Genomic DNA, 72089 nt, shown 5'->3' on the forward strand with positions numbered 1-72089 from the left:
GTCAAGCATTTCTTTACAAATTTCCACAAAAACAATAAAAAAAAAAAATCTATTTATTGCCTGTATTCCAGGAACCTGACTGAATAAGCAATGGCTGCTGCTCACTGTAGGCCACAGAAAAATCTCTGCCAGAGGAAGATTTTATTCATGGTTGAACTACTATAATTCAAGAGATCCAGACCTGGCACTTGAAGGCTTTAGTTCCACAAACACTTTGGTCTGGCACTGAGGCCAAAAGAAGCAGTCCCATTCTCCCATTGCATCCATTTTTTTTCTGTTTCAACATTGCCCTCTCCCTTGTCCTGGCATCAGAAGATGTGTGTCAATGCAGTGGATCAGAGAGGGGAACAGAGCCACATCTGAGCTAGCCTAGCCCCTTTTCCAGGCATAGCTTTCCCCTGGATGGGTTTCCCTGCCCTGCACACTGTGCAGCTGCATGAAACCTCACAGTGCCACCGGTGCCGGCACAGTGTAGGGTCTAGGGGAAAAATATACACAGGGACAAGGAGAAAGCAGGGCTGCTTATTTCAGTGGCAGTGCTGTCTGCTAGCTTAACTTGGCTGTGAATGACTGCAGCGTTAGAGCCTACCTTCTTGCTGTAGCTTCGGGATTTACCGACCTGTTTCGGAAGTGCATCCTCCTTAGCACCATGCTGTAAATGGGTAAGAGGATGCTGCTTGAACAGGATATTTATTAAAGTGACTGCATCAAGGTTGTGCAAAGAAAACATATAGAATGTGCAGAGAGTGTGCAGCATATGTTACACAGATTTATAAATGGTTTTAATGACATTAACATTGACTATCCAAATTTGGAACTCAAAAGGCTGCATTTCATAAAGACTAGAATAACAATACATGATCCAGAATGGCAAACAGACCTAGGTCAGGGCTGATCATTTAGTTATCTCCTAATCTATGAGAGGCTACCACTACATAGAGCAGAACTGTTGTTGAAAAAGACCTAGTGAAGAATATGTGCCAAAATAATCCATCTGATTTTAACAAACATTAAAAGAAAGAATATTTATTTTTCTGAGCTAAATTCTGAATAGTCTTTAATAAGGGAAAACAAACAAATAAAAAAGCAATATTTTTCTAGGAGCAAAAAGCTGTAGTTTGGCTGCTGGCAAGAGTCCCTGTAGAGTACACAGAAGAAGAGTGAGGAATTAGGCTGTGCCATTTGAAAAGGCTGCTTTCATTCACTCCAATTTTATTCACTGGACTGCAGCACGTTAACACCAGGGGAGTATTTGACATCTTTTTGCAGTTCTCAGAACTTTCATATTTCCTAGTATCAGTCAGAGTAAACATTAAGTATGACCTCAGTGATGCTGACCGTTCTTCCCTACTTCTTCCTCTGCCTGGGACAGACTGATCTGTTGACACTCATCTACCTGGGCATACACTTAGTTTTATACGTTGCAATTTGAATCTTTCATGATACAGACACTACCAAATGTCATGTTGCAGGTGGTCCCAAGTGTGCACAAGGACAGGATTTCTCCTCATTAACATCTCTACTTTCCAGACAAAGTGGCTTCCCTAGCAGACTTCTGGAATAGAGACTGCAAGAAAGTAGCACCATGAGACCTGCACCTCCAGCGCTTTCTCTTCTTCTTGTCTCCTCCTCTTTTCTCCATACATCTCCTTCTTTCTCTCTCTCAGCACATGGCCTACTGATCTCCCCTCTTCCAACCTCGCTTTTTGCTTTTCTCCTTCTGGAAGCATGGCCCACCTTACCTCCACCAGTCTCTCTGTCCTTACATACCTGGTCCCCATCAGGACTGGAAGCATGGCCCACCTTACCTCCACCAGTCTCTCTGTCCTTACATACCTGGTCCCCATCAGGACTGGAAGCATGGCCCACCTTACCTCCACCAGTCTCTCTGTTTGTACATACCTGGTCCCCGTCAGGACTAATCTTCACCCACCATAACACTCTACTGGAGAGGGGATCAGTGACATGGTTGGAGTAGAAGCAAGGGCACTCTCTTCTAGTCAATCCCCATCATGCTGACGAGGTAGAGTCCTGTGCAGGATACATCTTACAGGTTCAAAGGTGCAAGACCAAAGGCGATAAAGGTAGGGAGAGAGGCAGTGGAGGTGGGCCACACAGCTAGCATGTAGCAGGCTTGGTGTTCCAAAGACTGCACAAGCATAAACATCTAATAATTTTGGTAGTAGTTAATACCATGTACATTTAGAGCTGCAGCATGCTGCCTAACACTTCTGGAAAGAGGGGAAAGGGGGAGAATTTCCCTTGTAGTGAGCAAGTGGTTACTGCACAACATAAGGCTGACTATTAACTGACAAGCAGGCACACTAAATCTGCTTCTTGTCCCCTCAGGCAGTGGTCTCTAACTCTTGGCTCAGAGACAGCATGTTGAGCATCAGATTCCTCAACGTTACTTGCAGCCACCATGGGATCAGATATCATTTGTAGTGCATTATTCCTTAGATACACTACCCCAGGCTAGTGGGATTTGGGGTTCTCTGCTTGAGATTGGCCAAAAAAGACATCAGAAAAGGAAAATAACAGAAGAGGAGTTGGCTGATCACAAAAACAATCTTGCCCCATAACCTGAAAGCTCATCTCAAAAAGAAGACTGACCAATTATTTGCTTTCAGTGCCTTCCACAGACTCTCTCCTTAGGTTCATGAGAAGAGAAATATCATCTCTATTGCAGTTACACATTCCTGATGCCTCACCATATTTCATGGGGTAGCTAGAAAAGGAAACAAAGACCCTATGTCTTTGTTTATAACAAAAAAGTCCCAATCAACCACACACACACGAAAAAAAGTCTGCAAACATAAGAAAGTAATTCAGATCACACAGAGCTATTCACCTGATTTGGTATGACTGTTTTCTCCAGTTTATAAAGAACTATTTAAAACATTCTGAATTTCAGACTGGCCCTATACATCTATTTATGATTGAAGCTTGAGCAGAAAACCAAATTATCCATGAAATGCTAATTAGCTTGCAATGTACTGCTGATCCATAGCCAACGATAAGGCAAATTCCCACAGACCAGCTCTGAAGGTGTTTCTCTCCTATACTCATGTATAATAACAATTATGGAAATAGACTACCCGTTCCTCTGATGTAATAGGTGGCAGCAATAATGCCTATTCAGCAGAAATGAAGGGCTGTTCGGGCAAAGACGACAGACACGCAAATTGGCCTCATTGATAAAGTAATCCTGGTTAGCCAGATTTGAAGTGAAACATGCATTTATGGACGGTATTGTCAGCATACATATGCCTGACACTCTCCAGATTTGTATTACAAAGGTTAGACACAGATGAGTTAATCCTCTTCACTGCACAACCCAACTGTGGCTAAGAGAGATGATCTATCTTAAGGGAACTTATCTTTGAATCTCTACTCTGCATTCAGGAACGATCCCCAGGTAGGGCTAACCATCTTGTTTCCTACATGGAAGTGAGTAAGAAATACCTTTACTAGCCTCTTGCAGCTATCTCAGCTGAGTCAATGGATCTCAAGTGTGTTCACCCTAGTATACCGAAGACATGCTTTCCTTCCTACTGAGTAACTTTTTAGCAACCCACAAGCTTCATGCATCTCTGAGTTGTGTTGCGAGCCGACTACCTGCAGCAGCACAGCTTGCCTTGCAAGTTGCCAAGGCTACCCTGAAAACTCTTCCCTCCTTTTCTCTGCTTCATGTATCCTTTTCTTGGTACGCAAATGTCAGCAGTTGTAACCTTCTGTAGGGAGGCATCTGGCAGTGATGGCTGCCACAAAGGAGGAGGCTCTTGTTGAAGATACTCTGCCAGCAGCGTTATGCAGACTCCCCTTCTCAATTCACATTTTCTTGGCACCTACACCCCTGTCTGACTGACTTTTAAATGGGCAAAGAGTCAACCCAACAGATGGGATGAGTGGCAGGCAACCAAGATGCTATGAATGTACATTGTCTGGGTGTGGAGAGTCAAATTGCCAGTCAGGAATATCCAAGTAGCTGCCCGTCACACAGCTATGTGACGACAGTGCAGAGATATGCCCTGAATAGCCAAGTTTGGATGTCTTCCGTAACAGCAGCATTCGTAGACAGGAAAAGTACAGTAAAGCAGTGTTGCAGCTGACCACACTTGGGAGGAATCCAGGAAGGAATTGCGATGGAGAAGTGCATCCAGCAGAAGAGTGACTTTAGCAAAGGGACTGTAACCATCCCCTGTCACGACATCTCCTGGCATCACAGCACAAAGTTTTACATAGGGCAAGGCGAGCAGCAGAGAAAGTGTGTGTCTCTCAGGGACCCTTTAAAAGGACTACCAAAAATCTAATGCGTTAAATGTTTTTTACTAAACGCTCAATCAGCTTTGTACACTATGTGGTGGCCTCTGCATGCATGGTGTTAGCAGACTAGCCTAGAAAGTCTAGTTACCAAGGAAACAGGTTTTAAACTTGAAACATAGGTAATGAGGATGACAATGAGATCTTACACTTTTTTGGAATGCATGTTTCTCTTCTGAGGAAGGAATGTGGAAACTGGTTTTCAATATCTTCCTTGCTGTTGTCCCAGGGATGGTGGAAAATACTGTTGTGTTGCTGACCCAGACTCTAGCAGAAAAGGAAGCAGAATATGTAACAAAAGATTATATGCAGCATTGCCTAACACTTTACTTTAAAAGAGAGCAAATGGAAGCGTTAATTAGACAAGGACTTCCTTTCTTTAAGGGAACCAATCAATCACATTTTCTGTCCTGAAATGAGATTTTTTTTTTTTAACATAAATCTTTTAAGCCCCAGCTCTATGTCTGTGTAGGAAGAGGAAATTGATCTCAGCCATTCCTTGACAGCGTGGCACTGAACATAAAGTGCCTTTCTTACACAATGCATTCATTAGTTCCTTCTCTCAGTCTGACCTTGAACTCATTTAATTAAATGATTAAAATAATTTCATCCCAAAACAACAGTTTGTAGGACAAATTTAATTAAGCTCTGAGACCGAGGAACGGAAAAATGTGTGCTTACACTTCTTGCTTGGTATAAACTCCTATGCTTAAATGACCACGTGAGAGCCATTGTAAGCCCCTGCAATATGTTGGGCATCTGGCCTCCCTGATTCCCCTCCACCTGATGGGCTCTGCAAGCCCAGGCAGACACAGGTTATTGCTCACTTCCTGCCACACTGCTCCAGCCACTGCTTCCTTTCCTAAAAGCAACAAATGTACCTGTATTGTGAGCAGAATCCCTTGTTAGCACCTTCTTGTTTCACAGACCCTCCAGAATATACAAACTGTCCACATCGTGAAAACTCATCTGGTGCCTGTGACAAAAAGGGAAGGAATTCTGCTAAGTTCATGTTCGTCTCATAATTTAAAAAAACACACACACACAAAAGTTCCACCCTCTGTAGGACAGCACAGTGAAAGCTGTGAAATTATTACCTTCTCATCACCTTGATCAGCCTGACTACACCATTAAAAACCTGAATCTGATTTCTCTGCTAAAACAGCACCACTGCTTTTGGCATTAGTGCAATATTAGTACAGACTGAGATCTTCAGCATTGTTTCTTTTAAATTTCTCAGGTTGTCTTATCCTGGCAGTTTAGAAATATGGGGCTTTATTTGCTAATGTTCACATTGCGTCTAGTCCTTTTGCAGGGCCATCAGTGCTAGCAGTGGTGGATGTGTCCCATACGTATGTACACTATTTTAAACAAAGCTTGAGAGAAAATTACAGTGGGCTTAATATGAAGCTCAGTCATAACTAAGCAATTCAGTGGGGCTGCATAAGAATAACTGCTAGCAAAACTTGTCCCAGAAATTTAAAAAAAAAAAAAAAGAAGAAGAAGAAAAGAAATCCTTAAACCACAAGCAGTATGCGGTTCATTTTGCAAACAATCACTTAACTCACCAATACATCAGTGATAAAAACAAACCTCCCCCATTCCCCAGCCAACAACAACAACAACCAAAAGACTAGGAAAGGAAAATTGCCTACACAGGGTAAAAGACACACAATTAAAGGAAAAAAGGAAAAATGTATTAATGAATCTTCTTTTAAGAGGTAAACAAAATGCTGGCTCCTGGCCAAGGAGGCATGGAAATCAAGCACAGGATCCCAGAAAGCACAGCAAAGCAGGCAATAAAGCCTCTTTAGTGCTGTAAATGAGGCAGGCACACTCAGAGCAATGGCTGTGCCACACACACAGAGTGGAGAGGCAAGTGGAGGGGCAAATCACCCACCAGGACTCTGCGTGTGCGGCCTGCATGGGGGCTGCTGGGGCCACTTCCTGCCAGCAGCTGCCTTTGAAGAACACACTAAAATACCTTGAGGGTCCTGCTCTTGCCCTCTCCATGGGGAAAGCACAATGGTGGAAAGAATAGTCCGAAGCTGAGTTTGATGCTTTGTGACATTCTGCACTGGCTGGAGCAGGAGCAGCTTGAGCAGAGCCCGGCAGCATCCAGCCCATTAGCTCTCCCTGTCAGAGAGGCCGGGAAGGCCAGTGCCTGTTTCTGTGCTGCTTCTGTACTCACAACTGTAAAGGCTATGGTGTTTCCGTTTAATGATGCATGCCGCTCTGTGCTTAGCTGGAGATTTTAATTTCTTCCCTTGAAAGGCTCCTGAAAAATCTGAAATGCAAAAGGAATACAGAAAGTCTCACTTTTATTTTCCTCAAGCTGGTCACCTTCCAGAGCCACCTTGCAGATAGTTTCAGTGAGACGGGAGTTTAAAAAGAGCCCTCACTATGTCTCAGTCACATGGATCTATGTGATGCTTTAAATGGATGAGCTAAGAGAAGTGCACAGCCAGTGGTTCAAGCTCTGAGGCAGGAAGATGAAGTTGTTGGTGGCTGACACAAGTTGGAGGTCTGTTATAAATTTCTGTTTTCCTTCAGGGGACAAAAGATTTTCTCCTTGTGGATCTTCTGTCCTAGTAGACAAGTAAAATAGTCACCCACTCATCAGCAAAACAAATGAACCAAACAAACAACATCCTTCAAATACATGTCATTTGTTATGCTGACATCTGTCAAGCTATATTTGAATGCACACAAACCACGAAATTTCTTGCATAGTAACAAGTATAATTAAATCTTTATTACAGTATCCATTGATAAAAGCTGAGTACTGCTTCTGCAGAAGAGAACTGAAGCATTTCACTGAACAGCATGAGAGAACTTCACCCACAGAGAGACGATGAACCTCACACACTGAGAAGGTATATTGCTACTTTACACATCAAATTGAGGATAATCACAATGTAAAATGACATAATTGATGGACTTTATAATTTGTCACAGGACTGACAGTTCAATGGCTGGAAAGTGTAAACACAAGTCCAAGTGTATATGACACTCAGCTATGACTCCTGGATATTTCTCCTAATCTGCATGCCTGTAAGTGAAGAGCAAAGATCACAGATACAATCTGTGACAATAGAGTTCTCCAGGTACATAATGTAACAAGTGTGCTTGTTAAATAACAGAAGAGTAGGTTTCCAAAAGGAAAATTATGCTGGCTTGAATTTCTTTGCAGTACTACTTTTCTGGTTTTGAAGGCATTGGACTACAGCTGCTTAATTAGAAATTTAATTCTCTTACTCCGTTACAACAGAAAAGTCCTGGGGTCTGTTTCCTTCTGAGAAACACAAAGTCAACAAAGTAATGAAATGTTTGTATTGTCCAAGTATTTCCTGAGAAATAGTAAAACCATTTTTTCATTAAAATAATATAGAATCCAGCACTGGAGTATTTCTCATGCTGCACCAAAGGCAGGCAAGGAAAATATTATTCCTCTTTTGCCAAATCTGTTACGAAGAAAAGACTCTACTGAAAGTAGAAACACTTCAATATCTGTTCTTTAGATAAATAAGATTAAATTTTAACCTTTACTCTTCTGAAACCCTTACAGAAACATTCATTTATCTGCAGCTGAAATTAATATTGGATTGCTTTATTGATTCATTGGCTTAAAGGCACAGACTAGCATTGAAAATCCCTCTCTGCTTGCATTGATGCATTGAACAGGAAGACAAAAAAAAAAGTCATTTAAAAGCAGTTTAGGCTTGAGAAAACGGACAGTCATTGTGAGGTTTGGCATTCTAGAAATAAAAAAAAAAAAGAAGAAAGCTCAATGTTCTCTGTGTATCCCACTTAAGAATCAAGAAATTTATATTAAACAGCTTGATAGACGTGATAAATAACTGACCATAATTTCACTCCTTGAGCTACCGCTCAAAGGCAAACTTGTATTATGACACAGAAAGGCCTTCAGAGGACATAAGGCTTAAAAAACAGAGATATAAAAAAATATAAACAGCGTCCCAAAAGACTGAGTCAAAGCTTCAACTGCAGTAAATCACCATGAATGCAATAGTGGCATACTCCTAATCTGTGGCCACTGAGACCGGGGCCCAAGGGTTTATCTTTGTGCAACAGCTTGTGATATTTAGACTGCTACTTGGCAGCAGCAAAAGGGCAATCAGTAGGTATGTTGTAGGTGATCTGGGTGACCCTACTATAGGAGAATTTACTTCCCAGTCTCTGATCCTATGACAAGTGTGAGGTGGTCTGAGGTAACCGCTGGTCCATAGGGAAGGGGTAAACACCCTCACTGTTATCTCTGTGTCTGACTGACTAAAATGACAGATACAGTGGTGTAGTTGCTGTATCCCTTATGTATCTACTATCTCTGTAGCTTGTTTAAGTATATGCACATTTGCACGAACCATGACAGCTTCACCTAGGTTTACCACATAGCTGAAGTAACGGCAATAATACACCTCCCCACATACTTTCTGGTCCTTTTGCAGGATGTCTGAAAGTTCAGTGAGCACAGGCTGCTTTGTCACATCAACAGGCTTCACCCCTAATGCCTGAGGTGCAGTGAGGACACTTTGTGGAATTCCCCCTCTGCACTGAGCCTCCTCAGTATGAAGGATTTGCCAGTCTTCTATTAACACACAGGACAGTTCTTCTCCTGATCTGTGGAAAACGTTCATGCCTCCTGATAGGAAACAATCTTGCCCACAACTGCAGGAGAAGTCAATCACAGTGTTGCTTTGTTTCTTTGGATTCATCACACTGAGTAAGGACTTCCATCTGCAGTTGGGTAAGAGCACTCTTGAGCAAATGATCCGAGCTATATTGAGAGCAACCAGTCTCACCAGTTCCTTTCTTTTCAACATCTGCATCTAAATCAGGTCAATTGCCAGTAAAGAGCAAACATTACAGAAATTATAATAATTTTTGTTTTACAGGAGTAACTACTCTGTCAAATAGGGTCATAACATGTGTGTAGAACCACAAATTTAGACTATGCCTTAAAGACCTCACAGGGGATACCCAGGAGACCTTTCCACTGTCATTTATTGTACAAATTTGTCCAAAAAACCATTATACCTGGGTGAAATTATTTTTTAAAGTAATTAGGAGCACATATTGACTCTGTTTTACAGAAAAATATTCTAGTGGGGATGTGGCATATTCACCCCTTCATACATATGCTTCATCATTTGATTTCATAACTTGAATTAAAGGTACACTTCACTTTTGGAGGAAAATCTGGGTCATATTACAAGAGCTAAGTCTGGACTCTTTTGTTTGGGCAAAATTTCCACACCGGAGTTTGTCTGAGGTAGAGTGGTAGGTCTGAATGTGCACCTCTGCAATACAGCTTACTCAGGCTAATGAATGAATGGGAAGTAATAACTGCATTGTCAGCTACACCCACATTAAGTAAGGATCAGACAGGATCCTTACTTAATGAAAACTATTTTTAGGAGCAGCAGCAGCAATTTCAAAGTTTGAGACAGAATAATAAATGTTTAATTCCTGTCAAACATGGGAGTTCAAGTCGGCTGGTCCCTCTGAAGCGAGCATGTTTTCAAGGAAGAGAAACTTGTTCCTTTATCTAGACCCTCCTTGTATTCATAACAATGGATGCTTCCAGGTGTGTCTAATTCCATCTTTTGCCTCCTTGATACACAATATCTAGACACAGTCTGATGTTTATAGCCTCTTCCTCATGTAAGTGCTAGTATTTTGGCAGTGGTGCTCCTCACCTTCTAGACATACCTTCTGCATTCAGTTTAGTACTTATTGATGCATTTTTATGATTATGCTTATTACTCACTTGAAGCTGAGGGGAAAAGAGAAGATGCAAAGAAGCCCTGGAAAGAAATACTGAGGATCAAGTACATTCATCCACAGATTCAACACGTGAACTATGTTGCCTAATAACATGAAAAAAATTGAGGCCATGGCTCATATAGAGCAGTTATGTGTCATATCTATCCCCTAGGACATAGTCTCTCCATCCCTAGCTTAAACATTATTTGACACACCACAATAATAAAAAAATAAATAACCCACAGGGATCTCTGTTTTCAAAATGGAATGGTGACATTTTCTGTCCCTATTATTTTGGTAGGCCGTTGAGATACTTAAATAAGAAATCTCTGTCATCAACTGTAAATTAAATATTGAGGGCTCCTAAAAGGAAAAAAAAAACCCGCTCATTAAATACACTCTCTGTTTGCAGACCCTTTCAGAGACTCTTGTTCCTCAGGAAGACAAGTACAAGTCAAACAAGTCTTGCAGTGCATCTTGATGCCTCTGCAAGAGCTGTCTAATGTTCCTCAAGCTGGAAAAGCCATTTGTGAATGACTGAAGGGGTGGTAACATACTGAAAGATTTGGTAGGTGATTTGCTTCTCATAGGGCATAAAGCCACCCTCCCACAGAATACTCACAAATGAGTTCAGAATTAGCGTAGTAGAGATCCTAACCCTTTCTTCTTTCCATCCTCTTTGAGGACACCAATTTAACTGTAGAAGTAGGTGGTGAAGAAGGCAACTTTCTTGTCCCAGGTTCATTATTTAAAGGCTATTGAAAGATGATGTCTTTATGCTCCGACTGTGAGAAATTGAACCCACCAGAGATCTGACACTGGATTTCCAGATGTCTTATCGAACAAGATTCTTCCTCTAATGGTATTGTAAGATATCTCTCACAGACACTGTTGACAGCAGAAAAGGAGAAGATACTTTTGGATAGTTACAATTCTCCAGAGCAATTTTAAAGTCTAAAGCAATTGTTCTTTCTCTTCAAGGATATAGGCACCATAAGATCTACAACACCTCATTTTGTCTTCACTAGATAAGCCTGCAGCTAAGATGGCAGGACAAATGAGAGGAGGAAATGAATGTTCTCTCTTGGGCAGCATATACATCATCTGTGATTTATGTCTGTACTCTGTGGCTTACATGGACACTCCAGCAGCTACAAGATGATCCTACAGCAGCAACAGACAGAAATGCTCCTTTCCATTTGAGCCCCTTTCAGAGAAAGAACTTTAGTTTGCCACAACAAGCCAGGTTTTGTCCTTTACAAGTATGGTCCTTCACCCATACCCAAAGGTAAGCACAAAAGTACCAGCCTACTGAGTGGTACAAGTTGCCAGAAGAATGCAACGCAAGTGTGCAAGACAGGATTTCACTCCAAGTGACTTTACATGTAGTACACCAAGAGATCGTATGTCTTGCTGCACCAGCAGGAAGAGATGAACAAAGACATGTCACACCCTCCACAGCTGAAGCAAAGGAGATTTCAGCAAGGCTGTACTGTGAAACGGACATCAAGCTGTTTAAGAACCTGCTGTTGTCATCCCCTCATCACTAATGATCCGTGTCTTCAGCCAGTGACCCTCACACAGGTGAGCCCATGGTGTCTATGATTGTGCCTCTGAGCCCATGTACTCAAGCCAGTAGATGAAGACAGCTACACAGAGCATTCGGTTCCTATTCATCTTGTACCAGTGTTGGCTCCACAGCACATACAGACTGTTCCAAATACACAGGCTGCCAGAAGGACTCCCATGGTCTTCCACTCAGTTTTAAAACTGGAATGAAAAATGAAGACCAAAATCTGCTCATAGTCATTTCCTCAAATATACAAACCTCACCTTTACAACACTAATATTTTAATTCCTCAACAAGATTTCAAATTACCTCATGATTTTTCGTGTTATATGCATTAAAAGGAAAGCAGGTAAGTACGCTCAGAGCAGTAAGATTTATTCATAGAAAGTGTTTCCATTTAAAAGAGAATGAACTGATATGAACAACCAGAAAAACCACCCCACCTCTAGATAAAACAGGCACACAACTCCTTTACTGCTTTCATAAATAATGTATTTTATTGCATATGGCTATTAAGGAGAGCATCCATGATCAATACAGACTAAATACAATACACTACTCTAGTTCCATTTATTCTGGTCTCCAGCAGCATCACATTTATCCTTATATACAGCGTGTACATTGGAAGACACAGCAAGATAAGTTAAGTCTCTTGTCATATCACAATAGCAAGAAATATATTTAACATCTTGATATCCAGAAACAATACGTACCCAAAAAGAAAACACTGCTTAATAACTGTTAAGGTTATATAGCAAAAAATATTTTAAATTTAAGGTAAGTCAGGCAAAATGTACAAAGACCCAATATACATTGTGAAGTTTTAGCAAACATAACATTTATACATTTTGGTTCCATTCTGTAAACTAAATTAAGAATGTAAGTATTGCATATGCCTTTGTGAAATATACAGGATAGAGAAGAACTGACTATGTTGCAAAGTTTTTGTTTTGAAGTTGCTGTATGCATTTTTGCCATTTGTTTTAGTGGCATGATTTCTGATTTCTTAATTGGTACAGAGGGACTACTTCAAAACAGAAGTTCCAAATATTGAATTCAGCAGGTACCACACTCAGTGCTGGGAAGAGAAAAACGGGGGGTGTCAGATAGAAAATGTCAAAGGTATTGGAGGTTTTTTTTTCAGTTTTACACTGGAACAAGCAGCATTTTAGAATGTCTTAGAACCTGTTATAGTATTATTATTTAAAAAAAACCCCACACAACCAACCTCAAACTTAGATAGATTAGATATTTAAATTGATTTTAGATCTAATATTGTATTAGCCTATGCATTGCTGTGATTTAAGATCCCCAAAATTACACTGAAAAAAAATAAAGTGTGTCATGGGGTAGGGAAGGAATTAGTTTACATTCATCTTTGTCTTGTAATACAATCCTTAGTTCTAAAAATTCAGCATGTAAGCAGGAAGACCGCATTGCCATTCATAATATTTGTAAGACATTGACTCTTGTCTTCCTCAGGAGAAAAAAAAACCAAACAAAAATCCCAAAAGATAATGCATTGTTAATAGTGAAGTACAGGTTCCACCTAGCACAATGATTTAAAAAATGAAAGAAAGGAAAAAAGTCTCACGTAACTCAAAATAACTTAGTAATACTTACATGTCTATCAGAGCAGGCACTGGGGAGGTACCCTTAAAATGTATATGAACTCTTCGACAAATTTATCAGAGGAGAAAAAAGGTGGCATGACATTTGGCTAGCCTGGTGCCATAGTTGTATGTGACATTTTTTGATGGTAGCCACCGCTTGGATTTTCAGGCTACTGGAAATGTGATGCACAGGTAGCCTCAAAAAGAAATCGGAATAAAAGTGACTGCAATGGTTGTTTTCCCTGTAATAATGTCTGCAGCTGCAATGGTGCTTTCCTGGTAAAAGGCAAATATCAGGACTTTCTAGATGGGAAGATAATACTGTGTTAATATTAGCGCTTGAATCTGCCCCATATCCATTATCATCCCTGCATTCCTAGCATGCCTATGCGGATTTTTGGTTACAAGAAACGCAGCTAAGAACAGGGTTAGCTGACAAAAGTGAGCTTTTAAGTAGGAGAAAAGGCTTTTGCAATCTGAAGTACCTACATAAACACCTACATAGAGAGGATTAAACAAGAGTGTCAAAGGTAAAGAGAGATACCCCCAATACAGTTTGATGTTTTTAACTTACGTTGCTTCAGTTACACATTTTTATATTCTTTTTTATTTATTTTTTTTAACTACTCTGTATCCTCTGTCCAAGTCCGACTCACAGAGTTTCATCCCATTTCAGACTTTTCAGTGCCCTGGTTCGGCTTTGTCTGAGAAGTAAACCCTGCGGCTAGTGATTCACAACCCAGCAGCAGCAGCTATACGCATTGCGTTGCAAGTTCAGTAAGGCTGACGACTGACCGTGCTTGAGAGGGACTCAGCATAGAGATAAAGGAGGTCCTGTCCATACACCAACACTGCAAATCCAGCTTTACTTTGAACTGAGGTAGTACTGTGGTAGGCTTGAAATTATGCCAGTAAATACCAGATCTTACTGCTTCAGCAGGTGTTACAGAAACCCCCAATATGCCGAAGAATAAATACAGTTTCTCTTTCAGAAAAAAAGGAAAATGAAGGCATTGGCCGTTGGTTAAAAGAGGCCGGCAGAAAAGTACCTATGATCTAAAGAGCATCTCCAACTTCTGTCGAAACAGCAGCAAAATGATACCGTAGATGCCATGGACAGGTAATGAGTTAGGCAGGTTGCTTTCCCTTCCTCCCAGATTTGTTGCACAGTTTAGTCCACAACAGTTAAATAACTGTCTGAACCAACCATAACAACAACAAAAAGTAAACCTTAAGCAGCTTCAGTTACAAAAAACCCAACAACCTCCCTCCCCCCCAAAAAACCCAACCCAAAACAAAACAAAAAAAGTAGATGCCGAGCAGCTTCGTTGAATGTTGTACTCTGTTGTTTGAGGTTATGGTGAGAAAATGAACTCCTTCACTCTGAAAAGAAAAAGGAAAGAAAGTCAATAAAAGCTGCAAAAAACCTATCATGTTTATGATTTAAACCATGCAAAAAAAAAGACGTTATTAAGAATGGGGTTTTGTGGAATAAAAACTATGCAATAACTGCTTTTATATTTGTATACATCACAAAGTATTGCAGAGTCAATAAAGGGAGTAATCTCCAATCCAACAAACACCTCCTGTTTGTGGCTCTTCAGACCAGCAAAATGCAGGAGACAGAAACTTGTTAGAAATCCTGACACAAAATGTCCCTCGGTTCAAGTTCTGACCATCAATGTTTGCATCAATGGAAAAGAAAAGGGGTTGCATAAAGTAGGTACAAACTCAACTGTTTTTTTAGTCAGCTGTGTGTTATCAAATGCTGTCCATTTCCAGATATTAAAAATATGTTTCTTAAGGCTTTATTATCTTTAGAGAGTCTTCTGAAAACGTAAGCAAAGTATAGAAAGATCCTTCTTCTAATTTAGTTACTCAATTTGCGAAGTAACTATTATCCGATAAGTAAAAACATGGGTAGGTATGCACATGGAAGGAATCTTCTCCAAATTACTGAATACAAAGCTGCTTTACACAGTCCAGGTGAATTAAGCAGTAAAATAGAAACTGATCACAAAATGACCCATCCTATTTTGAAAAATGCAGCTGACTCCTTTTGCGGTTTTTAACTGATTCCTCTCATGCTTTTTCATTGGAAAGAACTAACGGACAGTACATGCCACTGCCATAAAGGCACATTACATTGCTCACAACATTAAGATGACATGTTAACATGATCATTAAATATGAAAATGTCCTCAGTACATTACTTATTGTGTAGGTTTATTCTGTTTGCTGTAATACTTGGAAGACAGCAATGCACAATCAGTAGTGACTAAAAACCACCAAGACTGTAAATTTTACATGACAAAACATTGACACCTCATTTTGAAAGGCATCAACCAAGTGCTAAATCCTGATATAACGTCAGGCTGCAACATTACATTCACGCTAAGTGATGTTAATAGTGTCTAGTTCATTTACTAGTTATACATTTTTTTTGTGTATGTTGTTGTCCCCAAGTTGACAAACAAGATGAAAACTTTACTTCAAAGATGCATTACACAAGTTCTCCTAAAAAGTTACTTGGATCAGTTTGGGAACCAAGATTATCACTTACAGAAGTCTCTAAAGGACATAATCCCTTAATTTTAACTGTGTTCATACAAGAAGTCAGTATTCCTTCATATTTAATTCCTTTGGGACCACAAAACCAAAATAAGTTATAGATGAAACTTGGATGTCAAAAAAAGCATAGTGCTTAACTGTACAAGTTTCAATCCTTATAAGCCCCCAATAAAGCAAAACAAAGGCTTTTCTTTCAAGTCTACACAAACTCACAGGTTGACATACCTTGGCATATATGCAAGACATGCTAAATTGCTATTGAATCTTTTGGAGCTAAGGTTTACTTAAAGAATTAGCCCTGCTGGAGTCAATCGAAGTCACTATATGATTAGATACTTAGGTTACTACTTAGGATTTTATTCACAACACAGTTTAAGATGAATTAATAGCTTGCCAAGACCAAAAGGAAAGCATCTCATTGTCCCCATCCATTGCCATTTATTTGCTGCCACTTTTCTTATCAGAAACTAAGTCAAATCTCTCCATTCCATCTTCAGAAAACAAGCTGTGAGGGTGTTTCAAATTAAGAACTTGAACTAGCTTAGATGCAATCAAGAGAGCCCCAAACCCGCTAACCACCATCCAGTAAGGCTATGTAGGAGAGTGTGTAGGTAGGATGGATGGCTCTCAAAAAGAAGCAGAAAATCCCTGTTTAAGAAAGAGTCACCTAACAAAGCACTTGGTTCTGACTTCTGTTCAGGGAAGCATGATAACTGCATCAAGTAGGCAAACAAGTGAGTATTTACAGATACACACGGACTCTGTGCTATTGCTTTTCTCCTCCACATTGAAACCAACCCGACAATTAAATTTAAGTTCCCAAAACTGACAGTGAATGCCAAATATAGTTTAAAAAAAAAAATATTTTCAGATGGTGAAATCAGATGAAAGTATTTTCATACATGAAAAGAACATGTTTCCAGAAGTATGTCAGTCCAGGGATGTCATCAAGGAGGATTATTAGCAACTCCGTAAACCTGCCATTGTCCTTACAGCACAACAGGTACAGAATTAAACTGGAGCAGCTGGCAAGTGGCTGATGCTTCAAAGCACTTCCAAACTTGGTTCATAGGGTTTTGTAGGTGGACAATGAGGACTGTTGGCACAAGCCTAAGCTTCTGATGCAATAAACACATCATCCAAAGAGTCTATAATCACAGAATATCAAGGGCTGGAAGGGACCTCAAAAGATGATCTAGTCCAACCCCCCTGCCAGAGCAGGACCTCCTAGAGTAGGTCATAAAGGAACTCGTCCAGGTGGCTTTTGAATGTCCCCAGAGAAGGAGACTCCACAACCCATCTGGACAGTCCATTCCAGTGCTCTGTCACCATCACAGTGAAGAAATTCTTCCTTGTATTTCTTTGGAACCTCTTATGTTCCATCTTGTACCCACTGCCCCTTGTCCTATGACTGGACATCACTAAGAAGAGGCTGGCTCCATCCTCCTGACACCCACCTTTTATGTATTTGTAAACATTAATGAGGTCACCCCTCAGTCTTCTCCAAGCTAACGAGACCCAGTTTCCTCAGCCTTTCATCATAAGGGAGATGCTCCATTCCCTTAATCATCTTGGTGGCCCTGCGCTGAACTCTCTCCAGCAGCTCCCTGTCCTTCTTGAACTGAGGGGCCCAGAACTGGACACAATATTCCCAGATGCGGTCTCACAAGGGCAGAGTAGAGGAGGAGGAGAACCTCTCTCGACCTATTACACTTCTACTACAACCCTTCTAATACACCCCAGGATGCCACTGGCCTTCTTGGCCACAAGGGCACATTACTGGCTCATGGTCATCCTGCTGTCCATCAAGATCCCCAGGTCCCTTTCCCCTATACTACCCTCTAAGAGTTCATTCCCCAACCTGTACTGGTACATAGGGTTATAATGGTGACCTATAACTCAAAAACTAACCCAATCCTAATCTTCAGTAATGAAACAATTAAGCTTTGAATCAGGTTTCTAGTAAACTTTGAATGAAGACAAGGGAAAACAACTGCTGCTACCACTCAATCCACATAATAGCAATTTCAGCTTCAGAGGAAGCCTACATGCAAGAAACAAACAAACAAAATTACATCAATATCACTGTTAATTTCTAATTCGGTGATTAGTATCTCTTACTTATTTCAAGTCTCAGGTCAACATTCCACCTAGACAGTGATTCACACCAGTATATATTGTCTTTATCTAGGAACTAAACAAAATTCCTGCAGGACATTATTTTTTGATAATCTCATTCCCCATGAGCACACACAAATCAAAATACACACTGTGTCAGTACTGAAGTTCCCTCTTGGTTCTGGACTTGATTAAGAAAAGCATCCATGATTACTGCTGAGTTTCCAAAACTACTTAAAAGTCATCTGATTCCAGTAGTGCTTCTTGAGAAATAAATCAGATCATAAACATACACACAAACAGCTACGAAACTACTAAATACTCGAAGACTTGTTAAGAATACTGTGAAGAGAATACAATGGTTAGTCAATTAAAAGAAGATCTAGCCTGTTTATTAATTTTCAAAGTCAGTAAGCAATGAATAAAAATGTTCTTAATTCCTATTTCTAATCTGCTAACAAGCATGCAGATAGAAGCAGCGATTCATGTGGCTCATGGCAAAACACACTGCTGGTTATTCATAACCAATAAATATATCCCACTGGCAGTGTGATTGCCAGAGCAGATGAGACATTGGATGCAGAACCCCCACCTCCACCACGGGCTTCTGCCCCAATTTCAGGCAAGTCACTCTGTGGCTTTGTCCCTTTGTTTCCCCTCCCCATGCTGCCTGCCAAATCAATTAAAGCTCTGATCCTGCTAGCTAACTTTTCCTGGAAGAGCAATCCTATCGATACGACTGAACCTGGAGGTTACTACCACCTACATCTGCAGGCATTGGGCCAGGCCATTAGATTACACAGACCAAGGAACTGAAACTCACCCACAGGGCTTTGGCCACCCCTGGCATCTGGGAGGAGACTCATGTTCCTGGATGAGGCAGCTGGCCATTCAGAAAAAGCAAATGTCCCCCCCACCAGCAAGCTGCACTGCTCTCCCTATCCTCCAGTTCTCTCCAGCGCTGTGCATTTATTCTAGACTGGCAATCTGACGGAGATGGGCTTAGGGCCACCTGCATGGCTTGTAGCTTTGCACTTCAGCAACACCTTCCCTATGCTCAGAGCGGCCAGTGTCAGAAAGCAAGTGTGGCAGGAAGGCAGACAATCAGGGCCGAGCGTGGGGAGGGACAGCACGGGTCATGACAGTGACCTGGCACCGACAACTGCGGGAGATGGTCTGAACCACAGTCTCACAGGGCTTTTTTACAGGAAGGATTGTAGGATGCACACACACATACTGCAAGGTCACAGATTTGTCCAAGCATCCCTACGCCTTCTCCACTGGGATGTCAGCAGGGATGTATACACTGGAAGCCAAATCCCAACCTGTCTCTGACTCTGAAACAACTTAATGAATACCATAGTTGATGTTTAAGTACATCAGTATGCCTGCTAAAGATAACAGAACAACTCACGTGCTAAGCTATGGCTCTCCACAAGCAATTCCAGGGAATCTGAGCTCCACCCAGCAGGACTGCTCATACCAAATAAAGCCAAGCTCAGCCACTGTCACAGGAAAAGGTTTCAATCAGAGCTTAAATATTCACATTAACAACACTTTGCAGGAAAACAAAGTAGTCTGATCTAACGGTTTATGAAGCCCGTGAATAGCATCTATCCAAAGTAAAATGTTTCTACATTTGATGGGAAAATACAAATTAAACCATGAAATGAAAAGGCTATGTTATTTTTTTAAAACAAGTCATGGTTGATCATAATTGGAGATATGCGGCTCCAAGCAGCTAGGTTCTTTTGGTATGTTATTCCACCAAGAAACAGTAGGTAATGTTTTTCAGATAGGTCTCTGTTGTTTTATAAATATTGAAAAGCAAGCACTGGGTCAACATAGATTCTTCATGACTGATAAATAAAAAATGACTGAATTACTTTAAAGTGGTAAAACAGGGATTTTGTGGCCACAGCTATTCATATAAAATGAGCTTTACAGTACTTTTAACTCGTGTCAAATAGTTTAAAATGATAACATCTTGAATTGCATTAAAATAACCATAGGGAAAGATACTATCTTCTAAAGTGGAAACCAAAACGCTAGATTATCTGGGAAAAGATGCTGCATGTCAGCACCTGCAAGTACTTTTTTTTTTTCCTTAGCATATACACAAGAGGCTAAAAGGTTCATCTGATGGCACGGAGAAATCCCCACAATTCATAATGAGCATCAACTTTTATCCAAAGGTACTAAAAATCAAGTTAAAACTGCATTTGATACCATACATTTAGATGACTAACACATTTCACATGCAATCTCACACTAAACAACTGAGTCTACAGAAGTACAGATCACAATGGTGGCCGTGCTTAGTTGATTTCAGAATTTTATGTCATTTGTTTGCATAATTTTCTCAAGATCCTTATAGATTTTGTAGTTTAACTCAACATCAAAAAGTAATAATGTGGAAAATAAAGGATTAAACTTCCAAATGCCACTATAATGAATTTACAGCTAAAGTGCTGGTCCAGAAATACATTTCCCATATATCAATTATAATAAAAGTAGGCACTTCAAATTTAAAATCAAGAAACTAGACATGCTTATTTTTCCAGGATTAATTTAACACAGCTGCTATTGTATCTCTTAATTTCAAAGCTACAGCGACTGTGTACTATTACATGAGATTGTATACTTGTGATTTAATCCCACGATTAGGGATAAAATAAATTAAACAAAAAACCTCAACATTGTACTGTCTGAAGTTTGTTCAATTACCTTTTCCCTTGCAAGTTGGGTATACAACCATTCAATAGCATTACATGAAATTAAACAAAACCAAGCTGCTTTCTCTGTGCAGGGACTGGAACATCTTTCTTAGGAGGAAAGTCTCTGGGAACAGGGGCTGTTTAGTCTAGAAATGAGAAGACTGAGGGAGGATCTTACTAATATTTACAAATATCTAAATGGTGGGTGTCAGGAGGTTGGGACATCCCTTTTTTCTACTGTATCTAGCAACAGGACAAGGGGCAATGGGATGAAGCTGTAACACAAAAAGTTCCATTTAAACATAAGAAAAACCTATTCATTGTGAGGGTGACAGAGCACTGGCACAGGTTGTCCAGGGAGGGCGTGGAGTCTCAAGGCCCACCTGCACACGTTCCTGTACGACCTGATCTAGCTGGATCTGCTTCTGCAAGGGGCTTGGACTAGATGATCTCTAAAGGTCCCTTCCAATCCCTACCATTCTATGATTCTATGAAAAAAAGTTTGGTCCTTTTGGCCATCCACTGAGAGTTTGTAAAAGGGACAGAAACATACACAGAGAAACAGATGTGGAAAAAATATATAGAAAAATTGGCACTGAAAATATGAGTCTGCAGCAGCCAGCCAAAGAGACATGCAACAATTCACACGCACAGGATTTAACCATCATGGAACAAGAAGTCATGTTCTCAGCTGATGACCGTTACCATGCAACTGGAACGGCCTCCCACCTTACAATCATCCCACCATCTGTATTCCTGGTGCAGATTCAAAACCCAACACTGCAAACGTGGCCTCAATTGGGCAGCTGGCTTGATTTTTGTATCTCCTTCCACCACACCACGGAGAGTGTGCAGCTCTTCCTGGGAACAGACTGACAGCAATATGAAAACTCCAGTGACACCACGTTGCATACAGAATGAGGCTGGAAGTTTCTTGAGAGACAGAATTTTTGCAAAACAACATGCTTACCTTACAAGTGATGAAGGGCGAGGGAGGAAGGGATTGGTGACTAATACACTGAACCACCTACCAATCCCATCTTCAGAGACACAACAAAAACAACTGAATTAGCACGTTTGCTCATACAGCACATACTAGGCAACACTCAGCTAATTTCTGTCATCCCCAGCATGTACCTCCATCTCTGACCTACTCACCCTAGCTCCTTATAGGCAAGTGGAAGAAACAGGCAGTTCCAAGCAACAATTCTTCCACCTTTTTTCATGTTAGGCTCAGATGAGTAAGAGCTACAAAAGATCTCAAAGTCTGTGAGGTGTATGACTTGGCATTAATTTTAGGAGCAGAGACCACATCCCCTTTACACACCCTTTACAATGGCTGGGAAGTTTGCTTAGCTAGGATGTCAAAGGCATTTGTCTCTTCCAATATACATCAGTAGTTATTAACATGGGCAACAAGATCTCAACGAGAAGGAAGAGCTCATGTAAGTACAGCTTGATATTCTCATAACTGCTGACTGAAATGCCAACAGTGGTACTGGACCTACTTCAGGCTGGGGGTGGGGCAAGAGTAGAATAATCAGACTTCTGGCTAGATCCACAAGCAAGAATCTGACTGCTGTTCTAGATATCACCAAAGTCCAATAGCTTCTTCAGAGCCACTAGGTTACCTCCATCCACATGCCTGAACACACAATGTTAGAGTGCTCTCAAAGAGCTTAAAAGCATGCTTTTTCTCTCTCTCACTTGGGAGAAAAATCAGTCTTTTCCAATGATTAAACTGAAGAATTATTCATATTAAAAATTTAAATATTCATGGGAACAGGCATAAGGACTCATGTACATTGTGGGAAGTCATGTTCACTCTCCCTTTCCATTACAGTGGATATCTAATTATTCCATAAAAGTAGCTTCAGTAAGAACGAATGAGAGCACTCTAACAAAGAATATATGGCTAAGATGTGGATGGTGAGGGGGAAAATGATTGAGGTTTGTGTTTTTTTTCAGCCAGAAAGGTAGTGGATGCTGGTCAGTCCTGGGTGAGTGCCACATAAATACTGTGGGCAGGGGAATAGAAACACTTCATCCAGGCACTCTGAAAGACTGATCTCTGCCTCCATTATTGTCCAAATAGCTCAGGTACCTAATATTAAAAAAAGGTTTCATATATACAAAGCCTTTATGGAGATTTGAACATTCTTCCATCCTAGAGGAAGATACTTATCTTCCAGAGAGCAGCATGCTTTAAAATATAAAGATCTCATCAACTTTCAGAGTCAACTACCTGCCTGTTTTGTACACCAACTTTCAAACAGCTTACACCAAGGAGACGAAAACACCTCCGGGATTACACACATTCATTTATGCATTTAAATGCATTGGATGGTCACACACTGAAAGTTTGGCTGGCTGCTGCAGCTTTGGACTTTCAAGTTAAGAGGTATGTCCACAGAGATTCTCCTTCTCACAGAAGGGACACACAGAGAGTGAAACAAGAGAAAAAGTAAACAGAAAACGGTCAACAACAACAACCTGGCATATGCAAGAGGGCAATCTTTTCTCTACTGTTTTCTCTTGTTGTCATAGTCTCACTTAAAACTGAGCATCTGGTAGTAGGATAGAAAAAGATTTTAAAGGGTGCATTTCAGTTTGTGTCAATGCTTTTCTAGAAATCTTTTGTGTTCTCACTGCTGTCAACATGAATTACTCACCTAGGCAAGAAGTTGCAGACTTCACGTTCCATGATGAAAAGACACCATCATTCTCTTACTTCCCCAAAATCATTTAGTGAAATAAGCAACAGAGCATAAAACAGCTGCACTGAAGCAGGTTAAAGGCTCCTGTAATTCAGTTTCCTTCCTCTGACAAGAGGTCAAAAGTAGCTCCTTAAGTAAAACTACAATAAGACAAGCATACAGAGATACTTCCCCAAATTCTCTTCTATCTTCCAATGCTTTACTTAGCAAAGACCTCCTGTACTTCACCTCCCTTCATGGACACATTTAATACCCTGTTGTAGCCCAGAGTTTTTCACCTGAACTACAGGGTGCAAGAAGAAAGATTTCCTTCTGCTTCTTTTGAACCTGCCACATGTTACCTTAATGCTCCCAATAAAGCTGAAGTCTTACTTCCCACGTACAGTTAAGACCCACAGTCCATCTATCGTCACATTTTACTCTATATATCAGGAGACAGCAACAGGAACTGCACTCCCCTGTGGCATATGGTAAATGTAATCTACGTAGCACAAAATGAAAATAAATAAATTCAGTCTTAAAGATTTTAGTAAGAGAGAAAAGAGTAAAAAATTAAGATGCTCAGAAATTACTATGGCTATACCTGAAGTGTAGTGCAGGCTATACCTGCAAGTGGGCTCAACCAACAGCCCAGAAGTCCTGAGCAGTAAGACAAGACTGTTATGGGAATCCACCAGAGAACCCCCTGCAGTACCCAGGGACTCACTCCTTGATTGAGTCTGGGTCTCCCTCCTAGATGATTGTCTGGGGGCATGATAGGGGTTGGCAGAGAGCAAATCTGGGCCTTTTTCTGTCACCTTCCATGCAGTCAGAAGGGGATTGGAGTGCCCATGCAATGAACCCAGGATCTGGAAAACGTCCTGGCTCACAGTTCAGACAGAGCATTTGGGAGACAGGTCTTGCCCAGAACCAAAATAATTGAGTGTAAGCAAATACTTCATAATACCTCCACAGAGAACAATCAAAACATCTTGCCCTTTTCTCAGGTACACAATGGGGCTGTGATCATCTCTCCAGATAATGTTTATAAAAGTACTCCTAGTCAGCTCATTAATGACCAGAAGTAGAGCTCTCATTAACTTCCTTGGGTCTGTAGGCTTGCAATCCACTGGCACCGTGGATACTCTCTGAAAGTCAGATTCAGAAATTTCAAGAGGTTCCCTATCTCTGTTGATTTCAACACCTTCATTCACTTGAACCTTAATACTTTACAACCCATTATAGTCTTGAAACCAGCCATCCTTTCTCTAACACAATCCCCAAACAGACATTTTCTAATGTTCCCTCAACAAACACCCTAGATATCACAGCAAAACAGTGTCTCAAAGAACATTATTTGTAGGTTTCTTCTTTGAAAGCTGTATTGTATCCTCCTTTGCATCAAATGCATTTCTGAAAAATGCTAAACCAAAATAATTTAAAAAAGCATTTTTGAAGTTGCATTTTAAAAAACAAACAGGGGCACCTGTAACTTCCTGCTCTGAATTCAACCTCAAGAAGAATTAGCACTTATTTCTGAAGCTGATACAGCTGTATTGCATACAGAAGCCATCATTATGATAAGAAATGAAAGCAGAGGATTTATTTTTGTCACATGGGCATCATAAATATCATTCACATATCACTCCTGGAGAGTAACTGATACTCTGTTGGAAACCAGAGGCAAAAAAGCCTAGTAAAGTGTTTAGAAAAATTTTAACCATCAAAGTTACTGATCTTCTGAGAACATCAGTTTCAAAGCTGGAAGCTGATCGTATAATAATTTGTGATAGCAAAAAGCATATAAAGTAATAATATCCTCTGTCTTACTCTATTTCACTTTCTTTCTCAATAAAGAAACACAGATTGGACTGTAGGAATGAGATTGTTCCCAGCTCCACTGGACACGCCTTGAATCCTCCCCATCTACTGCAGAAATAAAATGAAGCAAGCCAACATTCACGAGCTCTGCATGACCAAACAGACACTAAAGCTTCACTTTTTATAAAGGAAGCTAAAGAAGGTAAATTCAATATGCCAAGTTTTACAAACCCAAAAGGACAAGAACATCTGAGACATATAATGAAACTCAGCTTAGGAAACAGCACTTATTTAATTGTTTTTCAGCTGTGAGACCTGCAGTACAACATGTTACAAAAAGTTAAAATATGAAAAACACTATGCTGTCAGAGCACAGTGTACATTCACAGGACTTTTCTCAAAACTTCAAAGAGGCTTGAGAAAAGAGACCAAACCCAATTAGTGTTATTTACATGCAATGTTGCTAACTCCAGAGCAAGATGCACTTTCTTCTGTAATTACAAGAGCTCTCAGCAAATATTTACACAAACAGAGCTGTACTCTACTGTTTCACCAGTTCTGTTTTTCCCTTCTCTCCCAAGTGCTCTCACATGGCTGTCTTTGTTTTGTTTTGTTTTATGGTTTCCCTGATTTGTTGCCAGTAAATATGTTTATAAGCAACCAACGACAAGTACCTCACATGGCATTTTTGAAAACTACATCTTACTTATAGAAATATGTCTGACTACACAAATACTTAATTAATAATATTTTTGAAATTTTATATAAAATATTGTCACAACTGTTTCTATAAAACAGATTAAAAACCACCTTTATCACTTAAGATGGGATACTTCAGAGTTTGGCTCTAGTCCCACAATGCTCAGCAGAGAATTCCCCTAGACCTCAGGGAAGCTTCCCAGTGCATAAAGACCTGTGTGCGTTTTCTCACATTGCCAGCATGCCAGCTCCTTAAGGCCATTTAGGACATTGCAAATAGGTGAGAGGAACACTTCAGGACATCACATTAAGAAACGATAACTTCCTGTAGGACATGTGTAGTTGGTGAGACTTTATAAAGCTGAGGATGCTGTTCTAGAAGGATGCTCTGCAAAGAACAGAACATATCCCTGACAATGTGCATGAAGAAAAACTTTGCAAAAGACTAGTTATTTCCTCCAAGGTGCCTGTGTTTTTAAAGCCTGCTTCAAGTGCTAAGGCCTTGATACCATTGCATATTTCTCATTGTAATTGACCAGGAAATATATTGAAAAGAGTTCAGACAACAGTGCAGCAGCTGCATAGCTACAGAAAACACAAATCCTTTTAATTTCACATTTACTGAGCAAGTACAATACATCATCAACTAACTAGAATACAGTCCATGTCAGGCAGGAATACTTAGCTATGCCAGCTGATCCACATATTGAGTATGAGTCTCATTTCAAGTCTTTCTGCTTCAAACAGACTTCACACAGCAAGTTTGATCTCACAAGCCAAGGACAAAGCAAGTCTGATGTTCCATTTATGCCGAGTGTCTGATTATAGAGGGAGCCTAAACAACAGGTTTGCACCAATCTCTAAGTCTGGCTTTGACCAGCTTCTTCAATACTTAAACAGCAATCATATCCTTCCATCGACTACTTATAGAAGCGAGGTCCTTGTTTTAAGAAGACTGTTTCAGTGGGCTCCTAATAAGGTACAAATGAGGTATCTACAGGCTGGGCTGAACCTCTTGGTTCTATGTAAAGTGCAAGAACACCAGCTAGATAAAAAACCTCGTCATATACAGGTAAATCAAAACAAGAACGTGGACCCTTAGGACATGCTGGAGACACTTGAAACAGAATCCACAACACAGAAGGTGTTAAGCAGCTTCACTCAGAATGCTAACATTAAAGTCCCCTGAGATTTAAGTCCTGTGGTCATCCTAGGGCCTCAAAGATATTTCTGCATTTTTATGATACTCTTGTGTCCATCAGGCCAAAACAGGAGTCCAGCACAGCTGAATTCCACAAAATCTCTTAAGAAAATAAATGGCCTCTTCTGGAATATCCTCCCTCTGCTTGCAAATAATCCCATCCCATCTGTGCTAAACAATCCCATTCAAACTTTTCTGCAACAATCACAAGATGCCTGTTTACAAGGAGGAAAAACCAACCAACCAACCTCAGGCACTAACAAAAAGCATGATAATTTTAATACTGTCTTTTACTTTGACGCCTCAGCCTCCCCAGTTGTCATTAAAAAAATCCCTTAAGGAAAAAAGTTAAAAATAAAAGAAGGTATGTTTGAGATGAGGCCACAGATGCACTTTCCTATACAGAAGGAACAAGACTTTGGCAAAAATCACATAATTGTTTCCATAAAACACCAATGAAACAAACCAAACTTGAACAGCCTGTAAACGACTGGTTACTCCATACCCCAGCTTTCCAAATTACAGTCTGCAGACTACTTTATCAGAGGTTCTTTTTTCCTAGTAGCTATTTTTAATAAAAGTACATTGAAAAAAATAATTGAAATAATTATTACTATTCCAGAAAGATATTATGTGGTCACAAATGGCCAAAAAATAAATCAAAGATAATCCATGAGAAAGACAAGAAATGGTGTCAAGTCTCCCTATTAATATCACATTGCTGCTATGAAAAAATCTTGGGAGATCTCTGTCAAATTAAAAGTTACGACATTAGAGAAGCAGAGAAGTTTTAGAGAGGAGCCATCATATGCACCAACACAAACACGCATACTAGGAAAACACCCCTCTGGTAGCACCTAATCCAATGAAGAAACAGAATTTCAGACTTAAAGACAGATGGCAATGCTGTTCATTCTAAGAGTTACAGTCATAGTCCTATCATGTTATATACCCTGTACTAATACGAGTACTGCTAATTTCCAACGATTTTCATAAACTAAATCATGGATTTTGAACAAGTGTTTCTTGCTCCTGGATTTACTGTCAACTACTCAATATAATTATTTTTAGCATAGTGGTTTTTTTAACTGATGAGACAACCAAATACACTTTACATCCTTCTTCCTGGTAAGACTTTGCATTGTTTGTATCTGATGCAAATAAAAATTTAATATATTTAAAGACATAACAAAATGTAAAGTGTTTCTTCAACTACAGAAGCAAAATCAAAATCTTATTTGGGTACATACACATACAGACAAAAACACAGCCACACTAAGGAGTAAGACAAAGTCACTTCACACTCCCATAAAACAATGAGTTTACATGTATAAAAAACATATTGATAGATTGCAAAGAATAAATTTAACATATAGTTTCAATTCAAGGCTTGTTGGTCTACTGTTTTGCCATCTTCAGCAGCAAAACGTAATTAAACTTTGCCTCGGGAGTGTGATGAAGAAGAGTCAGCTGCTCCCTTTACAAAATATATGGGAAAACACCTCAAGACGACAAATGAAAAATCAGTGCCTGATAAAGGGGCCGGTATCTAAAGAAAACTAACAGGAAATACCAAGAACATCCTCAGAGTTAAGATACCCGACTATGGACAATATGTATATACTTAATTCTGCTTGCAGTAGAAAGTCTGAAGATGTATCCTATGCACCAATCCTGAAAAGAGATCACTGTTTTTCATTATTTATTCCAAAGTCCAAGCACTTTAAAAAAAAAACAAAAAAAACCCCACAAACCAGAAAACGACAAACCATCAACATTCTGCTTCTCCTGTGTTTAATTACAGAAATAGAGTAAGCTGCACTGCACCAATACAGAATTTACCAGCAAACAGCAACACAATTACTTTGTCAAAGAATGTAAGCAGAACATAAGCCCGAGTTTACGTGACCAAAAATATCATGTAAATAACTCTCAATATATATTTAAAAATAGTATGATTGAAACATTGTCACCTTGTAAAAGTGTCAACAGCCAAACTACAAGTACAAAAAAAGGGAAAACATCTACTGAAGAATGACAGGAATAGAAAGCGTTGTGGTATTTTCTTTTAATATGACAACATAGCATTCACATGGCCAGTATGGTGAGTTAAAGCTTGCCATGTTCAAGACCAATGAAGCAGACTCAAGACTTACGGAATACTTTCAGACTCACAGAAGACTCTCTAAATGCCCTCTCACCACGATTCCATCGAACAGCAGCATGGTACCTAAACACCCTATACACCTCATCCACAGCACAGACCAACTTCCTCTGCATTCAAGTACACCAGTTTGGCCATGCTCACTCAAGCTGCAAGAGACAAGTCTATTGTTTCCAATTCCTAGCATAGTCAAGTACACATTTGTTAAAATAAAAGTCCATCAATTTATCTTCTGAGGATTGAAATCTAGTGCTACTAAAAATCAATGACAAAAAAGTTGTGCTATTTCACTACTATCAAGTTGTGACTTTTTTTTTTTTTAAATTACAGGATTTTCATTTGACATTTAAAGATTAAAACAGAACAGTGAGATGTTACCTTTCTGTAGATATCCAAAAGAAAACACTATTATCCTAGCACTCATTGGTGTTTCTTAGAATCACTCACTGGTATTTGTGAGAGTAACTGCTAGACTGTTAGAATTATAAAGTCTTAAGTATTGATCATTTTAAGGCAAATTCTCTCAAGTATTCTGTGGCTCAAGGTCATATATACATGTTTATTCAAAATGTTTCTCCACAGTCAATTCTCTGTAACTATTGTTAAATGATAAGCATTAATTCTGTAACTTCATCATTGATGACATTATGCACCCTTGCATTTATACAAGTCTGATTCCAAATCAAAACATAAAAAAAGTTTTATGCTAGATCAAAACTAATTATTTGTAAATAATTAAGTGACTTATTTTCATAGTTCACAACCTTAATGTTAAACACGATCACAAACTTTTATTCACTTTTTTTATGAGACTGTTTCAACAAAAGCATAACTTTTCGTTTTGTTGTGTTAAAGAGAAATAATTGCTCAGGACTGAAACCTGTTGTAAAAGATGAAAGTCCACTCTCCTATAAACTTTTTTAAATGTTTATGCTGTAAAAACAGGTGACATTACAACTGAGCGCAGCTGCCTTAAAAAAAAAAAAAATATATATATATACCTCCACCTTTCAGATCCAAATCTCGTAATTCCTCTGCAAGAAGTACTTTTCGAGTATCAGTGAAAATTTTGGTAGGCAGACCAAATGCCAGATGACATGTCTTTTAAGGTAAGCTAAAACCACTCACTGGAGTTTTTGAAAGAAAAATCAGTATCAGAGAAACTGGCAAAGACATTCACACCATAACTTCTCAATAATTCAAGCACTGGACAGACTACAGTAGCTGAAGCAGTCAACTTGGTGATGTAAAAGGGTTTTGCACGAACTAAAAAACCGACGAGGTATGCATCTGTTTTTCAATTCTATTCTTAGTTCTTTTAATTAAAGCTAAAATGTAGTATTATCAATTATTGCCAATAACTTTCTATAGCCTTAGTCATCTCCATCAGTCAAGGTAGACTAAGCCAGCATCGCTATTGTCCTCTTGTTCTTCAGCAACTATTCAACACTACTGTCTCCTACCTACGTAAGAGTTATGCTGAGGTATGTCTCATTCAATCAGTCTTGTGACTTCAGGTGAACCAAAGTCTTGACCCAAAGGAGAAAAAAAAAAAACCCAAATTCCAAATTCTCATTCTATATGTAAGTTTGACAATGGTACCCAATTTAATAATGGGTCATTAGGACTGTCTTAATCAATATTTTAAAATAATATACTGCCTAGGAGGACACAACACAGAGGCAAATCTAAAACTGCTTAGATCTTATTCCATTGACACAATTTTCTCACTGTAACTGAAATGGTGTATTGATTTGTCTTTGAAGATAAGCGAAACCCTCTCTGCCTCAAGTTGCACTTACAGTGTTGCTCGTAGTCTACTTTGAACTATCTCTGAAAGCAGATTTGGAAATCGAGACCAAGTAGAAAAATGAGTTTTATACTTTACCTTCATTCATCATCACAACACATATCGAACTAATCTTACTAAGGTATCACCTGGAAAACCTTGGAAAAATCTCCACTGTGCTATACTGTTTCTAGGAAACTTCTGCTCCTTCTGACATGAGCAAGATTGCTGTTTTGGCATCATACTAAAGCCCTAGTGCCTCCATTTCTGACCCCTTCAAACAAAAACAAGCTGCTCAACAATGTCTAATCCGTGCGTCATGTAATCCTGCTTAATACTCTATAAACTCTGGGTAATATTTGGGTAGTTTTTAAATTTAGCAAAGAACATCCTGGCCTACTTCAAAGATACCCTCGCCTTGAGCAGCATTCCCTAGAAATGTTGCCCAAACTCATTTCAAAGAAGAAACACAAACACACATAAACACATAAGAGAAATGAACAAATGATGAAATAAGGGATCCTGGTCTAATGACATAATAAAAACATATACTATCACAAATCAAATTATTGAAGCAGGAGTACATTATGCAAGCATCAAATACACCACTCACCAAAACAATTAAAGAGACATTCTAAGTTTCTAACACTGTTTTGGCCCATTTACCAGCAGCAGAAAAAGCCCCGCACAAGTTTGCCCGACCCTCTGCTTCCAGCAAGGACAGAGTCTGTTGCAGAGGACTGTAGCACAGCCAGCAAAATCACAGAAGCCTTCCTCTCATTGACACAGAGCTATTAATATAAAGTCGGCCATCGCTCCGCCGGAGAAATAGAAAATCCCTTCTTTGAGACAACATTCACTTTCTGCAGCATCATTATCTTGGAAGTGGCTTGCACTGCAAACACTACCAAAGAGGTCTAAATGAAATTCCATTATAATTCTTCAGTACACAGTCCTCACTGTCCTTTCTAAGATCTTTCAGAGCCTCACTGAAGGACAAATATGTTCCTATTTTGTTTAGGCTCTCAGGCAGACAGTCTCCAATCATTAGCCTCTCGTCAACAGCGATGCTGGGGTAGATTACTAGTGCGTAGTGCTTGTAATGGCAGGTGCATGGCCCTGGGGCTGCCATCTGCCAGGAAGGAAGTGTTCTCCTCTAGGATGCTGAAGAGATTGACAAATAATGTAAACAAAGCGCTGAATCATTGCTAATCTATGGAATCAAGCTATTGCATTGCTCTTCAGAGATGTACATGTTACCATCGGAGGTGGGGGCATAAGTCTGGGGCTTGGGTTGTTTTTTTTTCCTCTTAACTACTTCTGTGATTGATTTACTGAGATTAAAAACACTCTCTAAAATAGCTTTTATTTAACTGAGACTGGGAAATCTGGATTTGAAAACAAATGAAAAACTACCCTCATACCAAAGATGTTTAATTTGAAAAGTATTTCCCCACTGTTAACTTGTACCTCTTTACAGAGTGTATTGCCACTTACTTTACATAAGAGCTAGACTTCTCTAATTACTACTTTTGATACACTTATATACAATATTGGGCCATCATCACTGATAAAATGAGGCGATCTGAAAATTTTTTAAAGTGAAAAAAAAAAAGGATAGTGACAGAAGTAGGAATATATTGCCTTTTGTCTTTCAAAGCAATTTCCAAACAGATTTCTCATGATCAGATTGAATATTTTCCTAAACAGTGCTAGTTTAGTGGCCCATTTTTTACCTCAGCTACCAAGCGATAGCATGACGCCATATAAATGTCCACACACTTACCAAGCTAGTTGCTGTGATCATACCTATTCTTCAAGGTTATTCATGACTGACTGGAAACACAGAGAAGATTACAGAGAGTCACATAAAAAATACACTTCATGAAGAGCTCAAGTGCTATCATATATAGTAATGCTTGAGGCTCGCTCAAAGACAGCAGCAATGTGTAAAGATGTAAGCAATCTTTACATTGATTTCTCTGTGGTTTGGATCAGGCTTATAATACCTGAGCCTTAAAAGCTTGCTTTAAATACAAACACTTACAAACCTATAACTAAGGGATTGATCCTATCCAAAGTAGTGTGGAAACTGCAAATACAATCTAAACCAGTAATCCTAGTTTCTTCCATTGCTGAGAAAAGATGCAGGGGGAAAATTTGTTGTACTTTATAACTTGGATTTAATAGATGTGGGAGCAGTCACACTTTGCTGGTTCCATTTACCACTGCTGGTTCTCAAGAACTCCCAGGAGAATAAGTGACCCAAGATGCCCACATGCTGGATTGCTAAAGGCAGTTGAGACGAACACAAGTACAAAGAAAACAACAAAAGTTTTCCTTTGGAAAGGCTGCAGAAGGAAAACCAGCTTTTTCAACAAGGGGCAGGAAAGGGACTAGTCAGTTGAACTTGGCTTTTCAAGACTGCCACTCTTGACCCCCTACATACATACTCACAGAAACTTTAAAAGTAACTACATGCCAGACAACAGGCACACAAACAAAACTATCTGAACTTTGGGGTCACCACAGTGTCTTCCAAAAACTCAAAGAGATGCCACCCACTTCCACATAAACACAGATTGCTTCTAAGCAAACACTCTAAGAAAATAACAACAAAAACCAGAATTGTGAAACCCTCATAACTAAGCACCCTACTTTGTCAAATCAGTTGCTACGCTCACTTTAAATTGCTATTGCACACACTGCACCAACGTAACATTAAAACTTCCACCAACTCTGCTTTAGTATATAATGACTAATACACAACACATCTAGACACAAAGAGAAAACATATGGACAACCAGTACAAAAGCATACTGTACTTCAACAAATTGGGAGGAGAAAAAGACCCCAGATGTAGCCATTTATTTAAGTGTTTATTACTTCAAAAAGAAACATACTAATGATGCTTTAGGAAAAAAACAAACTGATATAAACAGAAAATGCCTAGATGTACTTTTGTTGCTGCTTAACTGATGAACAGGGAGAAAAGTTAAATTACACTCTAGCTGACTTTTTTTTGTGGATGCTTGCTAAGTTTCAACTTTTAAACTACTTCAGCATTCCAGTGTCATTAACACTATTTAAAAATAATAGTAAATCAAGTGTAAAGCAACCCATGTTATTCTTTCCTTATTAAAAAAAAAGAACCACCATCATATAAAACATGCCCTAATACCTTCTCTGTTCAAGCACTCCTTTATCCATTTTACTTGCAAGAAAAAGTTAGTCTCTGTAGCTATCTTGAAAGAAATCAAGTAATCAGAAGCAATCATCAACCTAAGCATTTCCTCTGCCTTGAGCAATGACTGTACTGGTTCATTTTAGAACAAATCCACCATTCAACTCCATCTATAACAATTTATCTTAAATGACTCAAAATAACCATGACATTCTTTCTATGAGCAGTATAGCTAACCATAATTTAAAGCATAAAGCAAAATAAAAGTCTAATAGATTTTACACGTTTTAATACTCTATCTGCTTGTAAAAAGCTGGCATCCGTATAATCAACATAATTTAAAATATCAAAGGCTTCATTTAATCTTAGATAACATTAGTTTACATTTTGTGTTTCACAAGTGGCACTGCTAGGTTCAGACCTAACCATTTTGGTTTAGCCAGCTGTAAAATGCAATCTCAGAGACAAGAAATTAATTTCTAGAGGCTGTAAAAGAAGATTTCATATTTTTACTCCAAAACATTAAGAGGTTAAATAAAACCCAAAACTATGTAAGGTATTAAAAGTACGTCAGTTCTTTTTGGTTTAAATGTTGATATTCTCATTGACTTTAATCTGTAAGGGAAACTACTACAACTAATTTATTAAAAAAAAGTATTTTAAAGTTACACAAACTTCTAAGAGAGCATATAGTTATTTTAATACTTTTAAAAAGTCATTTTAAAATCAATACAGAGACAATTAAGATTCTAAACTTTATGGAAGTTTGGACTATTAAGAGGGAAAAAAATAAACCCAACACTTAATTCATTGTGCAAACTTAATCCCAAAGAAAAAAAGAAACAAGGGTTATGTCACCAATAACATAAAATGCCATTAGAAAGACACAGGAAGAGATTTCTTAAGATAGGCTTTTTATTGTTTAGGTGCAATCGTAAAACCCTCACAAAAGTAAAGAGCTAATTGACAAGGTGGGGGGTGGGGTGTCATGATAAAAAAGATAAATCACCTTATTATGATCTTAAATAGATACATTACAGATGATGACTTCTTTAAATAAATAAAGACAAAAATAATATAGGAGGAAAACAACCCTCAGGGTTTTTTTTTCACCATTACACATAGTATTTCTCCAATTTTAGAAAACTAGACCAATTACTAGAAACATTTAGAAGTTCCAGAGAATGTTGTTAATGGAAAAGAAAACAAAATTCAAGATAACTCGCCCAGTTCTGGTGTTTTCAATGAAACAAAATTCCCTATTACACACCCACAAAAAAGGAATGGGAATTTTACTGAAGAATTTAAGGTTTTATCACAAAGGGTAAAATCTTAACCTCAACAAAACTGAGACAAAACGCCCATTTCACTCCAACAGAATTATGATCCACCATAAGAAGTCATATTATTATCAGGTGTAATCTGTCATAAATACGCTAGAATAAGTAAATTACACTATATGAGAAAAATTAGTGTAAATGTGTCCATAAATAATGATAACCATACACAGTTCATACATTTTCAAGCAAAATGCAGTCATAGTTTAAGAACAACGGTTAATTATCAGCAAATAACAAGTTTAACCAGCCAGTATAATTTTATTTACACGTTAGATGAAAGCAAGTGTTTCTCCAATTTTTAAATACTTGCACACCTTCAGAACACATGAAAATGAAACAAACTAATAATTTCAAGCAACCTTATAACTGTTTTTGTTTTAAGAGCGGTTGTAAATGTCTTGCTTGCTCTTGCCACAACAGGATAACATGGACAGAGATTTCCAAAAGCACAGCACTCCCTACAGCAGAGGCAAGTCACTGATAACAGAGAGACAATCTACATGTGAAAACCAGCCACCACCTTTAAATGGTACCATTTCCCTTAAAACACTTGTCTACACAAAAATACATCTACTGCTACAGACTTTCAGGAAGAATTCAAATTGGTTTTAAACATGTATTTTACACATAACAAAATACTGAATTACTGAGAAGGTAATTACAAGGAGCCTGTTTGAATACGCTCTGAGACCCTCCTGTTCTAAATATTAAATATATGTCAATGTTCTATTTCTGAAAAATCACTAGAAAGCTCTCTTGGTTTTTGAAGAAGTTTCGAAGAATTAAAGCTCCTTCTTTTGCTAACATAGTTACCAAGAAAATTTGAGAAAAGTGCAAACAGCTAAGTAAACAATGCTCATTATATATAAATTATCTCTTGTGCAAACCATTAAACAAAATTAGACTCTCTCAAATCTACCTGAATTACCGCTGTGTTAGTCTTGCTTCAGCTCAAAATACAGTTTTATTTAAATTGCATATGCATTTCTCTGTAAGCCATGAAATTCTTTGTAGTCTCCCAAATTACAATGTCTGAAATCCAAACACGCGGGCACAGTACTTTTTAATTGATCTTTTTAAACAGTAGCAGAAGTCCTTCCGTAAACAGACTTCAGTGTGAAATCCCAATGAAAATCAAAAGAGAAACCAGGAAATTTGCAACAGTTCATGACTTGATCTGACTTATGCCCATAAAGTCCTTTGTGAGGTACTTCTCCTTCCCCATGCTATGAGTTTTCCAGTTTGCTTGCCATAAGTGCAACTAACCCGAGTTTCGGAGTTTGGTACCCAAGCCTGCAGGCTGCTGACTGATGATGCTCGTTGTCAGGTTTTTCCTTACCCACCTTGGCCTGATATTGGCTACATTGATCCCCGAGCCCCAAAACCCTTCCTGCGCCCAGCACGCATGAGTGAGGTGGTAGAGAAGACAGCCTTGCCTCCTGCAGAGAGAGCACATCTCCACCAGCTTCCCCGTACCACTTCTCCATGCGGTCTGCATTTAAAAGCTTATAGGAAAGAGGAAAAATAAATACGCATGCAGATTAAATATTAAAATAAGGTAAACCTGTAATCACCCCGTGACAAACACATAGCAGAACTGAACCCTCTCCTCTGCACGGCGTGTACCGAATCCACATGGCTGTGTTTACTGTATTATCCTTTTCTTTACTGGATGGGAAGAACAGCAGTCGGTTCCTCCTGCTCATCTCGCCCACTGGCTCTTTCATTCCAGCTTTTCGCCCGGACGGTGACTGAGTTCTCATCCACTCCAGGTTTTCTCGGCGACTGGAGCCCGCTCCCCTCCCCCCTCCCCCGCCTTAGGGTCAGCAGTTTGGGGAATGTTGTGGAAATAGCTCTTTCCCAACATGGGGCTCGGTTTGCAGTTGGGGCTTGTAGGTGGCTCACGAAAAACTCCTCGTTTCTGTCAAAAAAACATCAGTTTGCCAAGGAAGGGGAGAGGGGCTCTGCTGGAGCTCGGGCAAGGAGAGCGGCAGCATCAGCATCCCCACCGTTCTGGGACAAGGCACAGGGATCCTGAAAACGACCCCAGCAAAACTAAAAGCAGCAGACAAATAACGCCCTGCCCCCGGCCCTTCCAGTCATTCAGAATAAGTGTTCATCCTTTCCAACTCTGACATTTCATTCAACAATTCTCTCATCTTAATTAGGCCCAAAGTTTGATCTGCAAATGGTGGATTCTCTTATCTTTTCCATCTTCCTCTACTTGCCATCAAAAAAGAAAGTATTTTCTTCTTGAAAATCAACTAGCTACCATGAAAACAGGCATAAAACCTGCAAGTGGCTCATACAAACTGTTGCTGTTTGCTTTTTACTGATGAGCTCTATCAGTGCTGTGAATACAGACTAGTACCTATTCACCAAGAACTCCTTTCACCTAGTATGCTACTTCACCTACTGAGACTCATGAACATTACAGGTATGTATGCATACGGGTTTAAAGTACCATGTCTTGCATAAATTCAAGAGCAGAGAGAATCTCCACAGTGTCTCATCATTAACTTTTAATCCATGACAGACTGGCTGTTCTGTGTTCCCCTCAAGCAGCCGTATGAATTGTCACTCCCTAAGAGGAAGCAGAGTGGGAGGTGGGGGTGTATTTCTTTGTTTCTCTTTTTGTTTTTAAATGGCACCTCAACAAAGGAAAAGCTACGTAATTCAAACCTAAATTCTCTCTCACCCCAAGTTTCAGATTTCTTCGGTTTGCTTTTGTCTTCCATCACCCAGCATTTGCAACCCGTATAAAAGTGAGCCGACCAACTGGTCATCTGCCTTGGGACTGAGCCGCCAGCTGGAACACAGTCACACACCACCATAGCGTGGGCCTTGAAGTGAAATGTGCCATACAAGATGCAACAGCTCATGCATATCGTGACTTCTGGACAGAATCCTTACTATTTTTTTTTAAAAATCATATTCCACGCTCACCAGGATTTACTGTTACAGCTTTTGTAAGAGAAAAGATATTTCAAAACCAAGATAATAAATCTATCCTTCTCATTTTGGTACAATTGATCTTTCCAGCTAGAGACTGAAGGATTTTTTTTTTCATGTATCTGATGTCTTCAGTCCAACAGTCCTGGTTTTCAACTCATTTTACATTTTTAAGTCGTATTTAGAAACTGCATTAACATAAACTGTTTTGGTCACATTTTCCAAAATCTTACATGAGAAACCTCTGAAGTACAGCCCAAACATAGTAACTGTGTAAACATTAGCTTCTATTGGGGTATCTAGAAGCATACATTCATAATAATAGCACAGCAGAGTTCAAACGTTAAGAAATAACCCGAATTGAAACTTTTTCTCATATAAAGAGCCAGCAAGTTCCTCCAAGGCCATTTATTACAGGACATGTTGGGGGTAAAAGATATCTCTAAGAAAGGGAGGAGAGACAGCACTGCTCGACAAAACACAACCCCCACGGTGAGAAACAAACAGCAAGCACAAACACCCGTGTCAGCCACTGTCAGGCGTAGCTACTCACCTTTCACAGCACTCGCTTCTTTCAAGTTGTGAGACAGAAAGTCTATGCTGGCATAGGCGCTCATCTCTACTCCACTGATGCCCCCGTTCAGGACATGCCTGGCTTTCGACCTGGCTTTGTCACAGTTTGCCAGGGTCCCATCTACAACATCGATGGCGATGTAGTTGAGGCCATTTTGGAAGCCAGCCGAGGTCTCCCGGCACATGGGGCTGCTACCCTGCTCCTCCTCCAGGCCTTCGCTTTTCCTGAGGGACACATTCTCCACTGAGGCCGAGTTGTGCCGTTTGGGGTTGTGTGCGAAGGAGGGGGACACGGGGGTCACAGTGGTGGTGGAGGAGAAAGTTTCCGAGCTGTGCCTCCGGCGCCCCTGGGGATCTGCTCGGATGACCTTGGCCCCCCGGTTAGGGTCTGGGGGAGGGCTAGAGAGAATGAAAGCTTCCACCCCAGAGAGAGTGAGCCTCTTCACCCCAGCCGTGGGGCTGGTCACCCGGGCACTTTCTGGCTTCTGAACAATGGGTTGAGGTGGGGTGGTGGCCATACCAAAGGTCATCTCAGTATAATCCCCACCATCAGATGGGCTGGATGAACAAGCCACCCCCACGGCTGCCTTCAGATAGCGCCCATCAGGCTGGCTGGTGCTGGAGGAAGAGCCTGGTGAGAGCGCTTCCAGGGAGCCCACCGAGATCGTGCCTGACTGGGAAGGGGATTGCGACCCAAAGTCAATGTTCATGTAGTCAGAGAGAGGGGAGCGCCTCTGCCCCGTGCCTGAGCCCAGGGAGGAGGCCGGGCTGTCAGCAGGCAGTGAAGGGGGTGAATAGACAGCAGCATCTCCAAAGTCAATGTTGATGTATTCGCCAGGGCTCTTGGGCTCGGGCGGCAGAGGGTGCTCGTTCATGCTGGGTAGCATCGTCCGCAGGGTCTCCAAAGAGAGGCGGCTGGGCCGGGCCACCCGCTGGCACCGCTGGCTGAGGAAGCTCTCGGTCCGGCTGTGCCGCAGGGGCGAAGGCACCGTGTGGCTGGAGGGGGTAAAGGTACCAGTGGGTGACTGGGCCACTCCACACACCACCTCCTCTGGGATCATCCTCCCCGGAGAGTTCATGAAGACATACTGGTCACTGTCTTTTGCTAGGCCCTGGCTCTTGTAGGAGCGGGGCAAGGAGCTGTAGGAGTAGCAGCCAGGCTTGGGGGCCTCACTGGACCCGTGCCCTGAAGAGGCAAAAAAGAAGTCCGGAGGGGTGAGGGAGGGAGCCTGGGGCCCATGCTGGGGGTCTCGAGGGGACATGTTAATGTAATCACCGTTACTCAGCCTCCCGTCCGAGCTCTCCACAGACAGCTTGGAGCCACACCACATCCGCATGTACCCGCTATCATCAGGGGAGCTCTCCCCAGGCGAGTTGGTCTTGTAGCTGCTCCCGTTCCCGGGGGACCCACCACCCACCCCCGCCCGGGGCTGCAGGATCTGCTTGGGGGCAGACACGCTGGTGGGGCTCATGGGCATGTAGTCATCGCCAGCCCGGCTTCCCTGCCCTAAGGCTGCAGCCACACCGGGGGTCATGGGCATGTAGCCGTCGTCACCTCCCCCTCCTCCTCCCGCTGCCGGCGGTCCCAGGTTGGTGCTGCTGCTGCCGGAGCTGCGGTGGGAGCCGATCTCGATGTCCCCATAGTCCTCGGGGTAGGGGGTGTAAGTCACTTTGGGGGAAGCCCCGGCGTGGCAGGAGGGCAAGAGGCGGCCGGCGCTGTCGGCAAAGGTGGCGCGCATCAGCGTGTACTCGTCGAGGGAGGCGGAGGAGACCTGCGGCGGGGCGGGCCGCTGTCGGCACGGGGTTGTCAGGGAGTAGGTCCGCTTCCGATGGCCCCGGTCGGCCGCGGCGTCGGGACAAGGCCGGTAGCAGAGGCGGCCGCTCGGGGGTCGCTCCATCGCCATGTAGCCGTAGAGGTCGGCACCGCCCCCGGGGTCCCGCACCGGGGGGGTCTCGGCCACCGACTCGGGGGTGTTGCTGCGGTTGCTGGCGGTGGAGGAGGAGGAGAAGGGGCGCAGATCGCCGCCCGGGCTGGAGCCGTACTCGTCGAAGGACATGAAGCCAGCGTCGCTAGGGGAGCCGGAGACAGAGGCGCTGCCGCTGGACGGGCGCTGCGGGTGATGCGGGTGGGCAGGCTCGGAACTGAGGCCGCTGCCGGAGGAGAGGCTGATGGGACTGGTGGCGGAGGGGGGAGAGTGGGAGGCGGGCATGGACATGGAGCGGCTGCTCTGCAGACCGCCGCCGGCCAATACCGGCAGCAGCTTCCCCGCCTGCCGGCCCCCGCCGCCGCTGCTAAGCGTGTGCGAGCGGCTGAGGGGGGTCCGCACGGGGCCCGGGCTCATGGGGCTGCCGGCCGCCGAGCCCACCCGGCAGCCGTCGCCCTCGCTGGCCGTCCGCACTCGGCACGGCGTGCACTTTGTGCTGGTGCTGGCGGCGAGGCTGTCGGTGCGGGAGCGGCGGAGGAGGCCGGTCTGGCTTGGAGGCAGGTTGACCAGGTGGTGGTGCCGGCGGCCGGGCACGGTGATGGGGTGAGTGGCAGAGCCGCCGCCGGGCCCGGCGGCCCCCCCGGAGGAAGAGGAGGAGGAGGACTGGCTCTTGCTGCGGGGTCGGAACTCGGACAGCTCCTTCAGCGCCTTCATGGCTTCCAGGATTGTCTCGTGAATGTTCTGGGCCACCACCGAGTCGTCCGCCTGCATCCAGAGCTCGCCGGGGCCGGTGGCCGCCGAGCGCCCCACCTCGATGAAGAAAAAGCTGTCGGAGTGGCCGCAGCGGCGGATGTTCATCAGCTGTAGCGTGACCGAGGGCAGCTCGCAGTTGAGGCGCACGAACCCAATGGTGCGGGCCGAGAGACAGAGCCGGTGGACGCCGGTGAGGTTTTTGCTCTGCCCCAAGCCCTTGGGCTTCAGCGTCACCTGCCAGACCTCCCGGTAGGCTGCGGTCGCCGGGGTTATCAGCCCGTAGTTGAGGTCCTCGCCGGCGGCGGCAAGTGAGGCGGCGGCTGCGCTGCAGGAGGCGGAAAAGGGAGAGGCGAGGTGGCGGTGGGGGGACCCCTGACAGGCCGCCTTGCCCTCGTTGAGCAGGTCGGTGAGAGCCCGGTACCAGCCCTCCTGCTCTTGTTCGTTCTCGGCCGCCACGGCGAAGTACTCGTCCTTGGTGTAGAGGGCGATGAGGTACTTGTGCTTGGCGTCTGCCCGCTTGTTGATGTTGAGGCAGGAGTCCAGAGCGATCACCCGCTTGGGCGCCCCGGACTTATTCCTCCATTTCTTCTCGCTCTCGTAGTACTCCAGGCGGGCGCCCCCCGCCTCCTCCCCGGCGCCCGGACCCCGCAGCACGAAGAAGCGCTTGTGGCCGTGCTTCTGCTTGCGCAGGTACCCGCACTTCCTCACGCCCTGGTTGTTGTTGTTGTTGTTGTTCAGGTTTGGGCCGGGCGGGGAGCTCAGGGGGGGCAGCAGCCCCAGCACGGCGGGGCTCGCCATCCCCGATCCCGCGGCGAGAGCGCCGCCCGGCTCCTCTCTCTGCTGCCGCCGCTCGGGGCTTAGCGCCGAGGGAAAGAAGGAAAAAAAAAAATAGAGGTGGGGAGAACCGGCTGAAATAAAGTTATTCCTCCGCAGGAAGAGCGCGGCTGCCCGGAGCCGCAGTGGGATCCTCCACCGTCGCCTCTAGGCAGCGAGTGCTGCCGGCGGTCGCCCGGCGTTCTCTCCGGCTCGGGTACCGGCGGCGCTGCTGCCGTTTCCCGGCTGCTGCTGCCGCTGCTGGTGCCGCCGCGGCTGCTGCCGGCACCGGCGGGAGTTTCGCCGTAAGTAACACATCGCGCACCGAGTGCCCCAACTAAAGAGCAAAACAACACGTGACCGCCGCCTTACCGAGACGCTCACACACCGAGACGGGGCGGAGCGCGCTTGCCGTCGGCACCGCCCCGCATTGGCCGCCGCGCCGCTCGAAGGACGGCTCCATCCGCCAATGGGACGGCGGGGGGAGGCCCGCGCGTGCAAGACGGCGCTAGGCCGTTGGATGGTGGGAGCCTCGCCCCCTACTCCTCTCCCGCCCCTCCGCGGCGGGCGCGTTCCCGCCCACAGCCTCCGTCCCCCCTCAGGCGCAGTGGGACCCGCCTTCTTCTCTCCGCCACTACCCTCGCGCACAGAGACCGGGGCGCGCCGGGGACGCGGGCACGGTGGGGAGAGCCGGTAAAACGCGGAGAGCCAGCTGCTGTTCCTCACCATCAATGCTAGCCCGGCGGGCGGGACAGTGGGAGCGGAGGGGAGCACCGGCGGAGCTGCCGGTGCCATCAGGTGCTGCCGACCCGCCTGCCGCTAGCCGCTCGCCCCCGTAGCAGCGCTTCCGGGCCTGCGTGTGCGCCAGTCTTCCCTCCCGCACACCCCCACACACCCGTGTGTGCGTCAGTCCTCGCACACGCACGCACGGCAGCTCCCACCCTATACCCCCAAACCACCACCACCACCCCCCCAGCTGTACGCGCACTCCTCCACCCGGTGTGTCAGCCCGCGCCCACGCGGCACGGCATGCGTGACCGCCCCCGCGCTCCCCACACCGCACGCGCCACCTTTTCCCTTCCCCGCCCCGAAACACTCGGTGAGTCGCCGCCCCCCCTGAGGCCCGGCTGCTCCCGCCCCCCCCAGCGGTTATTTACGTGCGCCGAGGAAAAGCCACCTGGAGGGGGTGGCTGTAGCACTGCTACTGTTACTTTGGGTTTAATTACATAAATCAATTTTTGCGGGCGGTCCGCGTTAGCGGTGAATAAGGGCAGCGTCCGCCGCGTTTCCTCGGGAAACGAACACGGCTCTGCCGCGGGATCACGGCGCGGCAATTAAGGAAGGAGGAGCGGTGGGGGAAGCGCAGCCCCCGGCTCTTCGCCCCGCGCTGCCCGTGTCCCCTGTCGCCGCCCGCCCGCCCTCCTTCCAGGCATCGTGCAGGGTCTCCGCGGGCCCCTCCGCGGGGCGGGCGCGCAAACTGGCGGTCTCGCCTGTTTACAGGGGAGCCGCACGTTAGTGCCGGCCGTGCCCGGGGATCAATGGGCGTCTTTCTCTCCCTGCCGCCGGAGGGAGGTGAATGGCGCAGGGAATGGGAGGGGAGGCAAGGGGTGGGCGGCGGGCGTACTTCGGCCGTGAGCGGGTAAGGGGCCTCGGCCGGGGTGGGCGGCCGGTTCGGCAGTCCCCATTCTCCTGTGTACGGCGGGAGCACGGGGCGGGGATGCGCCCGGCGGCCGCCAGCCCCCCCCTCCCCCCCCCCCTTGAAGACAGTGGCGGCTACACGAAGCATGTGGCGCGGAGGGCTGTCTGGTGCCGGGGGAGGAATCCTGGAAGTCAGAGGATGGAGGAGAAAAGGCTGCGTCCAGCTCAGCCTCTTTCTAATCGCCGCCACATCTCCTCCCGCCCCGAGAGTAGTGGGGGAAGTCCCGCTTCGCACACGCCCGCGAGGAAGAGTGAGGCTGGGGTCACGCAAACAAACATCCACCCGCGCTTTCCATCCCTTCCCTTGATGGCTTTCGGGACGAGCTTTCATTTTTCGGCCTGCGATGATGCTGAAACGGGCGGGTTTGCGTGGAAAGTTGAGGGGAGGGTAAAAAAAGAAAAAAAACCCCAACAGACTACAGCCAAGAAGAAAACAGGCAAAAAAGATGAAAGTGGTGCGAAGCTTCCAGCTGCTGCCGTGCCGCGGCCAGAGGCGGGCGCTCCCGGTGCTGGCGGCGGGGCTGCACGCAGCCCGCATATACCGCTGCTGCCCGGCTGGGCTCCGCTCCGCTCCCTCCTGCCCGAAATTCCCCGCGGTTTGGGTCATAATAACCCATTTAGAAATCAACAGCTGTAACGCGGGGGGTGGGGGGCGGGGACGGACACGGCGACGGTGGGTGATTTGAAAAGGCCACTTCACTGTAAATACTGGTACGCTGCAATAAAGCAGCTTTTTAGGAAAGACCTCTCCCTTACGGGGAAATACTAACAGTTACATACAAGGTAGCAGTTACCCAGTGTTTTGTGTTGTATGTGTTTGTTGTTCTTAAGGACGGGGGTTGAGGGGGGGATGCGGAGGAAAAGAAGTACTTGGAGATCAGAGGCACCGACCTCTCAGCAGGAACAAGAAAAGGGTGTCTGCACCGTGGAACTGCTTTAGTGCATAAGTGTTAATATAATACTTGTGACCTCTGTGTACCTGGGCGACTCCTCGCAGAAAACGATGCTTCCCATCTGTACCATCCTGGTAACGTTCTTTGATTTCCTTATCTGTAAAAATGCATAGACTCGGTAATTGTCAATCTAGACGATACCTAATGATGGTATAATATATCTCATTGAGGCAAGTTTAATGTGGAAACTCAATAGTTGGTTTTCTGCCTGTAACGAGCCGGACCACCCGCTGTAGTCACACTACTGAAGGCATACGGGGGAGTTAGTTATCGGAACAATCTTTTGCCAGGCTCGTAAACAAGAGGAGCCTTTTGTCTGGAAACCCCTTGGAAATTTGGAAAGATATTTCCAGGTGTTTATTAAATATACTTGGTGACCTTGAGCAAGCATTTTAAAGTCTGACATGTAAAAATTAGTATTATTAATTCACTTGCTTGATATTTCTGTAGATATTATTCTTCACTGTGTGTGCAATACACATTTCATATACTGGCTAGAGCAGCAGAACTAAGTTTGCTAACATTTTCTATGATAAAGGCATTAGATAAACTAGAACTCAAGGTTGAAGTTTAAATTTCTGTATTGGCATTGATAAAGGGAGCATCTTGAGCAGTTTGTTTTTAGCAATGACCAATTCCTAACAAGTATTTTTCCCATCATTACATTTGGGGTGTGGTGTTTTTTTAATGCATAACTGGGGTACAGAGCACACAAAGTGGGACTCAGGTGTGTGTAAAATTCAGGGTGAAAAGCCCTATTGTTTCATGACTACCACTCTAGAACAAAGGACCCAGTTTACACACCTGATCTGTCTTATTTGAGGTTTTCTCTGAATTGCTTTTCAAAACCGTATCCCTTCTGGAATATTTTCCTGGTCTTTTCAGTGTAATTGCAGGGGCATTAAAATAAATACACTAACACCACTCATCCATCCCACCTTTCAGCTACAGGTTACTGTTTCTACAGACTGGCATGTCTTATGCTTCAGCTTTTCCTATGTGTTCTGTAGCATATTAGTTTCTGAAATAAGTGAGTTTTCAGTGAATTTGGATGGTTGAAGCATAGCCCATGCTCTTTCATTCCACCAAGTAATTTCAGGCAGAACACAGCAAATGGACAAATGAGGACAGCAGTATCTTCAGTAACCGCAATAGATTTGTGAGATGTTTGCTTAAAGCATCTCTGTAGAATTAGTCCATCATGGTGAAAGAAAAACTGATCTTGTTTTACCTCTTCTGTTCCTTTTCTTCTGTGATATCACCCTGCCCCATCTCCATTTCACCACAGTTATCTTCTAGTTTGAGGTTTTTCCTGAGAATGCTTTGCTAATATATATGGTAGACCAACAAAATAGCACTAATGCTATCTTTTCAACCTATTAAACTATGCTTTTGCCAGCATACCTTGCTTCAGCCATCTTTTTCCTCTAAGAATAATAATCTCTGCTTGGAAATGGTCAGATTGATCAAAATATACTACCTATGTGAGGGATGTTTGCTGTCAGTTATGTCAGCCATAAATTGTTACTCTGCCCACCCTATACTGGCAGAGACATGCCTAGAAAATTATAGACCTTGTTTATGAAAATGATGCAGTTTAGTGTAGACAGAGCAAATAAGAGTTTTGCTGGCAGAGAGCCCTACTGATTTCACATTTCCATGCTTCAGGTACTTGGGGTCTCTCAGCTGTATGTCAAAAGGAAAAAAAACCCAAACCCAACCCAAAACCAAACAAACAGGGAAAAAAAAAAGGAGTGATTCTTGCACTTATGTGTACATATATTTAAACTGTGGGTTTTGGTTACTGAGCTGTCTAGATGGATGACAGTGGCTGGCAACACCATTTTGCAGGTAATGAACTTCTCTAGCCATCAGTGAATTTTGCTTGAGAAGACTGTTTGCCTGAATAGTAGTTACATGGTCAGATAAAAGTATTACCTCTAGAGGCACACAACTGGTTTTAGTCACCTATGGAAGCCTAACAAGCCCAGCATGCAGGATCCAGATTTTTGTTCGTGGGTTTTGTTGTTTGTTTTTTTTCCTCACATTGCAGGATTGGAGCACCAGGCATTATGAATATATAGCTATATTTTAATAATGCCCCAAATTACAGGTAGACTGCTCACAAAATGCTTTCTGAGATGATGGATACATGAGTAGGTTGAATTAAAAAAAAATGTCACATCCTTTAAAAATTCATTTTTGTTTGTCCTTAGTCTACGTCTCACTTTGAAATCTCTTTCAATTTCAGGATAAGGAGTAACAGTTGAAAGGAATATGCTTGATGTTTGGCTTGGCTGTTGCCTTCTACCTGTTGCCAGGATCACAGAGGTGATGGTAGTGAAACCATGGGGAAAAAAAGTGTACAGAAAGATTACGTGCGTCAGCAACATTTTCTTACTCTATCAAGGGTACAGTTATCTGTTCCAACAAAATAGAGTGATTTATATTTTGATGTCCTTGAACTTCTACATAAACAGGCGAAGTCAGTTTATTCCCTTGTACATTTATTTGCCTAGTTCTGATGCAGTGTCATTCTGGTTACATATTTCATAACCTTACTGTAAGAGAACATGAACTTCCATCAACTCATTCCTCTCTAACCTTTCTGAGCTCCTTCGAGTGCCCCTCTACTATGACTGCCATTACCCAGTTGTGAAATCTATTTTATTTGGAAGGGAGGACAGACCATCTTTCCAGATATTTTCATGAAATTATTTCTTGATACTACTCATTTAATAACACATAACAGGATGCCTCTAAAGCAAGAGTAACGCTTGGGGATGCAGTTGTTGTGTACCCCTTTAAATTGAGGCTGACATTTTTCTGCCTTTTTTATTTTTGTCCCCACTCTTAATCTTGTGGAAACAATTCAGGATAGCTTTGTACGTGAGGGAAAGATACTCAGAAATCATAGATGCTGAAAATACTTCTTTCTTCAGTAAAAATTAGTTTCCTGAGTGAATGTTGCAGTCAGATTTCCAGAGAATTCCGAAACAATGTCAAGGTTACTAGCTTCTATGTGCCTATATGGGAAGGGAAGAAAGCTGAGGAAGACCTGAATCATGCCTTATTTCCAGTTCGACCTGGATATTTTTTACGGTTTCAGCCCGTTTCTTCCACAAAATTTCTATCTCAAGTCTGGTCTGAACAGGGAGACAATTCCCCGTGTGACAGGTGAACCCCCCAAAAAGGCGTGTTTTGGGGACAAGCATTGACTCGGCAGCGCGTCCCCGGTAAGCACCGCGATGCTCCGGCTGCAGGCTTGTGCCAGGCTGGGGGGTCCTCGGGGCAGGCCCCCCGCCCGCAACCACCTCCCGCTGGGCTCTGCGCGTTTGCCCATAGAAATCGCTGCCTTTGTTAAACCTCTCGGGGGAAATACCGGAGGGGGAACGACACACGCACCAGCTCTTTCGTCGCTCCGCTGCCAGTGCGAAAATTACGCACGGGGGGCGGAGATGCGTCAGCGTGTTGCGATGACCAGGACTGCCTTCCTGGAACATCTCTGTTGTTATTGTTCTTGTTGGTTGCGGGTGTAATGTTTTATTCACCCCACGGCGGCGACGGAGGGAGCTCACCGCAGCAGCTCCGGCCGCCGCCGCAGCAGCAGACGCCTCGTTCCCCCTTCAGCCACCACGGGCGAGGGCGGGAGCCGCGCTTGCGCGCGCTACCACCGCCTGGCGGCGCCGCGTCCGCCGCCCCGCGCGCCGCTGGGGCCTCCTGTGCCGCGCGGGGCGAGCGCGGGCACCCGCGCGCCCTCAGCGCCGGCGGGCGGGAAAGGGAGTGGCTCCCGCCGTCCTGTGAGGCAGGGGTCGACACAGAGCTTTTAAAACGATGGGGTTTGGCGGGGGGAGTGCTCTCGTTTATTCCTTCTGGTGTGATCGCAAATATATAGATATATCAAAAATACTGCTGTTTATTTATGTATATGATTCTAAAGAAAAGCAAAGCAAAAAAGGCTAGAGAATATAACCAGTCCTGAACGTTTCTGAGGAAATAGAGCCAAATATTTTCAAACAATAGATGAAGTTTGTACCCCTCTTGAGTAGAAGAATGTGTAAATACCTAAGAATCATTGAAATCAATGCCTTTTTCTTCTTTTTTCTTTAAAGAGATTTTGTAATGTACCTTTCTGACCTGCATGGATAGTCAAGTTTTTCGGTCCTTCGGGGTATTTCTGTTCAAGAAGAGACGGGTGATAGAATTCGATATTTCTTTGATGCAATATTTACAGAAAATTTGCAAAGGTCTGTTTGCCCAAACACAATAGGACTCCAGCAGAAGAGACTGGGATTTTTTTTTGTTTGTTTGGTTTGGTATTTGGTTTGTTTTTTGTTTTAATGTGGTTTTGTTGTTGTCTGCTTTTCACCGCTCTGTTTCTTTCCAGGTAGTATTCTGCTTGAAAATCTGATCGTTTACTTGTTTTTTCCCTAGGCAGGTTACTCCAGCCTCTCTGTTTGTTTTTTAACTACTCTTGGAGGCAGCTCCCTAGCAAAACAATCCCAGGCATTCAGCTTTCCCCTCTGCCCTACAATTCATTTGGCTATTTGTCTTTGTTTCGGATGGCCTTTGCATCTACTTTAGATAGTAACCCTTTTTCCTCTAGCTTTTGGGTTGGTTTGTTTTTTAAAACTTCAGAAGCGAGCCTGACTTCCTCTGTCATTTATCTTGACATCAGGATAATTTTCCTAACAGCAGGGGTAATGCAGTCCTGGAGTAGATTGTCAAGGGATTTTTATAGAGTCTCCATCACTGGAGCATTTTAAGCTGCGCAAATATTTATTGGGAATGACACAAGTATAGTCGTCCTGACTCAGGGCAGTGTGATAGTCTAGATGATCTCATGTTTACTTCCAGTTCTGTTTTATTGGATTTCTGTGATATACACACCTTATAAATAGCCCTAGGACTATTACTGCTGAAAAGGAAAAAACAGTCGTCTTCTTTTTTTTTCCCATTTTCTGTGTACTCGTTTGATTGTGAAAATAAAGAATATATAACTGTGGTTATGAATTGTCACTGTATTGAACCAGATATTGGCGCAACTCTTGCTTCTGTAAAACATTGATCTAATCTGTGCACTCACAAGACCACCAGCGAGATAAAGAGACATTTGGGGAAGTAGAGTCACTGCAGAGGAAAATCTTGGCTGCTTTTCTCAGTGTACTGCTTCAGTGGAAGCTTTATGTGAGTAAAATGAGGAAGACTTGCCCTCGGAATGGGCTGACTGCTTTCAAGGAGAATTATTGTCTATCTGCATTAATTTAGACAGCGTCTGGGAAACTCACTGAAGCCTCAGGCCCCCATTGTGCCTGACATTGTGTAGATGAGTAATTAATGGTGGGCCTCCTGTTTAATGTATATATTGTACATATAGAATGAATGAAGGAAGACGGCCTATGTGGGAAGTCAAGTGGGAGAAAGATGATTCTGCAATCCCATGAATGGTGCGACTGACAAGCAGTGGTTTCAGCTTGCCAGTTGCCTAACTGGTGGTCTCTGTAGGCATGCCCAGCATTTTTAAAAGTACTGAAAAGTGTCAAACTTCTATATTTCGGTGGATTCATGTGCACAGGGAAAGCACAGAAGGCAGCACGTGTACTGAAGGAAAAGATGGAGTATCTTTTTCAATATATTTTTGGAAGCATATTTTTTCAGACATACAGCTTGGGTGCAACCATTAATTTCAGAAAGATGAAGCCTTGCAACGAGATCAGTATGAGACTGTTGACACTACAAATTTATGCAGTTTCACGTGCCTAAAAGGGGGGTTGGATAAAACCTTCTTCCAGTTGGTGAGCATCGTAGCTCAAACATCACGCTCACTGGTACACACTGTCATGAATGTCTGGCCTGTGGGGCAGAAGGAGGAGAAGTGAGTATCTCCAAGATCCTTGTTTGTAGCAAAGACTACTGTGATGGGAGGCAATTTCTGTGTCTAACTAATAATAATAACTTGCTAAAAATTTCCCATCAAATAATTTCCACACACACAAAAAAATCATGTGTGTTCTTCTGACTATTCACGGACGCAAAACCAAATGGTCACTTCGGGTCAATAAAATATTCATGTCAACATTACATTTTCATTTCTGAAGTGAGAGACCACAAAATCAAATACAAGTGAAGAGTGTGCTTTCAGTTAAACTGCTGATTAAGCAAAGGGATGGCATCTGTAACAGGAGAGAATGAGGTAATTGTGGCAAATGAACATGTATTTAATTTTGTTTCTTGCATTTAATCATAGAATAAGGGAATGTTTCTGGGTGCGTCACTTCATTCCTACGCACTTCTCTTTTGAGAGACTTTATGCTGACCTGTAAAACCTTTCGAAGCTGCGGAAGTAGATTTTTTAAAGGTGAGTAACTCCAAACACAGATGTTGCAAGAGCTGCTGTCATCTCTCAAAAGCAGCTGTCCTGGAAGTGGATCAGTGAGATGAGATTCAGTTCACTACCTTACGATGACCAAACCAAAGCAAGCCTTTTCTTCAGCTGGAGTTGTATGAGGATCTGTAAGAAGCCTCAGCAATGAAGTCTCCTGGGAGTATCTTTTTCTTACACCCTCCAGTGAGCTGAAAGGGCCTTTCATTTCTGGTACAAAGCGTTCTGAGTTTGTGAACAAAAACTTCTTCTCTTCTAACTAACTTGGATCTGGTGGGAGATCCCTGAGTTGCACGGTAGCTTGGCCTTTGGTTTACCTTTCCCAGACGATGTATCTACCCAACAGTTTCATCTGGAACGATTTCCTGAGAAGGTTTCCCTCTTTGTGACAAAGTGACCTTCTTTGCTTTGTTTAGAAGTGCATAAGCACAACAAATGTGCTAAACATGTAACTGTATCACAGCAGTATAAATTACACAGATGCGATTTATTGATTGTGGAAAGATCTGATAGTTTTCAAGTCAATGGTTGGCTGTCAAGTTGTTAATTGAACATTTGCTGAAAAATGCCTATGGGTAAGTGAAGTAGATATTCTTGCAGGATAATCAAGTTTAAAAACAACAGTTGTCTGCCACCCTCCTGTGTTGACTCTATTTAAAGAAGTACCAAGAAGTTAAAACCCACATCGCCCAAAACGTTCACACTCAGACATCCTTACAGTAGCAATCCTTTACAATGATAATACTGAAATAATTTTACAGCCTGGTGTAGTGACTCGTTGATTTTAGTTAGGTTTTCATTTTCAGTCGGGGAAGAGGAAGTAGGTTGTTCAGTTTCTCACTTCTGAAGGCTGACTACAATTAATTTTTATTTGCTTTTTCCATGTGCAAGTTCAGCTTTGTTACCGTGCTGCTCTCACTCATCAAGTTAATGTATTTAAACAGCTACTTTGCCTCTAGTTGGATTTCAATACTAAAAAAAAAAGTTAAACTCTTACAAACCAGTCCCTCTGAATTGGTTCAGCAAGACTCAGGAATACACAGCAATTGATGAAGACAACGATAGAGAATTGATAATATTTTGTCTTAATTTCATTAATTTCAGTAAATTAATTTATATCCCTCATAGTAAAAATTTTTAGTGCTGTACAGACCAGAGGTATTTTACGTAAATACAGCAGCTGTAGTCTACGTTTCCAGAAATGATGTATCAGACTTGCTTTCTCTCAACAAGCACATTCTATTTTATTGGTTTTCTTAGATAAATGTTATACTTTTTCTCAGGCTTAATAAGTCACTTAAGAATATATATTCACAATTCAAGTTATAGCAGCATGTATTTTAAAGAGAATTCAGTGACATCCTCTGCAGCACAAACAACTTGTGATCTAATTAGATCACAGTATTTGGGTCTTCCTATACAGGCCTCAAGAGGCCATTAAGTTATATCCATAAGTGATGGGATAAGTGAGGAGATGCTGTAAACTCATCTGGATTGAATCTCCCTACATATTTGGTGAGATTGTGTTCACCTCAGGTAACCATAACTATAAGTTGGATAACAATGTGTCAAAGTGATGAAGGGAGAGATACTCATCTTTTCTTCAGGTAGATCTGAAGTCTCACAATATAGCAAATGTAAGTTTACATTCATGTTAATATTGGAGCACATAATATGTAGCCGTATGATGTAGCTGTTGATCTGTACAATTGCAACTACAAATTAAAAAATTTTTACCAAAAACGGAGACATGAACTTTGTACTGAGAAGTTTATGCCCACTCAGATACCATCCACTCTCAGCACTCAGCTTCATGCCATCTTTACAGCTTCTGCAGGCAACATAAAACCCTAATGCCAGCATGGAGTAAATATTGTGTGCTCTGCTCATTTAACAAAAACATTCAGCTTATTTAGAAAGAACTGTTCAAGATGTGGTTACTATCTCTTATGTTCATTTGTATACAGTTCTGGTATTAATGATCATGAACAATGGCCTAAAAAAGGTATGATGTATTTCCATTAGAAACTAACTGTCCCTCTCTGCTGTAAAGAGACTCTAGAGAGATGGATTACACTTGCCCCCTTTCTTTCAGATTGCAGAGATGAATATTTTCATTTGATTGCTTGCCTGTCTAGATACAATGTGACCACTTTGGAATTTATTGGTTAACTTCGGGAAACATTGTAGGCATCATGGAGCAAAGCCTGATGATTTTGCTGAAAATCAGGAAACTGGAAGACATCCGTACTTTAAAGTTGCTCAGTGCTCTCTGAGTGCTGTGTGACAGCTGTGGGACAGATGCTTAGCCACTAAGGGAAGCTGGGGCAGGAGGGGAGCTAAATGAAGACATTTCATTTTTTTTCCTCTCCCTCCTCACAGTCAGTCTGTTGGTGGGGAAAGAAGGAAGACACTAACTGTTGGGTCATTGTTTTAAAGAGGGCAGAGTTACAGGCTATTTAGAAGAGAGATTAAAACCAGAAGTCCACAGTCTCCTTAGCGTGGTAGTGAAGATGGTGAGGGGCAGGGATGTTACTCATCAGTGCGTGATGAATGATAGGATGACCTATCCATTTTATACCTCTTTATCTGTATTGATCTTCACGTTCCGTATGAATGTCAGTGATTATTAGATTAGGTGGGTTTTTGACTCCTACAGTCTCCTAGCCCAATATCAATGCAGCCCCACATTTGCCTTTTGGTTCCCAGTCTGTCAAATCTCGTGCATTAACCATGAGATTTGTGCACTTGCTCCTGCCTGACACCTTGCTCCAGTTTTCCCACTTCTCACCCATTTTTTGCTGCACGCACTTCTGCTCCAGGAACTAGATGCAGCTGATTGACAAACCTCTAGTTCTACTGATCAGTTATAGGGTCATGTGTCAGATCAAAGAAGAAAGACTGCAGGACCAAAGAAACTTTGCACCCTTAGGTATCTGGGGTATATGCCTGTGTTGAAGGGCAGCAGAAGGGCTGCAGCCTCACAACATGACCAGTTGCACCAGTCTGATTCCCCATCCCATTATAAATCATTGCTACTGTCTTGTCCACTGGAACTGAGTAATGCTAAAAATTATACGTCTCCCCACTTATTTATCTTCAGCTTCATCTCCTCTTCCCTACAACAGCCTACCTAACACCACCAGGGGAGCAAACCCCAAGCACTTTCTTCAAACTTCAGGTTTGGCTTCATACAGAAATGAAACCTAAACACTGAGTGTCCCCTTTTACTGTTTCCTTGTTTCCAGCTGAAATCCAAGCCCTGGAGTCTGGAGAAGACTAATAAGAGGTCAGGGTCCTGGCATTGCCTGCATGCAATCTGGTATAGACAGCTCTGTCCTCCCATGTCAATGATAACTGCCCCAGAGGGGACAAAGGAAACATTCCACCTCTTAATGGCAAATCCATGGGGATTATAGTCCAGGAGGCAGGAAAAGAAGCAGGACATTGTCAGGGTGGGTTTCTCATTAAACATCTTTAAAATTTCATCACCATCTCAAGCTTCTTGATTTACTCTGAGAGATGTTTTGTGCTTCCTAAAATCAAAACGCCCCAAACAAAACTGAAGCCATCACAAGGGCAGGCAAAATTATGCAATCTTCTTTACAAATAATGTAGCCAAAATCTCCTTCCCCAAACACAGCAAAGAAAAATTTCCTGCTGTTCTTCTGCCCCTTAGTTATGTAGGTGCACATAACCCCTACTATGCACTATCCACTATCTTTCCAATATATCCCAGAGAAATTGAACTATTCCTATAGTCCAGAACAGAGTAATATATGTTTATAGGGTGGTTTCTAGGCTTTCATTGTTTCTGCGCTTTCTGCTGTTCTCTGTAGAGAGCGCAATTTGGTCTGACCACTATTGAAGACCATCTCTGACCCTTTCCAAGGTAAAACTGTGGATCACATTAGCCAACTTCGTGTTATTTTACACACACACACACACACAAAATTACCACCAGCCATTGTCTTCCCACTTTTTAGAGCCATTACACTCCTCAGTCCTGCAAGTGTAATCTATATGTCCTCTTCCCAAAACAGATAGCCTTTAATTGACAGTATTAATACCCATATTGTTTCTGCTTACCTAGAAAGTTGTCTAGGTCACTTCCTGCTTGTAATCTGTTCTTATAATTTCTCTCCTTCTTTTGTCATTTGCATAATTTAGACATGTAGCTAGAATGCAGTTGTTGGGTTTTTTTTTCTCACACCATAGGTAGAAGCATTGAATAACAGTGTGTCAGACACAAAAAGGATGTGGCTATACTTGGAAAGTTTTAGTTAACAGTTACACGTAGAATTTCTAACTCGTGCAGTTTAGTCTTGTTTAATATACGTTTTCTTGGTTTTGTTTTGGTGTTAATGTTTTAGTCAGGGTGTCATATGGTATCAATGCTTAACAGAAGTCTGAGAGACATTGTTTTGTCAACATAGTTACCTTTAATAAAGAAATGAAATCATGAAAATTCTCATCTCATAAAAGTACAATGTAGTTTGTTTAACTTAACCTGTTTTGCATAAAGGCATGTTGACTGACAGTAATAATGTTACCACTTTTTTATTTCCTTATGGACAGGGTCCCATATCTGCTTGTTCCATTCTTTCACAGGGAACCAAGGTCACAGTAACTCATCTACAGTTACCCTGGTCATCCTGTTTACGCTGTTGAAATATCAACACAGTGTTAGATTTTTCCAGGCCTCTTGCACTTCTGCAGTATGCCAAAGCTTTTTGCCAATGAGCAGCAGTACAAGAATCCTTTTAAAAGCTTTAGATCAAGTTATCTGGTCCTGCCGATTAAAAGAAATTAATAGATGCTCTTTACCATCCACTTAGGAGAATGTCAGAATAGATGATACTTTGGCAATGCAGACTCTATTTTCCTTTCTAAATGCAAACCAGAAGTATTCAGTGAATGCTTTTTCGTTTCCACAGCCAGCAATGGAACTCTGTCATCACTAGGATTTCGATTGTCCCAAATAGCCCTACAGAAATTCAGAATAAACCAAAGACATATTCTTATTGTCCTTATCCCTACGTTTTCATAGATATATTTAATTTGCATACCAATATACTGTGTTTATTACTGTAGGAAATGTATTCATTTATATGAGTCTGTTGGCTCACAGTTGTTCTTAACTACAATTATTATCTCTAATTGTCTTTTAACCATTCTATTAGTATCTGTATATACACATACGTGTGTATATACACTAACATACTGATGTACTGCTGTGTGCACTAATTAGAATACACATAAAAATCAGCACTGAATTCTGCATGCATATCTTTAATTAAAGCACTGCTGTGTGCTTCTTGGCAAGTATTTTAGATTTAGTGAGCCATCACTTTCACCAGTCAGAATGAAGGATAATGCAGTATTATGTTTTCCTTTGTGGTAGAAATTCAGTCTTTACGTTTTAGAGGATCTAGGGCATTGTAGGGAACATGGAACAAGAGCTTTAGGGTATAACATTGTATTGGAAGCCTTTTTATAGAGGCAATGTTTCTTTCTAGAAAGATCTTTGTTCTTGGTCACAAAAGTTACATGGGGTGGAAATCATGTCACCTTCCTTGATAGCATAGATATCCACATCTGAGCTAGTTATTCCCTAGGGTGACTGTGCCTCTGACCATAGAGAAAAACAGACACTTTAGAACTCGATGAATCTGGCCCATTTTAGATTCCTACATTAGAATGATATGAATCATGCTTTAAAATGCTTTTTCTCTCCTTTTCTTTCTTTCTTTCTTTCTTGTTTTTTTTTTTTTTTTTTTGAACAGACAATACAAGGACCCTGGGGTGATTAGTCCTGATCCAATTCTTTACACTGCAGACTTCTACGTCTGGCTGTCCATGCTGTATTTTTCTTTCTTAACTGAAAAAAAGAATGGTGGGTTATATAATCATGAGGAAAGGAAGCAGCTGAGCCTCTGAATCTTCAAGATGCAAAAATGACTTAAAACCATTCATTTTCTTTACCAAAATTGCAAGTTAGAGTATGATTCTGTGGAGGGGTTTTTAAATTATTTTTAGTTAAATTTCATGAAAGAACTTAAAGTTCTTAACAGCTTTACATTGAAGTAATGATTAAAAGTAGATATTTAGGGTTACTGTATGTTAAATGAATCAGATTAAATAAATCAAGACAGCATTCTCTAACTCAGCTAACCATTACATTCATTTAGTCTCTTTTAATTTGCTTTATTTAAATATTATTTTCAGTCTTTACTACACTCAAAAACATTAATCTTTACATTTTTAAAGATTTAAAATATATTCAAAACTTAAAGTTTAAAATTCCTTCTACAGTAAAACGTAATGGTATGGATGGTCCATAAGAGAGCTATCTGAAGACATATATTGAAACCGGTTTCAAATACCTTATGTTAACCTATTGATCAATTTGATGGAAGATTTCAACATGCTGACTTGGTGCAAGTAGCTAGCTGGTTGCTTCACAAAGACCATGGCTAGTGGGTGAAGAATTTCTTTTGCATTTGAGAATTCTGCTCCAGTGATGAAGAGATGGGAAATCTTCAAACTCTGTTGTGGTTTTTTTTGCAGCACAGGTTTTTAAACTCACTTTTAGTCTCACCAAAATGCTTTTGATACTCATCAGTGCAGCTATGAAGCATGTAATTTGAACATAGTACTCTCCCTGGATCATCAAGTAGGAAAGCTCTGGAAATAATGTATTATACATTACAAAAAATATTTAAGTAAAATTCCAGTGTTAGACAATACCTATGCTATTGATGATATCTGCTTGTCTGCTCTAGGGCTTGAAAAACATTTCAAATAAAATAATTTAGTTAGGGCATTTGCAATATTTACCAACTTTTTATGCAGGCTATGCCAACAAAAGCCTCCAAAACTTTCTCACAATCTGTCACCATAGATAAGAAATCATGGCATGCAGACATTTGAATGAACGCCCCAAAGGCTTACCCATTCTTGTTGTGAATGTGTCTCTGTCAACCAAGGACTTGAAGTAATCAGCAAATCTTAAGACATATATAATTTATTACAAATTATTCAACTATGCCAGATGCTCAGATACCTCTGAGCATATCTTTTGAAGCATAAAGCATTATGCCAAGGGCCACCCACCTATCTGAGCAGTGTAGATCTTTAAAGTAGTTGAATTTATTGATGCACTTACAAAGTACGGAATTCTGCTACTGAACAGCTAGCTACTGTTGATCCTCTTGCTATTGGCTATACTTACACTGGAGCTTTCATGTGCTAATCTGGTTACGATCCTACTGCCTCATTTCCAACGAGCATGGTAAAAACATACATATAAAAATTAATGCTTGGCCATGCCTTATAAAGACCCATTCCTTTATATGTAATCCTTGGCATAATAGATGCTTTGTCAAAGGTTATGAAATACATACACATCACCATTTTACACACACTCTTCAAGAAGAGTTTTGCACATCTGTGTGACCTCCAGGATTAGCTGGAGTGCTTCTACCTTTCATAGTTAGGAGCATTCAAGGGGTGTTATGTGCATCATGGTATCTGATCACTTTTGGTTACTTGACCCAAATGACACATTCACAGCAGTTCTTGAATTTATGTCTCCTCATATATAGCAAGATGCCCATCCATCTCTGACTCCATAACATATATGGCCTCCATACTAATGTCATCTTCCTTGAATAGCTAGTGTCCAGCTTCACTGTTGGTTAATGAAAGTTGACACTGGATTTTCTTTTCTGAAAAAGCCAACATACAAACAAAGCACTTAACTTTGGAATTGATCACTGAAGTGCCTCAATGTACAAGACCTCAATCCCACTTTGTATGAAAGCAAAACATATCTCAGAAGTCTGCTGAACAGCCTTTCATCATTGTTATGTTTCTGTCCCTGTGATGGTTTAGGCCCATCAAGGAACCATGATTAAGTCATAAGTACCAAGGGCCTCTGGAACCCACTAAGGACAGGGAGAACTCAATTGCCACTTATGGTCCCAGGCAAAACAGACAAGACTACTCAACTTGGCAAAGAAAACAAATTAATTTAGTCTATAACCAATCAAAAACATAAAACCCCAAAACATAGCAAACAGAAAACAAGAGCACCTTCTCCCACCCCTTCCCACTTCCTCAGCTCAGGCACCTGATCCCAGGGTCTAAATGGCTGGGGATGGCAGGGAATGGGGGTTTCAGTCAGTCTTTTCCTGACAGCTCCTGCCACTTGTCTCTCCTCAAGACACAAGGACTCCTTACTGATCCTCCCTGCTCCAGCACAGGGTCACTCACAGACCAGGCAGCCCTGCACAGGCTGCTCCGAGGTGTGCTCATCCTGAGGGCTGCAGCTCCTCTCTGCCTTTCATGTGGGTCTGCTCTGCAGCCCGCAGGCTCTGCAGCGTGGCCTGCGCCATGACCACCTCCTCACACAGTCTCCTGCCCATCTAAGCACACTCACCTGGAGTTGCTGGTGGCTCTCAGACCTGCCATTGCTCTCTATGGGTTGCAGGGGCACAGCCTGTGTTCTCGCCATGGGTTGCAGCAAGGTCTCCAGTCCGGCACTCCTCCTTCCTTCCTCCTTCTCTGACTGTAGGGTCCACGTGGTTGCCTCCATCTTGTACCACTCCTCCAGCTCCTCTTTCACTGCAGATTTCCCTTCTTAAATAGTGATGGCAGAGGTGCCAGATTGGCCCAGCCAGCCTGGAGGTTGGTCTACCTCAGAGCCTCAGAGTGAATGTTTCGAGGACTTCTTCCTCTCTCCCCCTGTTACCAAGCAAAAAGTGGCTCCACACAAACCTATGACAGTCTCATTCCACTATTTACCTTAGTCATACATATCCAATGGGGATGACCCTATGTAGCCCAATGAACAGAAGGCAAGTTTATTGCAACAGCAGATACAGGATAGAATAAAATGAGAGAATCAATTTGCTGGCTTATTTTCATTATGCCTTCAGCTCCGGACTGTGTTTTTACAAAATAAATCGCCCAACTCTGACTACACAATATTTTAATAACTACAGAGATTCTCAGCATTTTTTTCTCTTTAGTGACTGCAGAATGCTGTTTATTTAACAGATGGCTTGATACTGACGGGTATATAGTATAGAAAAGAAATCTTCAGGCAGAGATAGTACTCTATTTTGGAATGAGTATTGCGCAATTAAGGAAAGAGCACTATTTTATTATTCTTGGCACAGAGACTATTTCTTGGGCAATTACTACCTGTTCCTTTTTATCTTTCCCACCCATGCTACATTGCAGCAACCATGGCCGCAGGTGCCTACACTGGATGAACACCTGTCCAATCTACGCAAGAAGGAAAGGAAATGAAGGGGTGGCATGTTTACTGATTTTGTGTACACAACATAACAGAGCGATAAAAAAATGGAGAAATGAAAAGGAAGTCCAATTCAGCATGATTAAGAGGAGAGAGCATTGATGAAAATGGTCATGACCCTTCAGAAACAGTTTTTTCATGAGACAGAATATAGGTAAGTCTAAATACATGTCTTTCAAAGACAAAACCCTGCTTTCTGTGTCTGCCAGCCTTTCTCTAACAACATATCTAGTGAGGTAGCACCTTTTAACAGCCATTTGCAGGTACAAGTTTGTCCTTCCACGTTCCACATAGCAAACTAACAAATAACATATGCACAGTGTGAGACCCTCTAAAGTCATTTGTCTGCTCAAAGAGATAGTGTGTTTCTACAGTTCCAGAAAATATTTTCCTTTGCTGTGTTGCACCTAACTTGTATTTTCTGAAATGATTTTCATAACATTGCTTGATTATATAAAAAGCTTTGCAGAATTCAATACTCTCTGTATATGATATATTAAAACCTTTCACGTATATGAATGTCTCTCCTGCCCTAAGAGAGCATCCATTCTGTTCACAAATCTACACTCATTTCACATTTGAATCGTAGGGCATCCCTGCTTGGTGTCTTCCTGATCAGATGGAGAAGTGCACCATCACTCCTTTTTTTACTGCTCAAAATGTCTCAGTGTTTCTGTGTTTACTTTGCTGTGAAATAATCTGTGTAACAGAGGAAATAATTATCATATGAGGCAGATATTACCAATCAAGCATCCAGTTTTTGAGTATTGTTAATGCACAGTCTAAAATCACCTCCCATAGTTAGGTATAAATGAGGCTTTCTTTAATTAAGGATCCAATGAAAGGCTTCGTGAACAGGGGAAACGTGGGTGTAAGGGTCTAGTAAGTCTTTTGGACAGACAAGAATAATCACAGAACTATTTTTTATATATTTTCCCTTAAAGAAAAAAAATAACATTAAATAGCCCCATGTTTCTAAAAATATAGGTTTCTTGGACCTACCCTAGACCTATAATTCTAATATTAGAAAATCTCCCATGGTGACCATCTGTCTATGCTATATTGTAGAAAAACTCTGCCTTGTTAGGTACAATCTGCAGTCAGAATAGCCTTATCAGTCACATTAATGACCAAAACCCAATTAGCTACCTTCAAGTGCTTCAGCTCGTCAATAAATGCCTGTGCATTGCCAACTCATATAAAACAGATGTTGTTGTTGTTGTGTGTAAGTCCTTCATGATAATCCTGACGATTTTCTTTTCTGTAGATTTTTCTCCACAGAAATGATTACCAAATGAGAATGGTGAGCCTTCAGACAAAAATGGATGAGTATATTTCACCATGCCAAGAGAAATTCTTACGACATGTTCCATTCTTACAGTTGCAGGGCAATTTCTCCATTTAAGGCTCTTGAAAGATAATATACCCAAACCCTGTTGAAACTGCTGGCTGTCCCTGTTCTGTATCACTACTGAGCCTCACCATTTCATGTGTTAGTTTAGTCAGTTGTCTCTGCTCAGTTTCAGCTGTTTACATGTCCCTTTTCCTGAAGATACACAAATAACACCAAAAATCTCCAAGTGATCTTCAGTGCTTTCTTGCCTGATGCCCAGCAGTGCTTTGAAAAGGGAGCTGACTTTGAAAGCTGTGATGAAATGAAAGAAATTGTGGGAAATACTCCACTACTTTCTGGTGGGATCTTTCACAGTGAGCAGCATGGGGAAAAAACAAAACAAAACAAAACAAAAGAACAGAGGCAAAGCAATAAACTCTGTAATCTTCCAAGAATGCAAAGCAGCAGTGTTGTAACAGCTGTGTAGACATAGCGATTTCAGAGCACTGTGTAGACATGATCATTCCAAACGCCAGTTGCATCTCCAAGGATAATGAAACACTCATGAAACAATCTGGACATGCTACTTACTGTTTTAGAGGACTTGTCATAGATATACACGTCCACAGAAAATGTCAGTTATATGCAGAATTTAAGTCTCTCTGGGTAAGCTTTATGCTGTGTGGAGGGGGGACTACAGAATTGCCTCTGAGTTAACCCAAAAGCAGATCATAAAAACTAGGTTTTCACTGCCAGAAAAGCAGATAAAATGCTTTTGCATCAAAAACCTCACTAATATATGTAGGATATGCCAAACTTGAAACACAGCCTGGTGCTGGATACTTGAATTTTACCACAAGGTTACTTCAAGAAGGTCAGCCCTGTCCACCAATAGTCATCTACATTAGGGTATCTCTGCAAAACCATGTGTTACCTATGTTCTACGTGTTCTCTATTGTATGGTATAGACCCAACATTGCATTAGTGTGGCTGGTGGTGGCTTTATGCAGGACTAGTCTAGAGAATGGCGTAGCATAAAATAAGGTAGATGTGAATTTAAATCGACATAAAGGTTGTTGTAAGAAGTACCCTGGACAGCTGTAAAAGTGGACAGTGAGGTCTTGCATCCTTTTTATACTAGCAAAAGCTCGAGGAGAATCTCACTTACTAAGGTACAGCTTATTTTGCTGTATGTTACATAGGTAAAGGAGTTTTCTTGCTCATATAGGCTCTCCCTGTCTGAAGAGGGCTTGCTGGGAGGGTAAGTATGACAAATCTTTCCTGGCATGGATTTGGCCCTGACTTTGTACCCGAGTAAACTTTCATGTGTACACTTTTGTGACAATAAGAATGTTTTTTCCCATTTATCTTGAATATGTTACTGACAGGTTGAAAATGAAAACATCCTCCTGTACCAAGAAGGTACATAACATAGACAGGCACCACAGTAACTGTACTGGCTTCAAAGCTAATTAAATTTACCTCAGTGCAGCTTTCCCCCATAGACAAACCCGGAAGTGCCAACCCCATCAATCATTGCCTCACTCACCTCCCTGACCTAGCTTTAAAACTAGAAAAAAAAAACCTGATCAGCTCCTCTCCATTTCAATTTTGTTCTCCCCAGCCTGAAGATCTTTTTAAGTCCTAGTTTCTGGCATGATGCCTTCCAGTCACTGGTCAGATTCAAGAGTGGCAGCTGCTAGCAGAAAATCCTCCTATACAAGAGATGACCTTATGTGCTCCAAATGTTGCTTTCTCATTCTGCCTAAATCGTTTCTCCATGTCCAATGCCTACACTAACACCATGATGCAGATTAGATAGGTTGCAAGTGTTCTGGAGCAAAAGGCATTATTTAAAAGGTAAGAGAGTTTATATCTTAAATTGGTGAGAGGCCTTTTTGCTAAAATAAATTAACAAAATTTCACTCACGGCTTCCAAATTTTATTTTGAAGCCAATGCCCTGATCTCCATCCTGATTCCTTTATGAAATGTAATGCCTTGTGAATAATTTTAGTGATTCACTCCCATGCAAATCTCTTATTTTCCAATGCAAATATTGCGTAAGGATAGCACGGTACTCTTAAACACGAACAAGACGTAAACCAATTTCATTCAGATTATGTTTGTGTCATAAATAAGGCTCTGTATCCACTCAGTTCAAATCGGCCTCCTTAAGCAGGCTTGCACTCCTTAAATCCTGTCTGTGACCTCAGGCAGCCTGTTCTAAATGCATGACTCTTGCATGTGAAGAGAGGAGCTTGGAAAATAACACTGAACTGAGCTAAGGCTAAATCTATTTGGATTCATTACATCCATGATGAGACTGTCTTTGTAAATAACATTGATTTACATATATTTAAGAGCTGTCAGTTTTACATATGGAACAAGAATCTGAAAAGCTCATTCAAGCTCAGGTGACCTAGTCACCAAAAAAAGGCTGGTGATCCTCTCTTATTTGACAGAAAATAGACAGTCATTGCCTGCCTACTAAAATAATTCCTTTTCATTTTTTTTCACAGCCTTTTTGGGGAGGATTTCTGCTCATCCTACTTGCTTGAGTAGATTTTACATACGCAAGTGTGCGTATGTCTGAAATGACACACTATCACTGAATGACAAGCCAGTATCCAGGCACATTCTGATGCTTTTTTTTTTAAAGAACTTTAGGAATTTTCCAGCAGCACAAAGTATGGGAATGTAAAAAAGGTTACATGCAGGAAGGTGACTGTTTTTAAATAAACATCTTCAGATCCTTTTTCTCACTAAAACATACCTGTAAGGTAACAGTTTTGCTAGATATTAACCTAGTTTTACTTCTGTTTGAAAAGGTTCCATTCTGGCAAGTTTTCACATCAACGTGCTATAGCTAGAAATCTTCCATGGTTGTGCTGCCACAATTAAGGTTTTTGACTCATGCTCACACAGGACTCTGACTCAAGAGTAAGAATGGCTTACGCTGGTGTGGCTGTAATGTTTCCTGCTCACAGTCATCTATTTTGGTTTAGCTTTCTCCCCTCTTTTGAGTTTACTCACTCCACTGCAAGATGGGCTAGGCTTTTTGGGAAGCAGCCTTAACCCCAAAGTTTTTAGGCCTGTCAAACCAGCACTAACTGATATGCGGTGGTTTAATTCATGTATATTAGCAACTTCATTCATAACTTAGTCTCCCCACAGTAAAGGTGGTAACAGAGAACCATGTCTGTAAAATGCTCTGTCTTGCCCAATCTTGGTCACTTTGACTCCCCAGCTCACCTTAGTATGTGAACATGCATCCTCTCACAGGTCTGTCTGTGGTGTCTGAAATTACTATAATCCATAGCTATGTATTGGCAAGTTGTATTAACCAAGCCAGTTTTACCTAAGATTAAAGGAGGTAATGGAGGAAAACAGAGGGGTGCCTCTACTGAGAGGATACTGAGGATCTAGGAGATTAAAACATTACCAGAGTGTGCGGCTGTTTGCAAAACAAAGTCAATTATAAGCACTGTCGTGACCTGTGCAACAACTGGCTCATCCAGAAAACTACCTCCCAGACAGGAGTTAGGTGAATCAAGTGCAAGTTCACGTGTTACCATGTCAGTCTCAAACTCAACAGTTTATTTAAAGTTCACCTGTATCAAAAATTTATGTTGAGTGCACTGACTGCTGTAAACTGGCTGAGAATGATTCACATTGTCATGGGTTTGTGTGCAGCCACTTTTTGCTTGTTAACAGGGGGAGGGAGATGCAGTACTGGTCCCAGGAAGCAGTTCTCAAAACATCCCCTGGCTCTGAGGTGGGCCAACCTCCAGCCTGGCCAGGCCAATCTGGCGCCTCTGCCATCACTATTTAAGAAGGGAAATCTGAGCTGGAAAAGGAGGTGGAGAGGTTGTACGAGATGGAGGCGACCATGTGAACCCCACAGCCAGAGAAGGAGGAAGGAAGGAGGAGCAACAGACCAGAGAATCTCTGCAGCCCATGGCGAGAATACAGGCTGTGCCCCTGCAACCCATGGAGGGCAACCAGCTAGGACTGGAGAGCTACCAGCAGCTCCGTGTGAGTGCGCCCTTACAGACGAGAGACTGTGAAGAGGTGGCCATGGCACAGGCTGTGCTGGAGAGCCTGTGGGCCACAGAGACCCACACAGGAGGCAGAGAGGAGCTGCAGCTCTTGGGATGAACACATCTCGGAGCTGCCTGTGCTGGGCTGCCTGGCCTGTGAGGGAGCCGACGCTGAAGCAGGGAGAACCAGCGGGGAGTCCTCCTGCCTTGAGACAAGTGGCAGGAGCAGTCAAGAAAAGACTAACTGAAACCTCCATTCCCTGCCATTCCTAGTCGTTCATGGAGGGAGGAGGTAAAGACACTGGGTTCAGGACTTTGAGCCCAGGAAGAGGGGAGGGATGGGGGGCAAGTGGTCTCAAAGGACTAGTTGAGCTCTTCATCATTGTTCCACTCTGTATTGTTTTATGTTTATGTTTTTGATTGGACTTCTGTGCCAAGTTGAGTAGTCTTGTCTGTTTTGCCTGGGAACATAAGTGGCAATTGAGCCCTGCTTGTCCTTAGAGGGTTCCAAAGGCCCTTGGTACTTATGGCTGATTGTAGTCCCTTGTTCCTGGATGAGACTAACATACATGTTCTGTCCTGCCATTCTCCTGAGGTGGTTGGAACCTTGGTCAGGGAAAACAAGAGGACCAAACAGCTACAGGTGACAGCCTTTTTAAAAGCTCCAGTTCACTTGTCATCCCTCTAAATTTTAAACGGCAAGAACAGGATCAAATGGACATCATGTGATGGCATAGAGGTCCTAAATCACATTGCACAGGTACCATGCAATCTCCACCTTCTGTTTTTGTTAGAGTGGAGCTTGTACGTAGAACATACTTGTAGGGGTGCAGATAAACCAATCTGAGTTATCTCAGCCTAAGGACTGATACCCACTGAAACAATGTGATTTTTTGGGGGGCCAAATTTAAGAGATATACTGTTCAGTTCTAAGTGTAACCTTGGACAAATCAGAATGGATCTGTACAGTCTAGAATTAAGAGAAAATTGACATCTCATGCATTTATTATTATTCGGAAAGGTAATATGTGAACAGGATAGAATAAATTGCCAAAGAACATGAATTAGATGAGAGCTTCTAGAAAATATCAGGTTTAGTTTTGTTCCATGTCTTGTTTTTCAGCAATATACTAAGAAATAGCCCACTTGCACTACTGATCTTCTTTTGAGAACATACCAGCCTTCTTAGGAAGAAGATTCATTAGAGCTATTGTGCTGGTAAGGCCTTGAAAGAGAAGGAGGAGGTAAGAAACATACATGTGATCACTGTGTGAAGGGAATTTGATTGTCCAGGTCACCACGTTTACCATTTGTTTGTGGCAGGGCTCTTTAATACTAACTTAATCTTCAGAGGAGAGTTAAGCAAAAGGCTGTTTTCTTCGTGAACAATAGTAATCAAACTGCACAAAGGTGCCTTAAAGTAGAGTGCCACCAGGAAACCTGTGGTGATTCATGCTGGAACAATTTAAGCAGGTAGTGCCCCCAGCCATCTGCTGCACCTCTCTGTGGAGGTTACCACACCTACAGCCAAAACAGCTTTTTTGCTTCCCAGCCACACCAGCCCACAGTCCAGGCATTAGGTTTAACTGGGATTGGTGGCCATTTAAGGTAGTATGCCAAGCTCGAGCTGTGTCTGCTGAGGAGCGGCAGACACTTTGCTTGTTCTCTCAGGTTTACAAGGCAGCAGCAATTTCTTCCATAAGATCAAAGCAGCCAGGAGGAGCAATATATTATTCTATTGCCCCAACTGTGCTCTTTTTAAAACATTTTTTATATTTGCTGCTATTTTGCATTTTCAGTTTATATCACATACTTTTTCCAAGTGATGCTGTGTAAACACAGCTAATGCTATTGTAGTTGGTGTGGCAATACTCAAGACAGAACGTGGATCTGGTACTCTGCTCTCAGCGGAACCATAGCAATGTGAAGCTTTGCATCTGACACATAGCAGAAGATATGTTAATATCTTCTTACCAAGGAGTTAGCTGGAATAACGTGCAGTACAAGCCTTGTGTCCATTACGTTTCGACTGGGAAATACTGAGGAAATGACCACTGCTATGAATAAAAAAGGTTTCTGTAGACCATCTGCAGTTACTGTTGTCTATATAGTGGCCACCACTGAAATGATGCATTTAAAATGTTTCAGGTGTTTCCCTCTTTTTCATTATCAAGATTGAGTGCTTCTCTCTCAGTTCCTTGGATAGGAACGTCACATATTTCTTCTTTTCACATTTAAGAGAGGGGGAAATTTTTAGCTAGAGTTTGCTTCTGAAAAATCAGTGGCATCATTCCTCAAAATATAGACAGACATAAAAGAAAAAGAAAGGAATACCCAACCTTCTTAAAACTAATAGGCAAGTTTCAATCAAGTAACTTATTTCATCCACTCCACGGACTGTCAATCTATGAAATGAATAAAAGGCTTTTCTGACAGAGGTCACATTACCTTCAGGAGAAGGGTTCACTAATGCATCAAAACTCACCAGAAACTCCTCACACGGTTAGGGAAAGTTGCTGTTAACCAGTTTAAGAAAGTTTGAAACATCATGGTCAATGGTGGAGCAAGTTCACTCCCCTCACCCATGGCCACACACACCTGCTGCCCCTGCCGTGCTGGCACACAATGTGACATGAATCAGTTCCCTTATCTCACTTAGAGCATCCTCCTTATGAGGAAAAGCTGTGGGAACTGGTGCTGTTTAGTCTAGAGAAGAGGAGACTGAGGGAGCATCTCATTAATATTTACAAACATCTAAATGGTAGATGTCAGGAGGCTGAGACATTTTTTTCTGTTGTATCTAGTGACAGGACAAGGGGAAATGTAAAGAAGCTGAAAAACAAAAAAATTCAGTTTAAACATAAGGCAAAACTATTTCATTGTTCAGATGAGGGAGCCCTGGCACAGGCTGCCTAGGGAAAATGTGGAGTCTCCTTCCTTGGAGGTCTTCAAAACCCATTTGGATGCGATCCTGTATGACCTGATCTAGGTTGACCTGCTTTGACATGGGGGTTGGACTAGATGATGTCTAAAGGTCCCTTCCAACCCTACCATAATATGATTCCAACTACTGATCTTAAAAGAAAGAAAAGGTTGTGTTTCAGCTGTATCAGAGGAGGAGACATGAATGCATTGTCAGGACAGAATTACCACTTTTGTGCACTGTGCAGTCTTACAGCCCTACTTCAACAGATTGACTTTGTATTCAAATAAATCTGATCTACCTGTGGTTAAAAGTTCTTTTGAGCACTTACAACAAAAAGTGTATCCAAATTGCTGTCTATAAACCCTATGCTTTCTAATATGCCAATTAGAGAACTTGTAAGAATTTAAAAAATTCCTAGAACTCTAAATATTCTGTTTTGGAATATTTATAACATTGTTCCACAATAATAAATACTATACTTTATTATATTACTCAATGAAGGAGATGTGATTTGAACCAGTTATGGGCCCATGATCATAACTATTGAACTATTCAAAGAAATACAAAATGGGATTCAGGCTGGCTGTATGCTAATTGTCAGCTATTAGCTTATACAATAAACAGTTGTTAAACAACCCTCAGACCAATTTTGAGTTCCTAATTATATTGGTAATTCTTCTGTCTAGTATATCTGTTGCCAGGAGAGTACTTCTTTAGCATTGATAGATTAGAATTTTGTGACAGGAGTAGCCAAGTTAGGAGTTACACTTGTCCTTCTGGCTCTGAATAAAGCTATCCAAAAATACATTAAGTCAATACTATATTGCTCAAATGTACTGTTACTTTTCAAGAAAAATGTTGAAATACTTTTTAATTACTATTTTACTGTCTGAACACTGTTCAGATTCTCAGCTGTTAGTCATTATTTTGCTTAATGCTGTTTGTTCTATGGCTTAGAAACATTTCTAACATACAGTCTACTTGAGTATATGTGTTCGAGTTAATTTTCCTCACTGTAAAAAAGACAGTGTAGACATAAGACTGGAGAACCTACCTGTGTCTTCTTGTCGAGACCCTCTGCCAAAACAAAAACCTCAACATGATCCTCTGATGACACTTTCACTCATTTTACATTGGTATTCTTCTTCAAAACAGTTTAGGTTATTAATCCAACTTATCTCTATTAGAATATTGTTCCAGAGCCATTTTTTTCCAATGGTCCTGTTCATTTTTTAATTTTGTAAAATGGCAAATTGAAGCACATTGTCAACAGCTTTTTTTGTAATTGTTATACCTCTGTAATAAACAACTTGTGAATTGTTCAAAACAATGCACTCCATCCAGCTTGCATCAACTTATTCCTCTTGAAAACCAATGCAAATGAAGCATAGCAACTAATTACATAGATCTTCTCTTTCCTAATATGAGGCTGAATATTTCTTTGGTAAATCATAGTGTGCCTGGATCGCTGATGGCATAATGGAGAATTACACTTCAAATTGACTTTAAAATTAGTTATTTCCTTTACACTTTCAATCATTTAATAACTAACCACTTAAATCTTTGAGTGATCATTTGTATTTCATTGTCCTTCCTTTTCAGTACTAGGTAAGAAATAATTAGAAATCTGTCTTCTTTGCAGCTCATTTGATTTTAAAATAATACCTATTATTAAGTGTCTAATCAGAATCAGAGTGGGATCATTTTAAATATATAATATTAAAATGGAATTACATCAGTAATAAATTAATTAAAGGAATACTATGACTATTTTTGAAAAAAGTACTCTAGAACTAAAAAAATGTATTTATTTTGTCTTTATTTTATCCAGTATTTATCCACTACAAGTGTATTAGAAATATATCCATGTAATTTTTTTCAGTTACTTTTGTTATACGGACAAGAATGCTGCTATAAACTACAGAAAACAAATGGTAAATTCTATACGTGTCTCTAAATATATTAAAAATACATCAGAAAGAAACTTTTTGATTGACAAATCTAGGAGTAGTTGCAATTTCACGTTTGTGAAATGGAAACATTTTGTTGAAAACATGTTCTAGTTTAAAAATGAATGCAAAATTATTTTTCATATAATTAGCATACATACTTGCAAAGGTTCAGATAAAATTAGAATTCAGTCAAGATGAAAAACTACTTAACATGCACAAAAAGGGACCCTCAATTAGAGACTGGAAGGGGGTTAGGCACAATAGTGGGAATACATAATTCAAAATGTCACTCAGCAATCTACTTCGGAATAATATTAGTTGTATGCTGATTCCCCTGTTTGGAAACTCAGAACATACTTTGGTTCAAAACAGGAAAATAAAAGGTACTTCAGATAGTTCTGCTTGGGAGAACTGGAACATTTTCTGAGTGTTGCAGAAGAGATCCCTGTCAAATTAAAAAAGGATGCTGTTTTTCACCTGGTTTTCACTCAAAAAACATTCATTCACCCATGCACAAAATTCAGTGCAGATTCTTTCAAGTCCTCAACATCTGCCCTAGCATTTTAGCTCATTAGGTAAAAAGTAACGTGGCTTAACATAGACTAGTTTGAAACGGAGGAAAACAAAAAGCAGGGGGAAAAAAAGCAGAGGTAGCAAGTTAAATGAACGCATCATAGAAATTCTTTTAACCAAACAAGCAAACAAAAAGGTGCAATTAACATATTCTTAGCTTGAAGTTTTATTCAGATATTTCCTCAAGGCTTTCAGAGAAGGAGACCTGAGGCAGAGAAAGAAACACACCATGGAATAGCTGGAAAAAAATATAGCAGAGAGGATAGTATATGTGGCATGAATGATTATGGAAAACTG

General features: G+C 41.8%; 1 protein-coding gene across 2 annotated transcripts; it reads right to left on the minus strand.

Annotated features, from left to right (window-relative positions):
- Positions 1-12176: 12176 nt before the first annotated feature.
- IRS2 (insulin receptor substrate 2) lies at positions 12177-42984 on the minus strand. Of its 2 annotated transcripts, none has more exons than XM_061996577.1 (2): positions 39099-42984; positions 12177-14676 (listed from the first exon to the last, which is right to left on the minus strand). In XM_061996577.1, the coding sequence occupies exons 1-2, from the start codon at positions 42592-42594 to the stop codon at positions 14672-14674; spliced, it is 3501 nt and encodes a 1166-aa protein (XP_061852561.1). In that variant the 5' UTR covers positions 42595-42984; the 3' UTR covers positions 12177-14671. The 2 variants fall into 2 exon arrangements, with proteins under 2 accessions (XP_061852561.1, XP_061852553.1); XM_061996569.1 differs by lacking the exon at positions 12177-14676 and adding an exon at positions 35784-37098.
- Positions 42985-72089: the final 29105 nt, after the last annotated feature.

This window comes from Colius striatus, chromosome 1 (assembly GCF_028858725.1).
Source record: "Colius striatus isolate bColStr4 chromosome 1, bColStr4.1.hap1, whole genome shotgun sequence".
In the NCBI taxonomy this organism is placed as follows: domain Eukaryota; kingdom Metazoa; phylum Chordata; class Aves; order Coliiformes; family Coliidae; genus Colius; species Colius striatus.

Bases quoted from the DNA above. Each gene is read 5' to 3' on its own strand.
- IRS2 (XM_061996569.1), bottom strand. From the start codon at position 42,594: ATGGCGAGCCCCGCCGTGCTGGGGCTGCTGCCCCCCCTGAGCTCCCCG. The intron at 37,099-39,098 runs GTGAGTAGCTAC...CTTTCCTATAAG, and splicing joins AGAAGCGAGTGCTGTGAAAG to CTTTTAAATGCAGACCGCAT.